Source organism: Salvelinus alpinus, chromosome 18 (genome assembly GCF_045679555.1).
Source record: "Salvelinus alpinus chromosome 18, SLU_Salpinus.1, whole genome shotgun sequence".
Taxonomy (NCBI): Eukaryota; Metazoa; Chordata; class Actinopteri; order Salmoniformes; family Salmonidae; genus Salvelinus; species Salvelinus alpinus.
In genome coordinates, this window is record NC_092103.1 from 26,897,359 (window position 1) to 26,969,447 (window position 72,089).

Genomic DNA, 72,089 nt, shown 5'->3' on the forward strand with positions numbered 1-72,089 from the left:
GGATGACTCATGGTCTGTCAAACACCGTTGTAGCTTGGATAGCAATTCACCGGATGCTGTGAATTGAGATGCAGCTCATGCAAATAACCAGATACTGTATCTCTAGCTTAAACTGACGACTTTTGATGGGGAGTTTTTTTATTGTGTTACTTAGATTGACTTACTGGTACCTCAATAGACTCTTAAGGATAATATGAACTGAATTGACAAAGACTAGGATAACTTATGTGTTGTACATCTTTCCTTCAATGCCAATTGGTACTTAACAGTAAACAGTATGTGTCCAAACAACAGTATCCATGTATAAATTGACCGCCTAAAGGCATCTTTGCACTGAGAAGAACCTTACAAAATAACGTGTTCAGTCTCTGTACCACCTCAACCCCTGATGTGGCACACAGCAATGGACCAACAGTGTAAAGAGAAACCTCTAGACACAGCACTTACGAAGTGTGTTCCAACAAATATTGCATGTTAACTAGGACACACGTTCCGCTAGCGGAACCCCCCCACAACATTCCGCTGAAAAGGCAGCGTGGGAAATTCAAAAATATTTTTTAGAAATATGTAACTTTCACACATTAACAAGTCCAATACAGCAAATGAAAGATAAACATCTTGTTAATCTACCCATCGTGTCCGATTTAAAAAATGCTTTACAGCGAAAACACAACATATGATTATGTTAGATCACCACCGAGTTCAAAAAACACACAGCCATTTTCCCAGCCAAAGATAGGAGTCACAAAAACAGAAATAGAGATAAAATGAATCACTAACCTTTGATGATCTTTATCAGATGACACTCATAGGACATCATGTTACACAATAAATGTATTTTTTGTTCGATAATGTGCATATTTATATCCCAAAATCTTAGTTTACATTGGCGCCATGTTCAGAAATGCCTCCAAAATATCCGGAGAAATTGCAGAGGGCCACGTCAAATAACAGAAATACTCATCATACACTTTGATGAAAGATACATGTTTTACATATAATTAAAGATACACTTGTTCTTAATGCAACCGCTGTGTCAGATTTCAAAAAAACTTTACGGAAAAAGCACACCATGCAATAATCTGAGACGGCGCTCAAATATAAATAAAATTTCTCCGCCATGTTGGAGTCAACAGAAATACGAAATTACATCATAAATATTCCCTTACCTTTGAATATCTTCATCAGAATGCATTCCCAGGAATCCTAGTTCGACAATAATTTGTTGTTTTGTTCGATAATGTCAATTATTTATGTCCAAATAGCTGCTTTTGCTAGCGCGTTTAGTACACATATCCAAACGCTCGTGCAAGTGACGCATAACGTCGGACGAAAACTTCAAAAAGTTATATTACAAGTCGAATAAACTGGTCAAACTTAGTAGAGAATCAATCTTCAGGATGTTGTTATCATATATATCCAATAACGTTCCAACCGGAGAATTCCTCCGTGTCTGTAAAAGTTATAGAACGCAAGGCGATATCATGAGGAATGCGCATGACCAGGAACTGGCAATCTGCCAGACCACTGACTGAAACACCTCCCATCCGGTCCCACATCACAGTATACACTTCATTCAACGTTCTACCGACTGTTGACATCTAGTGGAAGGCGTAGGAAGTGCAAACAAATCAATATCTTCCTGGGATTTTAATAGACGATGAGTAGAAAAAACACCAGCCTCAGAATTTCCACTTCCTGTTTGGAAGTTAGCCTGCCATATGAGTTCTGTTATACTCACAGACATAATTCAAACAGTTTTAAAAACGTCAGAGTGTTTTCTACCCAATAGTAATAATAATATGCATATATTAGCATCTGGGACAGAGTAGGAGGCAGTTCACTATGGGCACGCAATTCATCCAAAGTGAAAATGCTGCCCCCTATCCCTAAAAAGTTAAACATAATGAACATTTTCTCAATGCACATGAACTTTCATATTGTAGTGAACCCTATACGGTCTGGAGACATCTATAACCACAGTTTAACTCATCAAATACACTCTCCACCTAACTAAAGCATGCTGCCCTGATGTCCCAGTCCCCCCATGGCACTCGTCAAAATCGGACACATCACCGGTATGACATTTGATCAGATCTATACTTAGCAGTCATAACACAGATTGAGATTTAAAAACATTTGTGCTCCAGCAGGGCCTGTGAGGACCTGACTCCTGCGTCTGAGTACCCAAGGATTCATTGTGATGTTAATCTACTTTTATCCAGTAGGACCCTAAAATAAACCTGCTGCTCTGAATGAGCTTTCATTCCTCTTTGCCTGCCTCTCTCTCATAGAGCCCATGCTGCAGAAGCTTTGGGGCTGACTGAGTCTGTTATGTCACAGCTAAAGCTATAGAGCTAAAGTCATAGGAGAGAGGGAGGGGGAGGGGAAGAGAGAGAGCAATGATGACCCAAAGTACCATAAAAGGGTTCTTATTTTGAAAATGGTTTAACATTTTGTCTTAGAAACAATGACCGTCATGACTTAAATAAAACGTTAAATAAAATTATCAATTAGCCATTTAATTCTGTTCCTGTCCCACCCTTCCTTGCTACCCAAGAGTAGTAAAGCCCCCTTTACTGGCTCATATAGCCGACCAATCAGCCTGTTACCAACCCTTAGTAAACTTTTGGAAAAAATTGTGTTTGGCCAGATACAATGCTATTTTACAGTAAATGAATTGACAACAGACTTCCAGCACGCTTATAGCGTGCACAGCACTTACACAATTGACTGATAAATGGCTGAGAGAAATTGATGATAAAAAGATTGTGGGGGCTGTTTTGTTAGACTTCAGTGCGGCATTATCGATCATAGTCTGGTGCTGGAAAAATGTATGTGTTATGGCTTTACACCCCCTGCTATACTGTGAATAAAGAGTTACCTGTCTAACAGAACACACAGGGTGTTCTTTAATGGAAGCCTCTCTAACATAATCCTGGTAGAATCAGGAATTCTCCAGGGCAGCTGTCTAGGCCCACTACTTTTTTCAATCTTTACTAACGACTTTGAGTAAAGCCAGTGTGTCTATGTATGCGGATGACTCTTAACAAAGAGCTGCAGTTAGTTTCAGAATGGGTGGCAAGGAATAAGTTATTTCAAAAACCAAAAGCATTGTATTTGGGACAAATCATTCACTAAACCCTAAACCTCAACTAAATCTTGTAATGAATAATGTGGAAATTGAGCAAGTTGAGGTGACTAAACTGCTTGGAGTAACCCTGGATTGTAAACAGTTATGGTCAAAACATATTGATACAATAGTAGCTAAGATGGGGAGAAGTCTGTCCATAATTAAGCACTGCTCTGCCTCATGTTCAGTCATGTGGTCAGGTGCCACAAAGAAGGAAAATTACAACTGGCTCCGAATAGGGCAGCATGGCTGGCCCTTAAAAGTACATGGGGAGCTAACATTAATAATATGCATGTCAATCTCTCATGGCTCAAAGTGGAAGAGAGATTGACTTCATCAGTACTTGTTTTTGTAAGAAGTGTTGACAAGCTGAATGTAACGAGCTGTCTGTTTAAACTACTAGCACTCAGCTCGGACACCCCTGCATACCCCACAAGACATGCCTACAGAGGTCTCTTCACAATCCCCAGAACAGACTATGGGAGGCGCATAGTACTACATAGAGTCATGACTACATGGAACTCTATTCCACATCAGGTAACTGATGCAAGCAGTAGAATCAGATTTAAAAAACAGGTCAAATACACCTTATGGAACAGCGGGGACTGTGAAGAGACACATACACAGGTATAGCCACACGTATAAGCACACAAGCGCTAACACACGCACTCTACACACACGTGCATTGTAATATTGTTGTACTGTATGGTGGTATTATACATTTTGTATTGTAGATATGTAGTTGTGTAATACTGTTATATGATGTACTGTTTTATCTTTTGTTTTATATGTAATGTAAGTGCCTGAATGTGTTTGGAACCCAGGAAGAGTAGCTGCTGCCTCGACAGTGGCTAATGGGGATCCCTAAGAAATACAAATACAAATACAAACCTGGCCCTATAGTGCCTGGGAACAAATTGCTCCTTTCCACTTAAAGGAACAATAGCAACAAAAATCCATACATTTGATCAAATCCTGAGCAATTAACTAAATGAGCAGCATCTTTTATCTCATATGACAGCCCCTATGACCATTAGAGGGGATAATTCACGCTGTTGATAGGTGTGTGTGTGTGTGTACGTGGGGGGTCACTGACACTCTCAGTCACCCTGATCAAGCGAGGCCTACTCTCATTTTCTTACCAATAATTACGAGCACACATTCGTTAAATACATCCATCTTAAATCTCCAAGATGTCAGCAGAGGTGATCCGGTGATCCATACATTTGCAATTACAATCCTGCAAAATATTCCCCGTAGCCCTTTTGTCTCATGTTATAGCCCTTTTGTCTCATGTTATAGCCCTTTTGTCTCATGTTATAGCCCTTTTGTCTCATGTTATAGCCCTTTTGTCTCATGTTATAGCCCTTTTGTCTCATGTTATAGCCCTTTTGTCTCATGTTATAGCCCTTTTGTCTCATGTTATAGCCCTTTTGTCTCATGTTATAGCCCTTTTGTCTCATGTTATAGCCCTTTTGTCTCATGTTATAGCCCTTTTGTCTCATGTTATCGATTCTTAAGTATGGGAATAGAAAGGCCTCTATGATTAGAAAGATACTGATCATCACAAATTTTACATGTAAAACGTAATATCCTAGCACATTGCCGGATCATCTTTCACCTATGTCGGCCTATTGCCTGCGTTATTACTACACTAATGGGTTGTAAAACACTTGAACCATCACAGATAACCTTGACTATACAGCTCCCAGAGACCTCTTCATCTCCGAATACACCTCCCCCTCATCTGTTGTTTGTTTCTGGTTTGACCAGGATCTTTGGGTTGAACATGGGCTCCATCCAATAACAAATAATTGGGCTGATCATTCTTGGCAGAGAAATGTGAAAAGTGAGTGAACAAGTGAGTTCCTAGAAGGCAAATAGTGAGTTCCTTGAAGGCAATCATTTGCAACTGGATCCCCACGCTCAGACTTGTTCAGTCTGTATGCCCAACCCTGTCATCTATTTGCATATTCTTTATAATTTCAGACGTAATGGATATAGTCATTAAGATTGGGAGATTGAGCTTTGGCTTCAGTTTCAACCTGGCCTGTCTAGCTCTTTCTGGAAGGGGCATGCGTGTTCTATACAAACACACCTTTTTAAGCCTTTAGGGCCTTCACATGAACGATTCAGTTCATAAAACGATGAGATGAAGCATGAAATGAAGCATCCCCTGTGTTATTTACATAGATTTTTTTTCCTATGACAATTCTCTTACAGTAGTATGGAAAGCGTGGAAGCACTGTGACAAGCCTGTGTCAGATGATTTAGATATGTCGGGCCACAGTGTCAGGGACTCTGGACTGTGAAAGTACAGCCAATTCAAATATAACACAGACATTATAACAAACTCTTGGGAAAAGATTTCCTTGAAAAATGGGATTAATAGCAATCCAATTGGTTCCACTGAGGCTAAATAGCGTGGTGAATGTAAACAGGTTCCCTCCGGATGCACGCTAACCTTTGCACAATGTGGACTAATACCATGTGGAAATGTGATACTATTTCTTCATTGCCCATTTGATTCAATAGGGTAGGCCTAAATAACGAAAGTGAAATAGGACTAATAAAGGGATTATGTATCTGGTAATACATAGCATTGATGAATTTGCATACAGAGTAGTTCACCACCAATGAGAATGTCATCACTAATTTGTTTTTATGCAGTACAGAAATTGCATTTTTTTCATAATTACATTTAGGATTATATTTACACATGCTAATACATTCGTTATTATATGACTCATATGACATGGGAAAACAGAACAAAATACCAGATGCGGAAACTGGGCTTTCTGAAAAAGCACCACTCTTAGGTTGGTTATGTCATGAATTATATTACATCCTTAGGAACAGCTTGTCTATCGGACAAATTGTGCAACATTTTGGCAGCTATTTAATAATGACATAAAGCTGAGCAAACATTGACTGGAACAATGCACAGCAATGCCATGACAGTTCCATGAAACATTTAGAATTTTGGATCACACCCAAAGTATATATTATGTTATATAACATCTTGGGGAGTGAGCAAAGTGACTTTCAGAGTGAGTCTACCTCTATGGGGCCTCTGAGAGTGACCCGACTATAACCTTATGGAGGTTGCCACACACATACACTTTGTTTGGGGGAATATTGGACACATCTGAAATGACACCTTATTCCCCATATAGTGCACTACCTTTCACCATTTTATTTTACCTTTATTTTGACAGGGAGTCAATGCTGAGACCAAGGTCTCTTTTCCAGATGAGCCCTGTATAGCACCACAATACACATCAACATAAAATAAACACATCAAACTACACATTCATATACACATTAAAATACACTTTATTATACACAACAATACACGAAAAGCAAAACACAATGATAAAAAACAGACACATTGTACAGTAAAAAGGTCCCCTAACAACCATCTGAAATGCCCTAGAGGCTCCAATTCCTCCCATTTTAAAGTGCATTGGAGATCACTCCACATGTAAGGTGCTACTAAGCTAACATATGGAATTGTTTGAAGATGGTCCTACCATGGATTATTTAGCTATTTGGTTTAGAATTTTAAGACCCCTTTAGGTATATATATATATATATATAATATATTTAGAAATGATTTGATAAAATATTGCATTTGGCCTTTAACATTTACTATAGCCCATAGAAACACATTGAATAACACATTCATAAATGGCAAAAAAGACAGTAAAATATATACATCATAAGGAATACGTTTTGGAAGTGTCTGTCCTATATCTAGGAGATATACATCCCCAAAGCCTATTCCTCTATTGGCCGCCTTTCCTTCCAGTTCTCTGCTGCCAATGACTGGAACGAACTGCAAAAATCACTGAAGCTGGAGACTCATATCTCCCTCACTAACTTTAAGCACCAGCTGTCAGAGCAGCTCACAGATCACTGCACCTGTACATAGCCCATCTGTAAATAGCCCATCCAACTCCCTCATCACCATAGTGTTATTTATTTTGCTCCTTTGTACACCAGTATCCTACTTGTACATTCATCTTCTGCACATCTATAACTCCAGTGTTTACTTTCTATATTGTAATTATTTCGCCACTACGGCCTATTTATTGCCTTACCTCCCTTATCCTACCTAATTTGCACACACTGTATATAGACCTTTTCTATTTTATTATTGACTGTATGTTTGTTTATTCCATGTGTAACTCTGTGTTGTTGTATGTGTTGCACTGCTTTGCTTTGTCTTGGCCAAGTCGCAGTTGTAAATGAGAACTTGTTCTCAACTAGCCTACCTGGTTAAATAAAGGTGAAATAAAAAATTAAATAAAATATATATACATATATATTAATATGCACTACTGTTAAAAAGTTAGGGGTCACTTAGAAATGTCCTTGTTTTTGAAAGAAAAGCACATTTTTTGTCCATTAAAATAACATCAAATTGATCAGAAATACAGTGTAGACATTGTTAATGTTGTAAATGACTATTTAAGGAATATCAACATAGGTGTACAGAGGCCCATTATAAGCAACCATCACTCCAGTACATGCAAAGCCTAATTGATCATTGACCCTTTTGCAATTATGTTAGCACAGCTGAAAATTGTTCTTCTGCTTAAAGAAGCAATAAAACTGAGTAAAAGTTGAGTATCTGGAGCATCAGCATTTGTGGGTTCGATTACAGGCTCAAAATGGCCAGAAACAAAGAACTTTCTTCTGAAACTCATCAGACTATTCTTGTTCATGAAGGCCATTCCATGCGAGGAATTGCCAAGAAACTGAAGATCTCGTACAACGCTGTGTACTACTACCTTCACAGAACAGCGCAAACTGGCCCTAACCAGAATAGAAAGAGGAGTGGGAGGACACGGTGCACAACTGAGCAAAAGGACAAGTACATTAGAGTGTCTAGTTTGAGAAACAGATGCCTCACAAGTCTTCAACTGGGAGCTTCATTAAATAGTACCCGTAAAGCACCAGTCTCAACATCAACAGTGAAGAGGCGACTCCGGGATGCTGGCCTTCTAGGCAGAGTTCATCTGTCCAGTGTCTGTGTTCTTTTGCCCATCTTAATCTTTTTATTTTTATTGGCCAGTCTGAGATATGGCTTTTTCTTTGCAACTCCTCCTAGACAGCCAGCATTCCAGAGTCACCTCTTCAAATTATTATAATTATATACTCAATACTTGTCGACATGAACCCAGCTGCTCTCAGTCAGATTCCACAACAGATACAAAGGAAGCCGTTGGAGCTTGTCTAGTGTGAGAGAATTGAAATGTCCTTGGCAAAGAACTGACCTTCCGAGGCATGAATGGCATCCACCAGTACCCAGAATCTGGACCTAAAATAGGATGTGATGAAGGCTCATATCCAACTGTAGAATTATTGACATACAGTACATTATCCATTAAATATCCATTAATTTGTCAACTAACATGCCGGTATTTTGTCTACTGAACTTGTTGACCCTATTTAACTGTGACCATAGAGATGTTCTATTTAATTATGTGTGTGACAATGTATGATATATGTGTCTAACTGTTCATGTCTGTTCATTATGTTGCGTAATAATATTTCTGTTCTATTCTAATGTGTATTTGCCGATGGGGTGAGAGGTAACTATGCATTGCCCTATAAATTAAATTGGCAATAATGTATTCAGTACATGCAATCATGTAAAGTCTCTATACGATGTCCCAGTGGAAATCTCCAGCAACCCAAGTTCATATGTTATGAATACAGACAGATTAAATAAGAATTTCCTTAAACCCCTCAAGTAGGATTTGAAATCATCAATCAAAACACTGCAATACAGTAGATTTAATGGATTAAAAAGGCAGACAAATAAACTTGATCAAAAAGCTGATTTCATCCAGGCCTAGTTATGAAATATTATTGTTCTGTATTACTGTGTAGTAATATTATCATCCAATCATCGCATTACCGAAAGGGAATGCTTGCCTATGTGCTGGATGTTAGTTTGTGTGTTACATGTACATGGTATATGATGAATGCTCACAATATCAACCAGGGACTTTTCAGTAAACACAGCCTTACAGTCTTTGCAACTATTTCACACCATGTTTTTCTTCGCCTACATTACTGTCATTAATTGATACCTGCGTCAGATGTGTTTTTTCTATTCTGTATGGGTCGACATGAAAGTGACCGGGGCTGCCGTTATGTGGTTTTTCAAATTAAGACATGGGCCTTTAACATGAGGAGATAGGGATACATGAGTAATTCCTCTGACTTGACCTGTAGAACCACATGATCCCAGACCAGGCTGGCTCCCCTAGCTATATATCTGCTGCTCCACATTCTTCGCTGCTTTCAGACTAAGAAGGAGAAAATAACATGTCCCCCTTACCAAAATATCAATATTTTATATTATCACTCTGTAGGTACATGACACCACAGCATATTTAATCCTTTTGATACGAGCTTACTTTTCTTTTGTTTACCCTAGATTACAAAAAGACAACATTAAAGAGCCACTTTTACAGAAGTAGTCTAGTAAGTTGATGTGTATTATTGTTTTTTGAATACTTTTGCTATTTTAGGCCCATTTTATGAGTAGTTCTGTTTTTGAATTTGGCGCTCTGCTATTTCACTGGATGTTGGCCAGGTGGGACGTCCCACGTACCCTAGTGAGGTTAATATGCTCTCAATCTGTGTGATGCATACTGATGAGTACTTTTCTCATGATTAAGGCATGAACACTTGAACACTCAACACTGCCATCTGCTGTTGAAGGGAAACTTTTAAGTAAAGAAACAGGTATGTTTGACATTGGCAGCAAGAAAAATGCTGACACCTTTTAACAAAGTATATTTTATTGTATTGAGGGTTTCATATAGACATCTGTTTTTCATTCAGTTGAAAAAAATGTCAAGCATAATTTAAACCGGTATTCAATGATGTCAGTGGTTATTTTCACTACCATAATCTTCTCAAGAATAGTTTTCCTGCTTTGTTGTATTTGTGGACATACTATTAATGAATTCCAATAGGTTGAAATAATATAAAATGACATTTGAAATATCAATCACTCAATATGAAACAAATGATACCCAGTTTTGTCAGTCCTGCCCTCAGGTCTGTACAAGGAAACTATTTTTTTGTCTTTTTTTCATTCGTCCACCTTTGATACAGTCCCAAAAGGTTTTGCAGGTCAGCAGTCAAGGTTTCAAGACATTGGACTTTTACAGAAGCAAAGTGTCACTTGTCACATCATCATCATGATGCATTTTACATCATTATGCTGATGTGGCAAGTGACACTTTGCTTCTTGAAAGTCCAGTATCTTGAAAACGTATCTGTTGACATGCAAAACATTGTAGGACTGTATCAACAGTGGACGAAAATATAGTTTTTGAGTGGAATTTTCCTTTAACTTCGATAGCTTTATTTCCCAGTCCCTCAATGTCTGGGGAGACTGAGGGATGTGGCATCAAGCCACGTTATTATTTCCATGTGCCTAGTTGAAAAGCTTAACGGTGCTCATACAGTTTTTTTAATCAACTGAATGTAACAGTGTGGGAGAATAGAACATAAGAGCGAGAGTGAAACTTACTCTTTTTACCCTCACCATAAAAATAAGAGTAACTGAAATCTCCTTTCATTGTTTCACATTTCATAATCAAACTGCCTTATTCTTAATTGGCATATTCAAATATCTTTGGACATAATATAAGGAGCCATATTTGGCTTGAACATTTTCCAATGAACACAAACAATAAAACAAATCAAACACACAAAAGTGCCTATACTGACCATTCCAAACCCTCCACCAAATATCTTCACAATAAAACCATGTACAGGTATTAAGTCTATGATCTTTTCCGTCGGCTTTCAACGTTTCTGAAGTTGACGGGTCTAATCTTCATCTCGACGAACTGGATTGAATACTCGTGTCCCTTCCAATGGAACCAGTTGATACCCTGAAAAAAGTAGACTTTTTTTTTTACATGTTTACATTTTACACACCGCAGTATTTCAAAAGTATGTGTAATAAATAATACATGTAATAATCTTGTTTCATACTCTGACCAGAATATAACACACACACACACACACACACACACACACACACACACACACACACACACACACACACACACACACACACACACACACACACACACACACACACACACACACACACACACACACACACACACACACACACACACACACACACACACACACACACTTTGTGATAGCAGAAAGGAAGTCAATACATTGTAGGCCACACTTTCTGTACCTTGCTGTGACTATTGTCACCATATTTTCCCATGAGGTTGACACGATGGCAGTTCTTGTACCAGAAGGCACCCTTATAGGACAGTGCACAGTTGGTTACTGCAATGTCGTTGTCATTGTCGTACGTGGAGAAGGGCCGACCATGGTGATAGATCAAAGAGTCACCTAGGAAACAAGAGAAACACATTGACTGGTGTGAAGAAATATGGATAGTTCAATCACAGTTATATTGTGTCTTTTATTGTGACTTTTTTTACTGTAAAGTGTATTGGTATATTTCAATGGAATTTTAATAAAGTTAGATCTGACTAGATTTTCTATGCAGGAGCACTAATAAACACAGCTATTATCATAATTGTCCTTACCTGCTGTGCCGCTGTATTTTCCTAAGTACAACTTGTAGCGGCTACGTGGCTCTGCGATGGTGAACTTGTCATACTGAGCGTAGGCCGACTTCCCGTTGTCCCTCAGGTCCACACGCAGCTCGTACTGGCCTGATGCCGTCATCTTGTGGAGGTTGGCCAGACCTGAAATGACAGGAAATGACATCACAGTGCCATTCCTGTTTCCTATGGCTCAATTGGTTGGAGCATGGTGATGCAACCCCAGGATTGTGGTTTGACTTCCGCATTGGCCACAAATACTGAATAAAGGGAGAAAATAAAATACAAATAAAGGAAGGGTGGAGAGATGTGGACTCACCAAACCAGAATTCATCATTCATGTCCCCAAAGCCACCGGTGTAATTCTTCCAGTTCCTGAAGAACTCCAGATTTCCATTCTGGCGCCTCAGGAACACCTGTAAAGAGAGTTGACAGAACCTGTCATTTACAAGCCCTGATGTCTTTGGTTTGGCTTTAGTGTTATCACAAACATGTAAAGGTCAATCCAATCAAACCTGGAGTTTAGACTTTGTGTGTGTGTGTGTGTGTGTGTGTGTGTGTGTGTGTGTGTGTGTGTGTGTGTGTGTGTGTGTGTGTGTGTGTGTGTGTGTGTGTGTGTGTGTGTGTGTGTGTGTGTGTGTGTGTGTGTGTGTGTGTGTGTGTGTGTGTGTGTGAGTGTGTGTGTGTGTGTGTGTGTGTGTGTTCTTCACCATCCATCCTCCTCCGTCCGTGATCATGTCACAGTAGACCTGGATGGGCTGGCTCTCTTCCCCTCCCAGGTAGATGTTGTAAGTGCCAGAGATCGTGTCTCCATTCAGCAGAGCCTGCGAGCAGTCCTTAGGGTATCTGTATAACCCTCCAACTACACACACACACACACACACACACACACACACACACACACACACACACACACACACACACACACACACACACACACACACACACACACACACACACACACACACACACACACACACACACACACACACACACACACACACACACACACACACACACACACACACACACACATCAAAAACAGTGCACTACATAGGAAATAGAGCATCACTTGAGATCTGCTCATTGTAAAGCTGTGAGGGGAAGGAGGTGGTGTGTGTAGCAGTCTACTTACTGGTGGTGAAGACATTGGTGACGTGGCGGCTCCGCTGGGCTCCAGCGATGGCCTGTAGCCTGACGCTGTACTCTGAAGAGCCACTCAGCTCACTCATGCTGTACGATGTGGCTGTAGGGCTCAGGACAACTTCCTGTATTCAAATCAAATCAATCTTTATTCATAATGTAAAGCACTTTGGAAAATGTAGCTGTAAAATAGCCATTGATGATAGATAGTGGGGGCCAGTGTGCGGACTCATAAACCCGTACCCGGACTGTGCCGTCGGGTGAGGTGAAGGTGAGGATGTATCCGGTGATGGCGGCACGCGGAGGCTTCCAGGTGAGAGTGGCACTGTCTGTCTGGACGTTACTGGCCGCCAGGTCATGAGGAGAATCCACATCTACAGACACAAACAGGAAAGTGGAAGGATCACATACAACACTATGTTAAACGTGTTAAATAATGATATCACAGATGTCTTAATATTGAATTCATGGACAATACAATATTGCACTTCATTGAATTTATGAACAATAAAATATTACACAGTTTGATTGTTGTTTGAAAATCAGACCCAATGCTCCTATATAAAGCATCTAATTTGAGAGCTACCCGTTGTGAATTCAGTGGTGATGGTGCCACTCTTCTGTGCCTCCCTCATGGCGTACACCCCAACTGTGTAGTGGGTGGCAGGGACTAGGGAGCCCATCTCAAACTCCACCGTGTTCCCAGAAACGTGCTGCATCACAGGGGTCACTGCAGACAGCAGAGGAAAGAGACAATATCACCACCCGGTTACCACCACCAACAGTCCTATTGTGCTGTGTCTATTTGGCTAGTGATGGGGGATACCATTGATAAAAATACATAATGTACACAAATACACGTCAGCTCCTGGCAATCTGTGCCTTGGGCCTCTTGTGAAACACACACAAACCTGAGTCTGCGCTGTAGGTGATGACGTAGCCATCGACGGTGGCCTGAGCTGGTTGCCATAGCAGCAGGGCGGTCGTGTCAGTGACGTTGACAGCAGAAAGAGCTTGAGGCCTGTCCAGAGCTAAGAAGGAGGAAAATACACAGCTTTGTTACACACATAGGCCTGTAGCCACAACAGCTTCAGCAAACAAACACCTGTACTGACAGTATTATGACCTGCAAACAACCCAATGCAATGATGTCATACTTTTTCCAGGAATAATTGACTGGGGTGGACAGAGTAAAGGAGTACCATATGTGCTGTTGAGTATGAATGTATGAAGCTAATGATTTATGAAATGCTCATAATGTCTATGCATGACACAGAGACTTCTGTCTATCCTCCTCATAGCACTGTGACTTGAATGTAAACGCATTATATAATTGCATGTATTTAGTAAAAGGTCAAATGTGTAAATGTATGCTAAAGAGTAGTCAGACACCTGTGGTGATGTTCTCTGCCCCCGGGTCACTCTCCTCCAAGCCCTTCCCAGCAAAGATGGTGACCTGATAGGTCACTCCTGGAAACATGTTAGGCAACAAGGCCTGGGTCTCGGTCCCATCTGCTAGCACTGTCATTGGGCTGCCTGTTGATGAGAGAAAATATTGCATTTATGCTACTTTAAGTTCTTCTATTCTGAAATAAATATATGTTTAATGGTGCTCTTAAATCGCACTGTTAAATCCACTTTAAGGAACTGGTTTCCTTTCCTTCCTTGGTAGCAGCTGCAGATATTCACAGTTCTACACTAGTGTAAATTATTGTGTGAAGAAACCTTGTGATTACTCTATATTCCACTAGAGAGAGTGCTTTGTCCAATTTGAAAGAAAATGGAGAAGAAATTCCTCCCCCCATGCTACATGAAGCCTTTTTGAGGCCTAAAGAACTATATAAACGCAGTCCAATATCCTTATTATAATGGGTAGACTTTACTGCCACTATAAGATATGAGGCTATTCACTCACCTCCTTGGAGAGGCACATAGATGATGCGGTAGCTATCCACTCTGGCTCGAGGCATGATCCAGTGGACTATGGCCGAGGACTCAGTCACTTCAGAGAAGTGGATGCCTCTTGGAGCGCCCAGGCCTGGCACAGCGATGGGGTAAGTGTTAAAAAGGCAAGCAAAAAATGAGAAAAGTTAGATTGATCTGTTTGAGTTAGATTTTTGATCAGGAATCGATTCTACTGAGGTCAGTTTATTCAACGGAATAGGCCTATTGCCCTATGGTGTGTCAATATACACAATGACAAATCAGAAAAGCACACAAAGACACACAAAATTCCAGTGAGAAAACATATTTGCTGAAAACCAACAAAGGCCCACCACAATCACCACAGCCAGAGTAAGATTGAAACCCACTGCAATCTACAGATCAACAGGGGTGCATCAGTATCACACTTCCCAAACGGCTAAAAAGTCTGCTCTTTAGGGAGCACATTTTAATGCATGAACCAAACCATTAAACTTTTGTCAAAAATGCTACAATTTTTTTTTAAAGTTGCGTCTTTAACTCTAACCAGTTTAGTGGCCAGTAAAATGTATAGGCTATGAAAATTGGTCTATAATGGGCATCAGAACACATGGACTTTGAGCTGCATTTAAAGCCAAGCATAAGAAGCAGCACAATCTAATGCAAAAATATGTGTCTCCATATTCCTGAAAAGGATATCATATGGGGAAAAAGAGACATGCAAAACCAATTTTTTAAATGTAACCTTTATTTAACTAGGCAAGTCAGTTAAGAACAAATTCTTATTTACAATGACAGCCTACACCAGCCAACGCTACACCAATTGTGCGCCTACCCTATGGGACTCCCAATCCCAGCTGGTTGTGATACAGCCTGGATTAGAACCAGAGTGTCTGTAGTGACACTTCAAGCATTGAGATGCAGTGCCTTAGACTGCTGCACCACATCAGGAGCCACTTGAATGGTCCCTTGATGCTCCCAGGCCTAGGACTATTAGTACATAAAATAATGATCAGTGGCAATTTAAATATTTCCCTGAAGGCATACCCCTTGGAAAAGAAAACCAGTAAAAACAAAAGGTATTATTACAAAACCAAGTCAAAACAAAGATCAGTATTGCATCTTGTAATCAAGACACCTGTTTCCAGAGAAACCAGACGAGAGATGTGAGATGCAGACCACATTGTGCTTCGGCATTTACTGATAGTTCAGATTGTCAGAAAATAGGCCCTTTATTTAAATACCTGTTCGAGCAACACCGGTAATTGGTTGGGAGCGCTGTTCCAAAGTGACACCGTACAGCTCGATTTCGTACTCGGTGCCGCCGGTGAGTCCCGTTAAAACCTTGGTTCGCTCGTCACCAAGGACGTTGACTTCTTGTGGATGAGCAAACTTTGTGGAGTCCTTAATTTTGATCACAAATCTATCAAACATGTCTTCATCTGCGGTCCAGGCCAGGCGGAAACTGTCTGAAGTGATGTCCGAGACAAACATGTGCTCCACTTCTGGCTCAGCCTCTGGTTGGAAAGAGAATTCAATTCGACGTATTTGTCGAGAAACATTCACCCAATTACTAGAAAACAAATTTGACGACGGCGACTGTCGGCGACTAGATGGAAAAGGTGAGAGAGTAGGACTCCTAGTTTTTGGTTAAATTCTCATGAACTTGCTACCACCACTCTGACATGCTTTCAAATCGTCAAGGTGCTTTGCATTCCTTTGTTATTTTATTGAGAAATAGACACGTTCATGGTTGTGGAGACATTTATTGACGTCAATTAGCAAGTCAACATCCACAATTACTATTCTCTGTGATTGTTGCATCAAGCCAAGGATTTGGCCAAAACAATCCATCCACACCGCATGCATTCTCAATGCCAGCCCTGCATTCAGTGCATTCAAAGGTAAATAAAAAAACGAGTGGTTAGGTCAACTGACATTTCATGCTGAAAATGCCATGTTGATTTGTCTGTGTTTTCCTACTTATAGTCTAGGCCTACTATCCAATCAATGGTCCATAACCATCCTCAGATATTTTCAACTGGAAATAAAGACAGTTTTTTAAATGCCTTATCAGTCTAATATTTACAGGTGAAACTTAGATATTGCTTGCTTAGCCTACCTCAAACAATTCTTAGTGACAGTAATGTGTCCATTGAAAATGGCATCCTTTACACCGTAACGTTCACAGTGTCACATTATGAGAAATCTGAGGGGAAAACACAGTTTAAAATATGAAAACATATTTTCATATTTTCGAGAGAGGAAAAAGCAGAGCACCACACTCTTCTTTGCTGTAACAATTAAGCTTCAAACTGAAAACACAGGCAAGACCTCCATGATGCTTCAAACATGAAGAGGATGAAGAAAATATTAAGAGTAATCAGATTGCTCTGGAAAAGTAAGTGAGATGTTGGAGGAGGTAGTAGGGTTGTGTGTTGAGGCTTCCCCACCAAAGTAAAGCATTGATGGCATTAATATTTAATCCTTTCTTAGAAGATTACAGTGGAAAGGCCTACCAGTTTTTTGTGATACAGTAAAAGTACAAGTTGGGAATCCATCACCCCTTGAGTAAGTAAAGTAAACCTGTGTTTTTACTTCGACTGAATAGTGACCAATCCCTCAAGCTGTCCCAAGTGACACCTCACTGTGATGGAGAAGCCTCTTTGTACAGGGCCGAATCCTAACTCCAACTGACTTGTGTGCATCTTAGAATTTCAGCCTACAGACTGTGTAGTGTGGCCAGAGGCATCATGCACCTTATTTTTTGAGGGGGCACTGATGACCGAATTCAATGTATTTCAATGAATTGTGAGAAAAATTATCTATATCTTGTATACCTTTTATCCTACAAATTGATCAAATTGGTAGGGGGCTCATGCCCCCTCATTTTCAACAGCCATGACGCCTCTGTGGGTGGTACCTGTCACAGCCACTGTGGTCAGTGGGCGGGAGACCAGCCCAGTACTGGATACCCCAGTCAGCCTGACCTCATAGCCTATGCCAGTGATCAGGCCCCAAATGTCCAAGAAGCTCTGGTTGCCAGGGACAGTGAACTCCTGAGGTTCCAATAGCCAGCCTGAGTCTGACACCACTATGTGAAAGTGGCCAAAGCCACCAGTAGAGGGAGCCCCTTCATGTTGTTGAGGATGATGTGCCCTCCAGGACACGCGGAAGCCGAATGGGGTGATCTCCGAAATGGTCAAGTTTTCCACTTTGGGTAATGATGCTGGAGGGAGTGGGAGTTTTTTGGGGTGAGGGGGGATTAGGGTCGGGTAGAGGAGGGGTAAGACGTGGTGAGAATACATATGGTAGTTGATGTGTGCAATGATTGCAAAAGTACTTGTAGTCGTCGGCGCAGTTGGCCCTATGACTTGTAGAGCCCCAATTCAATTAGGAGAATCTAGTCATGCACATAGCTTAAATAGATTGATATCATGTTTATAAATGGGTGACAAACTCCTAATTAAAAACGGTGGACATGTCATGTAGATACAAGAGGGTGTTGAAACACTAAAGTGAAGATTCTCATCCAAGAATATTGTATCCATCACACCTCTTTGTAATGTTCACTTGAACACTATTCAAAACCTGCAAATTTGTCCCGCTTAAACCTGGGTGGGTCCCTGGAGAGGTCATGTGTAATTCTTTGGCTACTGGGACACACATTTCCGCCCTGTCAGTGTTTCAAAATAAGTGGTAAGATTTGAGTAAATTACATAGTACCTGTGACGGCATGGGCTAAAACGGAAGGGGTGCGGCGCCCATGAGAAATACCGTACAGTTCAATGTCATAGTCAGTGGCATCCACTAGGCCAGTGACTGTAATGTTACGGACCTCGCCAGACGGCGTGAACTCCAGTGTATCAAACAGCTGTTCAGGGTCGCCGACCCGGATGACAAAGCCATCAAAGTGACCAGCCACTGTGCCCCAGGACAGGGTGAAGTTATCGGGGCTAGATTCGGACACAGCTATTGGGCCCAACTGTGGGACTGCCTCTGGACAAAAGAGAACAGTGATTTTGAATTAGGGGAGATGAGGAGTGTGATATAAAAATTTGACGTTATCTGTTTGACAGTCTAGGACTATGGTTGGAACTATAAAGTTATGATTATTTTCATGTCGGGGTTTGACTACTCATGAGCTAGTTAAGAGTAATAGCTTTTGAATTCGGAATTATAATATGTTATAATGTAACATATGGAGAAAAAAATACATGCGATGCAATACCTGTGGTGACTACGGCGAATAGGGGCTGTGTATTCTGTCCAGCGGAGCTAGCGTACAGTTTGATGTCGTAGGTTGTACTCCCTTTGAGGCCAGTCATAACTGTGGCGCGAGCCGCTCCAGGCAGGGTGCGGCCCATGGCCTGCGAGGGCAAAGCAGACTCTCTGACTTCTACTATAAAGTTATCAAAAGCCTTCTCCCCCCTCCTCCATGACAGTGAAAGTCTGTCTGAGGTAACGTTAGAAACAACTAGCCTGGACAAGTCAGGCTCTGCAGCTACAAAGGAGAGAAAAGTCAGCATTCATTCATTTTTTTAAGGGTGGCACACTGTTACTATCCTTTTTTCCCCTCAATAAACTGTTTTCCATTTAATCCAGTGTCAAAAACTTCAAGTGACCCAGATTATAATGAAGTCAATGTGTAGTCACAAAAAATTGGTATTTTATATAGTATTTATGTGTGCTCAAGAAGAATTATCAGAAAAGCATTGCAAACTTCAATATGGAGCAAAGTGATAATGTGCTCGTTCTGGCTTTAGAAATAAATAAAACAAACAAAATAGAAATACCTGTTGATGCAATAATACTGACAGCATGGGTTCGTGATCCCTTGACAATCCCAGTGAGGTAGGCTATATAGTCAGTGCTGGGCCTTAGCCCTGTGATGTCATGAGACATTGCATTCTGGGATATGTTATATTCCTTTGGCTCCTTCAGCCAATCTGAATCAATAATCTCCAGGACATAACCGTCAAACTCTCCCTCAGTGCCATTCCAGGAGATGGAGAAACTCTCTGACGTTAAATTAGATACATACAGATTGCCAACCATTGGCTCGCTCACTAAAGGAAGAAACAGTTATTGGATTTTGAAATAAGCTAAAATGTTAAAAGCAATATGCTTATTGCCTATAAAATCACTCGTTTGGCTGCTACATATTCAATTATCTGTCTAAGGGGATGATAATAGATTGTAGATTATTTTGTTTATCAAAGATATATGAGAATAATAAGTGCAATTTCACATGGCACTCACCTCAAACCTGCCATTCTCGATAGTCTTTGAATATAATGAAAAATAAATGACATGCACATTTTAATTCTGACAATACAACGGCAAGCTTTTGGGGATGTGGTGAAGACTAAAGAAAGATACAAATATATTGCAGTGTAACACATCAGTACTGATCATAATGTGTCACATGAATAATAATAGCATTTGTGCCATATAAAGTGTAAGTGATATCATCATTATTCCAATTTAAGCCAGGTCAGGACTAGCTCTTATTCTAAAAATAGATGTGCATGTTTTGTTCAGTGTTTGTTCAGACAAGACAGAGTAAGACACTGACATAGACACAAACAGGGAAAGTGACAGATAGCCAAAGTGCCGGAGAGAGAAAGAAAGTCAACAGGACAGGGTATCCATGAAAATAAAAGGTGGCTTCAGATTTGCTAGACTTGACAAGTATGCTTTTTGACAAAAGTGTACGGTTGAATTTAGTGTCAAAATGTGACTTAAGGCAGGGGTCCAGAGCTACTGGGTGTGTAATGTAAGGTTTGGTTCCAGCCCAGCACTAACTCATCTGTTTCAAATAGTAAACAATTGTAGCCTTTAGTTAGTGCTGGGCTGGAACAACAGTAGCTCTGCAGGACAGGAGTTGGCGAACCCTGGGCTAGAAGACAGTGGACATGTTGTTGGTGAGATAGTACATTGCCAAACCCAAGCAGGAGAGCCATTCATTTATGATGTTAATAACATGTATGGGTGATGATGTTAAAGACACTCCATGCCTTTGGAAGAGTTTGTTGACAAGGGAAAGGGAAAACTCTTATGTGCAGGGGAGACATTCACAAACAAGTTAAAATCATGCACACACATTGCATTGAGTAGGACAATAAGTTGCCATTTTTGTTGCACTATAGTTGGAATAAACAATGTTTCACAAATATAATATCTAAAAGAGGAGTTAATGTTGTTACAACACACACACCGTACATAGTATTCATTGTCACAGGAGGTTGGTGGCACCTTAATTGGGGAGAAACAGGCTCATGGTAATGACTGGAGCGGTGTCAAATACATCAAACACATGGTTTCCAGGTGTTTGATGCCATTTCATTTGCTCCTTTCCAGCCAGCTGTTCTCCCCTCAGCAGCCTCCACTGTTCATTGTATACTATTAGGCCTACATTTCCAGTCTCTCTCGTACTGAAACCAATACATAGACCTCTAATGTCACTCAGCCGTTCTGGCCACTCAGTTAAAGCATGACTCCAACAGGCAAACAAGCTATAGGTTAATTACTCAGTCTGTGAGGATGGGGGGGTTGATGGAATGATGACGAATGGACACTGTTTAATGTGGATGGGAGGGAGGAGGTGATGTTTGGTTTTCTTTTGCAATCATTGCAGCACATAAAAACTCACCACGATGCATGTAATGGCAGGGGGGAGGGCTTCATGCACTCAGGCCATGGGATGGAATGTGAGGAGGGGGCGAGACAGGGTGAGGTTGGTCACTTGCGGGCAGCTTGCTTGTTTCAGTTATAGGGTAAGGGTTTGTGTGGGTGAAGCCCAGCACCCTGCCCTGTGGTGAAAGACTGACACAGTGGCTGGAGGGTAAGAATGACACATGGTATGGTGTTGTTAGAATGAAACACTGTCATTGGTAAAAAAGGCTAAATTGAAGGGTTACGTCAGTGATCTTGCTTGCTACGTGCAGTGCTGTGGATGCTTGAATGTGAATGGAAACAGGCAGGTGTGTGTATGCTGTTCACCACAGATCCCAACTGGAATAGAGAGAAATTGCTCAAAAGGCACAGTGAAGAAAAAGTAAGAAAGAGAGGGATAAGAACAGAACCTTGGGGGACACCTCCATTCGTAGGTACCTGTAGTGACTTCAGTATACACCGGCTCCTGGAAGGAGCCCTGGTGGAGCCCGTACAGGCCAATCCTATACAAAGTGTTAGGACTCAGGCCAGAAATGCCCAGGTTGAAGGCATCAGCCGACAGGGTGAGGTTCTCACTCTCTGGACCTCCCTCTAAGTTTGTCACCTCAATGACAAAGCTCTCAAACTCCCCGTCCTTGGGAGTCCAGTACACATTGAAGCTGTCCCATGTCACGTCAGAGACTGTGAGGTTGGCCACCACAGGCCTCAGCTCCTCTAGCAGACAAACAGATCATAGTACAGTCAATAAAATATACACTATATGAAATATATCATAAATCGATATTTCACATCATGTTATGTTTTATATCCCATAATCAGGGATCATCAACTAGATTCAGCCAAGGGCTGATTTCTTTCTTGAGCGGATGGTTAGGGGGCCGTAACATAATTACAAATAATTTGTATACTGCAAATTGAGTGCAAGAAGCCCAAACTAATTTCAAACCTTACATTTGTATACGATCACATGTATCTCTTTATTATGCGTGGGAATACTTTGGAATAGATTTCCAAAATTGAAATCACTTGGAGTTGATTTGCTGCAGTTTTTACAGTCTTTTATGTCCAACAATAAAAAATTAAATGCAACAAAATCACCCGCGGGCCGCAAGTTAGGGAACCCTGCTTTATATATTCCATATATTTCACATCAACTATACAATGTATTGCAGGGATTAAACTGTGATGTGTTTCAGCAGCACTTTCTTAGTCAGTTATGATGACACAGAACACATGAATACAAAGACAGATGGATGAATGGGAGGATGTATGAAATGAATAAGGATAGGATGGAGAGAGAGAGGGATGGAGAGAAAGATGACCGATGGTTATGGATGTCTATGGCAAAGAATCACTGCTCCATGTACCTGTATTAGCAAAAGCATGAAGAGGCAGAGACTGCTCCCCCTCCACCTTCCCATACAACGAAACCTCATAACGTGTCCCAGGGGATAAGCCTTCTATAAGGGTCTTCCTGGCACTTCCTGGTACCGTGGTCACATGAGCTTGTGCCATCCCTGACAGAGCATTCACCTCCACCAAAAAGCTATCAAAGGCTTCATCTGGGGCTGACCAGGCTAGCCTCACGCTAGTGGGGCTCACGTCTGTGACATTGAGGTCCCCTAGCGTCTCCAGGCTGGAGCCCTCTGGTTCAGGTTCAGCCCCAGAGGGGATGTCCCCCGTGGGGTACAGAGATGTAGACGTAGGCCCCTCTGTGATCAGAGGAGCCAGAGGAAGGACTGTTGGATGAACAGCTCCTGTGTCAGGAGACTGTGTCGTCTGAGCACTTTTGACACTCAGAGCGACTACATCAGTAGAGGTAGACTTGGGTGCTAAATGAAAGTACATTCAAAAGGATTAAATGTGTAACCTGTAACCTCTAAAGGAGTAGAAGAAAAACAAAAAGAGTGGTTAACCTGTGGGAAGAAGATCTGGTTAGAAGAAATAACTGGTGGAGTAAAAGATTAACATAAATACCCACAAAAGCATAATGATTGATTACAGTAACAAAAGGTATATTGTCTTTTGTCTAACTTTCTCCCATTGAGGTTTGGAAGGAATAATTCTGCATTCATCACTCATCACCATTTTCTCTCTATGGTGCTGTGCAGGTTTTCTTGTTGTCAGGGACCATAAACTTCCACATGCATCGGAGACGTACATTTACACTGAGCAGCTCATGCATTAATGGCCCCTGAACAAGGGCCATTAATTTTTGAAGGTTCCGAATAGTCCACCGTAGTGACAGTACCCAGTACACTTCAAATGGATGAAGAAGCCATGCACTGCCAGTTATCCTACAACTTTGTTTATGTTTCAATATCCATATTAGGTCACCACTAGTGTACTATGCAAGCATGGATATTGGAACAGAACCCTGGTCGAACACTTTAGAGTTTGATTCATGTCTTGTTGTTTCAAGATGCATAATATGCTATTTTAACATTGTACTTTACAAGTAATACTGTAAACATTTCAGGATGAAAATGCAATGTGGATGGGATCGCAAGCAATGACAGTGAAGTGGATGAGTTTGTTGGCACAGACATACAGAGAGCAAATTGGTTGCTTTTAAAAACTCCAATGAAGGAGGAAATTGGTGTGCAAATGTAGTCTAATTGACTTTTCTGGATGTCATGCTGATCTGCAGGGAAACAGTGGAGACATTGTAACCTCTCTGAATAGCCATTCCAAGGAATACACAGATTTTCTTAATGCATTATCTCTTCAGCTAGAAGGTATCAACTTCTGATAACAAACCTACTTGGGGGGGGGGGGTTCCACAAGGTGTTTTTAAACAACCAATAGATAGTATTGTTGCTGACAGAAAGTCGCAAATTATGCCCTGCAAATGACAGCATTTACAGTCCCAGTATCCATTGCTATATTTGCTATAACCAATTTTAGTAATGTCCTTCATCTGAATTCCTCTGGAGTAGAGAAGGCATGGATTCCTCTTCATAGTTTGAAAGCAACACTTTCCGTTTTAGGACTGCCGTCCTCAGCATGCAAGAAGTGACTGGATGGGATGAAGCTAAATGGCCATTTTGTAAAGAAGGTATTATCTCAAACCTCTAATATCATGCCATCACAATACCATCATGCAAAACATGAAAGGTTTGGTTTTGAATTTCTCAACTCTTTTGTTCAAATCCTGACTTTGCTATCCAGGTAGAGTTAAAATGAGCAACGTTCAACAACAAAGGGATATCTATTGTACTGAAGGCATGCAGCCCAAAAGTAAAGCATATACCTGTAACTGTGACTGCTTCAAGCGGAGAGGATCTTTGGCTATTGCTTACTCCGTAAAGCTTTACTCGATATTCTGTGGATTCCCTCAGGCCTTGAAATCTAGAACCTTTGGCATCTCCATGGAGATGGACCTCTTTTACATCCCATAATCCCAGAGTGTCTCTACATTCTAAAATATAACTATCATAGACAACATGTGCCTTTGGTTCCCACGAAAGTTCAAATCCTTCGGACGTTACAACTGAGACAGTCAGCTCTCCCAGCTTATCCTCGAGCTCAAGCCCCATCCCTGAGATCTGTAGGTCTGGGTCAGAGGGGTCTAACGACACAAAACTAATGATATTGTCCTCCGAGCCTATGGGAGTGGTAAGCTCAGGGACCGGGTTGGCTATGTAAAACGTGAAAGAGGCTACAAGAGAAACACAAAGGCACAAATTCAGATAAGGGAGACATTTAGAGATTGTGTGTCTTTCTGCACTGTTACTGTTAGCCTCAGTGTTGTCTATTTTTGTTCCACTAATAAAGTAAGTTACAGCCTACAACTACCGGACCCTTGCCCTTAGTAATTCCACCTTCTTCTGTCGAGTAATGGTATGTATATGAGGAAATGATTTCACTCCCAAGAGCTTGTGTTGTGAAATATGTTTGGATTGATAAAGCTGTTACAGATGTCTTTATCTCTTAGGATTATATAATGCAATTCAAAACTGTTAGCAGTACAATAGGATCCATACGTTTAGCACTTGCTGAATGATTCCCACAAGAGACTATGTTTTTTACCCAGACCTGAAACCAAATCTATGACTTCAAATTGGCAAAATAGTATTGTATACTTGAAAATTGCTTTTTGCAGAGAGCAGAACTGAAACTACTTTCTTAACGGATCAACCACACATATTTGTGCCTTGCAATACGAGGGTGGAGTCAGTTGTGAAGATTCTGTTTCAACCCTCACCTGTAGATGCGGACAGGGTGGCAGGTGTGCTCTTCTTTGAGCCCCTCTCAGCAACCAGGGTGATGGTGTACATCATGCCAGGGGTCAGGTTGTTTAGGTTGTAGGAGGTGGCTGTTCCAGGGACCTCCACCTCCTCCCTCCGGCCATCCTTGGAGATGTACACCAGCCTGTAGACGGGGATCTTGGCTCGGGGTCTCTTCCACACCAGTGTCATGCTGGTCTCTGTGGACTCGCTCACTTCCAAGTCCTTGGGCCCATCAAGGTCTGTGGAGGAAAGTGGTAAAGCTTTCAATCAGTGATGATCAAGCCTTTGGTAAAATTCATAGGGTAGTGAAAGTACAAACATAATTTTTCTGTTTTAACAATGGATAGTATAGTGCTTTCATATTTCAGAACTATGATAGTTCTGAGGTTTGAAGATTGTTTCCAAAACCACTTAGAAACATCAGAACCTCATAAAGCACCTATGTTTGACTCATATTGTTGCCTAATAATCTGTTGCATTGAAAGTTATATATATATATATATATGACTGCAAAGTGTCTGTGGTCACTTATGGTGGTGGATATTTGGACTGCTGTTGAACAGTGGCTATCCTATGAAAACGTGTCAATGTATGCTCTCACTGGTTGCTGCGTTTGTGGTGGCAGGCAGGCTCTCCCTCTCGTTCTTCATGGCGGTCACACCAATTCCGTACTCTGTACCCGGCTTCAATCCTGTAATGGAGAAGAACAGAGATGAATTTGAGTACCTGATTAGCTTCAGTCCTGCAATCGAGCAGAACAGAGAAGGATTTGAGTATCTGATTAAATTGACATCAAGAGTAACAAAGTCATAGCGAATCCTATCTTGGGAAAAGCCCTTATAGCTTCTACTGACATAATTGCATGTTGGGATTTGGTCATGGTTGACCCTCACCAGTGATAGTTGCCTGAGTGTTGTCTCCTGATCCACGGGGGAACACCTCTTCGCCATGGGAACCCCCAGAGATAGGGCTGTACTTCACCCTGTAGCTGTCAACGTCTGCCCGGCTGTTTCTCCACTCCAGTGTGACGCTGTTGTCTGTCTGGCCCAGTGGCTGCAGGTCCTTGGGAGCGTCCAGGTCTGTAACAATGCAAGAAGAAGAAAGTAATATAATAAAACTGTTGACAGTGAACTCTTGATAAATCCAAGCGTGCATGATGTTATCAGGTACACTTAAAAAAATGGACTGGACATGGAATTGAATTGGGACTGTAAAATTGTAGTGTGCTCAAACACAGTTTGCACTTATCAGGAGTGCACTTATCAGAAGTGGATAAAATAAAGCCCCAACCTGTGGTGAATATCTCAGTGACTGGATCGCTGGTGCTGTTTCCCCTCCTGGAGACCAGGGACACCTGGTACTCAGTGTCCGGGCTGAGGCTGTCAATGCTGTACTGTTTGTCTGTGGTGGACAGGTCCACGCTGGTCCTCTCTGTGGGGTCGGAGCTGGGGCCGTAGGACACGGTGACACCATCCACCTGAGCCACGGGATGGAACCAGGTGACTAATCCTGAGCTGTCTGTCACATCACGCACCTCTACCTGCCTGGGCCCATCAATCCCTGGGGGAAAGGGACACGAGGAATACAATATGTTAAGGATGACTATTGCATGCTCATTCACCCACCCTCCTCTCCCCTGTAACTATTCCCCAGGTCGTTGCTGTAAATGAGAATGTGTTCTCAGTCAACTTACCTGCTAAAATAAGGATTAAATCAAAATAAATGAAAAGGGTGAAAGTATGTGCTGTTTGTTATGGACAATGATCACATACATGTTTTAAGTGCTCCCTTTGGGCTACAGACACAAGGACACAAGGAATATTGGTTTTACTTTAACTACATTTTAAGACCTGCATTGTTATAATTATAATTATGGCATAACAAATGTAATTAACAGTTTGGTTACTCTGACTGTTTGGTATGTGATTTCACTGATCTGTGTTCTGACAGGACCTCTGGTAAGTTCCTGTGTTTATTGTCACAGGAGAAGTTTCTCAATTCCATGATGTGGTGACTTCACCGGGTGAAATAGGCCATAGGTTCACACTGTATAAATCACCTACTTCTGTCATTCCTCATTCTTGAAAGCTGTGCTGAACTTAAGCTTGTATAAATACATTATGCACAATTCAGAAGGAGAAGATATTTATAGGCGCCATCAACAAGGAATTTTTAATGAAATGGCTTTTCCATAGACGAGGAGGTAGCATACTTCACGCTAGAAACCCATTTGACCTTAATGTATGGACTAACAGTTGGCAGTAAAAGCTTATGGCAGGGCTCCTTGAAAGATAAAAAGACTCTCTATTGTAATATGCAGGCTGGGCTGAAATTCAGCATTGTTCACTTTTGCAAAAAATACTGTTAAATTGAACTGTGTGAAACGACAATGGGGGTTTAGCCACTTTTTCCATCTAATCCTCATGCCATGATTGACCGTTAAATTGGTCTGTTCAGTTGTTCCTCTGTCTGCTTGTGTGATTTGAGAGGTGTAAGCATTTTCCTTATCCACCCCATGGGATGTGGGTGGTCGCCAGGATGAGTGGGAGAAGCCTGGTTTAGATTAATTCATGCATGGCATGACAATGTCAGAAGAGTTGGCTTCCCAGTTCGCACATACAGATCTGCATTTGACTAGGGGGAAAAAACATTACATAAGCTTACTGGTAGTGATGATTTTAGTAGACTGAGGTCCCCTGGTATTGTTCTTGATGACGCCCACTGAAACCTCGTACTCCTGACCAGGACCAAGCCCGGACTGCTCATACAAGGTCTGGGAGGATGGAAGGGTGGTCAGGGTCTTCCCACTCTCCTCTTTCTGAAAGGACAAATACATACTGTTTTTAATATACCATTTCTGGATTCATACATGCTACATAGCCTACTTACATATCCAACAGGCTAACTGAGGTAAGCCACGTCAATTTGTCCTTTGGATCAACAAAATAAATATTTCACACAGTTAATGTTGAGTTAAACAATAACAATTGCTACAATATAAAAATTGTCCATGGTTATTTTAGCAGGTATTTGATTACCTCAGATAAGAATGCTGCAAACAAAGCCCATTTGGCCCATAGTAATAGGGATGAAGTGCTGATCATGGATTACAGGTCCTTACATTTTATGTATGAGGCAATAAAGCCCAAACGCTGAGGAGAATGGGATTAGCAATAAACACTGCTGAGCATGACCTGGCTGCTGGAGACCTCCTTGAGGAGTGTTATAACGAGGATGCAGCCCTTTGTGAGAATGAACTTGGGAACAATACGAAGGGTATTATGGGTTATGGCTGCCCAGACCTTTGCCATTAGCAGCTGAGCAGAAAACGTGCCAGTAACAATAAGCCCCCAGATTTGTGATCTGAGGCAATGCACAGTTATTTTCCACGTACCGGTTCACATCAGCGTCATTCTTTAAAGTGTAAAGTACAGCACGCTTCAATAGTGTAACAGCAATTTGTGGTTTATTGTGCATGTTTAATTTTTAACCTTGTTATTTTGAGTTGTCTGAATTGAAAACTGAACTGACCCCAACCCTGATAGTTATTGCTACTTCACTGGACATGATAAATAGCCAAGGACTTCAAGATCTCCTCACTAAAAGAGCAAAGCCAGCTTGTGTAAATCTGTCATCTTGTCCGTGCTGTTTACTTGAATTCTAGGCAAGACCCAGCAGACATCACTTGCAGAGAGATGGATAGATTGCAAAGAGAGACAGACAGACTGACCGTGTTGCGGATGTAGAGCTCCCAGGCATCAAAAGGAATGTCCAGCTGATCCCACAGCACCTCTATTGAGGTCTCCCTCACCGATTTAAACTTCAAGCCTTCTGGTTCTGGCAGATCTGGCAGGACAGAGCGAGAGACAATAATATGTTATGCCTCATGACAATAATATGTTATGCCTCATGACAATAATATGTTATGCCTCATGACAATAATATGTTATACCTCATGACAATAATATGGTATGCCTGATGACAATAATATGTTATGCCGGATGACAATAATATGTTATGCCTCATGACAATAATATGTTATGCCTGATGACAATAATATGTTATGCCTGATGACAATAATATGTTATGCCTCATGGCAATAATATGTTATGCCTGATGACAATAATATGTTATGTCTGATGACAATAATATGTTATGCCTGATGACAATAATATGTTATGCCTGATGACAATAATATGTTATGCCTGATGACAATAATATGTTATGCCTGATGACAAAATATTGTGCATCGAGACAGTGTGTGGTTTCAAAACTTGTAAAGCATCAGTCAAATCTAGTGGTTGTGTTGGAATCACCTATTCTTAAAAATAAAACATTGTGCTGTGAAATTTTCTCCACTGGACTGAATAGCATTCTGATTACAGTTAATATGCAAATGTTTTTTTACACTTTTTTTCTAAAGTGGGTCACATTCCCATGAACCCAGACTGCTCAGAGACCCAAGTTTTCAGATCTTAGGCAAGATGTCTTATTACGCAAGCCTCGTTAAACGGGCATGACCTACATGTGGCCACCCTGGCGCTGATTGGGATGCTCTTCTTGTTGCTGAGGATGGCATAGACGTTGATCAGGTACTCGATGCCAGGCTCCAGCTCGCTGACAGTGGCAGCAGTCTTGTCTCCGCCCACTGTGAACTCCTGATACAGACCCCCAGGACCATTTGGCACATAAGTGATCAGATACTCTGTCACCAGCATCTCATTATTCCAGGTCAGGTCCACTGTCTCAGTGGTGACCTCTGTTACAGTCAGGTCCTTTGGAGGGGAAACTAAAGAGAACGAGAAAGAAAGAAAATAGAGGGATAGAAAATAGTTATATTTTTGTCTCAGTTTTTTACTGTCTCAGACACTAAGTTTCCCATGCCCTCAATATAATAATATATAATATACTGTATATATGCCATTTAGCAGACACTTTTATCCAAAGCCACTCAGCCACTAACAATCCTCTACACAAAGCTAATGCTTTCCCCAGACTCACATCTGGTAGTGGTTTGGACCGCCAAAGATCTTTGAGACAGAAGTACAGACAACTGAAATGCACAGCTTTTGGCATCAAAGGAAATCATAGATGGAAGTTTTAATCCTTTTCGCAAAAGCCCTTTGAAATTAATTCAAATGGTATATGGGGATTTTATTACGTTTTGAGTATAAAACATAACGGAAAAATAAGTAATTGGATTTAATGTGGCATTCAACCAGCACATGGAAATATCAAGCATGCAAAGTTAACAAATGAACTAAACCCAATTATTCCGTTTTTTTTCTCTCAATCAGTGGGTCAGATGAATGAAACTGTTCTTACCTTCTGAGCAGTCTTCTCTGATGTATCCCTCATCACAGAGACATTGTCCATTCACACAGCGGCCTTTGTCCTGGCAGTTGTTGAGGCAGCTCAGATCTCCGCAGTTGTCTCCCACGTATCCCTCCTCACAAATGCACTTCCCATTAACACAGCGCCCCCTGTTGTTGCAGTTATCAGGGCAGGTGAGTCCAGAGCAGTCGTCACCCGCATAGCTGTCCTGGCAGGCACATTTTCCATCCACACAGTATCCCTGGCCCAGGCAGTCATTGGGACAGCGCTTCTCACTGCAGTCTTCCCCTGTGAAGCCCTCATCGCAGACGCACTGCCCGTCAACGCAGCGTCCGCGGTTCAGGCAGTTGTTGGGGCAGCTCAGCTCGCTGCAGTCCTCACCAGTGAAGCCAGCATAGCAGACACACTGGCCGTCCACACAGTCTCCACGGCCGTAGCAGTCCGAGGGGCAGGTCTTAATACTGCAGTCCTCTCCACCAAAGCCTTCATCGCATACACACTGTCCGTTGACACAGCGGCCCCGGTTGAGGCAGTTATTGGGGCAGGAGAGCTCAGAGCAGTCCTCTCCCTGGTAGCCTACGTCGCAGTGGCACTGCCCATTGACACACTGCCCCCTGTTGTGGCAGTTGTTGGGGCAAGCCAGCTGGCTACAGTCTTCTCCTTGGTAGCCAGCATCGCAGATACACATGCCATTGAAGCAGGTACCTCTATTGTTGCAATCACCGGGGCAGGTGAGCTTGGAGCAGTCCTCTCCGGTGTAGCCAGAGCTGCAGACACACTGGCCGTCCACACAGAAACCATGACTCATGCAGTCGCTGGGGCAGGTTGTCTCCCCACAGTCCTCCCCGGTGAAACCTTCTTCGCAGTAGCAGGTTCCATTGACGCAGCGTCCACGGTCATAGCAGTCGTTGGGGCAGATGAGTTCCGAGCAGTCAGAACCCGTCCAGGGCTCTTCACACACACACTCCTCATCAACACACTTTCCACGGCCTAGGCAGTTGTTCAGGCAGTCCGTCTGAGAACAGTCCTCTCCAGTGAAACCCTCGGCACAGATGCAGACCCCGCCAATGCATTGTCCGTTCTCACCACAGTCCACTTTGCAAACCTCAAGCAAACAGTCGTTCCCTCCAAAGCCCTCGAAGCAGATGCATTTCCCGTTTACGCATCGACCTTGGTCCTGGCAGTCATTGGGGCATTCAGACTCAGTGCAGTTGGGTCCCTTCCAGCCAGGCTTGCAAATACAGCCACAGGTGTCTGCACTGTAGTTGCCACGGCCATTGCAGTAAGGCTTGGTCCCCACCTCACCTAAAGGAGCAGAGTTAAGTGAATCATAATCTTGCCCCTCACCCCCCAATCCACATCTCTAACAAATGTCATTTAGAAATATTGTAATCAAGTATTATCATCATAGACCAGAGACATTCGAAAACCCAATTATGTCCTGAATAACAATCTTCTAATCAGCACGGAGTAAGTCCATACTTCGATGTTCATTCCATTTTCAAGAGCATTTTTCCCTGTAAAAGAGAAAGCACTGCTAAACCCAACCCCACATTCAATTCCAGTGAAGCTTCCCAGAGGTTGAGTAAAACAGATGTACCTCTGAAGGAAGGGGAGGTGATGAGGTGACAGTCATCCTAAGCATGCTATAATATACCAGGATTTCTCAACCCTTTGCCCTTCAAAACACCCTAAACTTGTCCCAATTATATGATTTGCAGTATCCTAACTGTTGTGTTGTGTTTTCTAACCATTTATTTACCAGCTAAGTTGAGTGAGAGCACACGATAATTTACAGTAACGACCAGGGGAGAGGATAGGGGTTGAATGAGCCAATCAGAAGCTGGAGGTGATTTGGGATGACATGAATACAGTACTGTACCTGTGACTGGCTGAGCGCTGCAGAAGCCAGATTCTCCAGTAGTGCACTGATCTCTCAGCGTGGACAGCTCTCCCTCCAGCATCTCCAACCTGCTCAGGAGGTTCTTCAAATCCGGGAACCCTTCGGTGCATGCACACGCCTGCTGAGGAATGTTAATGCGGTGGGTGAAAACAATCTGGTTCTGCCCATCCATGGTATGTTCGGTGGTGTGGAGGCCTGATGGCGGAACTGCGTCCTGGGGCTCAAGGCTGGTACTTCCTGGAGCATCCAGGTCCACTGAGCACAAGGAGCTAGCGGGGACGTTGATGTTGTAGACATGGTTGAAGATCACTGGCTGGTCAGCACTGGGGAGGGTTATGTTGTCTCCGCCCGGGGCTGTCAGAGTCGCCCGTTTATGCCTAAGTATTTTTCTCACCAGCCCAGATTGGCAGAGGCTGAAAAGGAGAGTCAGGAAGAGGCAGCCTAGAATGCTTTTAGTACTCATGTTTGGCTCTCTTAACTGGACTCAGCTTTAGGAATATCAGGACAAAGACTGGCCAAATCTGGAAAACAGTGTAGGGGCCCTGGAAGGTAAACAAAAAACATTAAGTCAAAGATAGCCTCATTAACGCACATGGATAACTACATTTTCACAGGGTCACTCTGGGGAGACGTCCATGACTGTAAAACTTGTAAAGGCAGACAATAACCTGTGCACTCCGTGAACTACAAGACGGTAAAAATAGATCAACAAACAAAGTCAACATAACATTTTTGTCCAGACTAATGGAGGTAGTTACACTTGAACACCTGCACATTCCAACTGCATTCTGTCTATTATACCCTAGATAACAGCACCAGTAAAACTGCCAATGATAAATTCGGACACTAAAGGCCATAACATTCCAGAGGGATGAAGTTTGATGTGTAAAGGCATCCGGTGTGTATGTCATTACCCCCTCTAATCAATGGGTTTCACTCAGATGTAAATGAGAAAAGATTAAAGTATTTTCTCCCTCTCTTTATTTACCTATTCTCACAGGGTGAACACTGTCTATATAAGTTGTGAGTGATTGACACCTAACCCTTTAGTGTCTTTTCCCGCTGAGGAAAGCGACCACTGACTACCGACCCGTAGCTCTCACGTCTGTAGCCATGAAATACTTTGAAAGGCTGGTCATGGCTCACATCAACACTATTATCCCAGAAACCCTAGACCCACTCCAATTTGCATACCGCACCAACAGATCCACAGATGATGCAATCTTTATTGCACTACACACTGCCCTTTCACACCTGGACAAAATGTGTTAATGCTATTCATTGACTACAGCTCAGCGTTCAACACCATAGTGCCCTCAAAGCTCATCACTAAGCAAAGGACCCTGTGACTAAACACCTCCCTCTGCAACTGGATCCTGGACCTTCTGACGGGCCGCGCCCAGGTGGTAAGGGGAGGTAACAACACATCCGCCATGCTGATCCTCAACACGGGGGCCCCTCAACACGGGGGCCCCCGCGTGCTCAGCCCCCTCCTGTACTCCCTGTTCCCTCATGACTGCACGGCCAGGCACGACTCCAACACCATCATTAAGCTTGCTGATGACACAACAGTGGTAGGCCTGATCGCCAACAACGATGAGACAACCTATAGGGAGGAGGTCAGAGACCTGAACGTGTGGTGCAAGGACAACAACCTCTCCCTCAACGTGATCAAGACAAAGGAGATGATTGTGGATAACAAGAAAATGAGGACCGAGCACGCCCTCATTCTCATCAACGGGGCTGTAGCTAATCAAATGGCTACTCAGACTATTTGTATTCCCCCCCCCCCCCCCGGAACGCTGCTGCTACTCTCTGTTATTATCTATGCATAGTCACTTTAATAACTCTACCTACATGTACATATTACCTCAATTATCTCGAAACCGTTGCACCCGCACATTGACATTGACTCTGTACTGGCACCCCCTGTATATAGCCCCGCTATTGTTATTTACTGCTGCTCTTTAATTGTTTGCTATTCTTATCTCTTACTTTTGGGGGGTATTTTCTTAAAACTGCAATTTCAGTTAAATGCTTGTAAGGCTTGTAAGGCTACACCTGTTGTATTCGGCGCATGTGACAAATAAAATTTGGTTTGATTTGATTTGACAGTGAGCCGTTGAAAGTTGGCAACTTTTTCTCCCGCTACCTAAACCCTAATATACGCAGATTACTTTTGCATCACTGGACATCTTTGGAGACTTGTGAAGTGTCAGCTGCATGTTAAACGACTGAGATCAAGCTAACTACAGAACTGACAGTAATTTTAGCTGGTAATTAATTAATTACATTTTATGTTTGTGCTTTTCTAATAACCAATTTCCGTGTTCTATGTTTGTGCTTTTCTAATAACCAATTTCTGTGTTCATGCAAGTGACTGATTGATATCTGCAATTTGGCAGATATCAAGTTCTCAGTTTCAAGTTCTCAGCTTGGAGAGAAGAAGCCTCATGAAATATTAGTCGGTTACATTCATGAACCAAACGTTAATGATGAATTAAGTTAATTATAACTTGTCTGTGTAAGCAGTACATAAGAGAACTAACGGGACTGCCCTGGTGGAGATCACTTCAGACCGGTACTTTATGCATCTAAGTTTGACTGTGACCTCTCCAGCTTGCTGACAATAAACAATGATTCATTTAAGATTGACTTCAAGTGTCCCATGTGTAGAATTTCCATGACACACCATTTCCTTGGTTCAACAATTGTATATACACTACCGTTCAAAAGTTTGGGGTCACCTAGAAATGTCCAAATTGATCAGAAATACAGTGTAGACATTGTTAAATGTTGTAAATGACTATTGTAGCTGGAAACAACATATTTTTTATGGAAAATCTACATAGGCGTACAGAGGCCCATTATCAGCAACCATCACTCCTGTGTTCCAATGGCACGTTGTGTTAGCTAATCCAAGTTTATCATTTTAAAAGGCTAATTGACCATTTTGCAATTATGTTAGCACAGCTGGAAACTGTTGTTCTGCTTAAAAAAGCAATAAAACTGGCCTTCTATAGACTAGTTGAGTATCTGGAGCATCAGCATTTGTGGGTTCGATTACAGGCTCAAATTGGCCAGAAACAAATAACTTTCTTCTGAAACTCGTCAGTCTATTCTTGTTCAGAGAAATAAAGGCTATTCCATGCAAGGAATTGCCAAGAAACTGAAGATCTCGTACAACGCTGTGTACTACTCCCTTCACAGAACAGTGCAAACTGGCTCTAACCAGAATAGAAAGAGGAGTGAATAGAAAGAGGAGTGGGAGGCCCCGGTGCACAACTGAGCAAGAGGACAAGTACATTAGAGTGTCTAGTTTGAGAAACAGATGCCTCACAAGTCCTCAACTGGCTGCTTCATTAAATAGTACCCGCAAAACACTAGTCTCAACGTCAACAGTGAAGAGGCGACTCTGTGATGTTGGCCTTCTAGGCAGAGTTCCTCTGTCCAGTGTCTGTGTTCTTTTGCCCATCTTAATTTTTTCTTTTTATTGGCTAGTCTGAGATATGGCTTTTTCTTTGCAACTCTGCCAAATGTAATATTTTATAAAAGTAAAATCATGTGAATAAACTATGGTTAATAAGTGATAAGCAGTAATGGGCAGTCACTACCATCATGGGGCTTTTATTAATTGTTTTATTATGTGTTACAGCATTCAATCCACATAATGCATAGCGCATTTAATGTAAAAAAAAATGTATCATAGCCGAAATCGAAAACCGTGATTATTTTTCAATAATCGAACCAAACCGACGTCAAAAAGCACTAATCGCTCAGCACTACCATGCGGTAAATTAGTTAATAGACCACTGTCATGACGTTGGGCTGGGGGTAGGTTTATGACAGTCATAAATACCTCTTTTTCCCTCTCCCTACCATACTGATGTGACATAAGAAAACCCCTTGGTTAACATAGAGATTCTGGGAACATCAGAAGTTGGGGGGGAAATGAACTATATTCTGGTAATCCGACCAACTGAACATATGCGGTGGTACTTAAGGTATATTATGTCAGTTCGATTGCCCTCTGACACATTCTCATCAATGATAGAATGACATAAACTCTACTGTGGAAAGTCTAAACATCAGAGGTATCGGATTCACATGGAATTGTTGTTTAATTCAAATGTTTGGATATGAAATTATTTGTGAAGAGATTAAATGTAATTTTAGCTTCCAAATGAGAGATTTGGGTTTTCATAAGTTTGGGCCTCTGCTCAACCAGGGGCCCGCCCCTGTGAAGAGACATGGGTTACAAACTTTTCAGGCACACCCCTCTCCCTCCACTATATAAAGCCATTGACAAAAATATAACCTTCTGTTCCGAGGAGATGAGGGTGACGATCCCATGTCAGAATGGTTCAGATAATAACTACAGAACTAAGCCAACATCAGCATGAACTTTGGTTGTGAATGGTATGAACTTTGAACTCGTATTCACTATAGAAGTGATACCTCCTAGACGTTGTTGGCAACAGCAGCTACAAACGCAGGTTAGGAAGGACAGTCAGAGTATCCCGTCTACTACACAACGACGTTACTACGACGTATCCAGTGACCACCAGAGACATTCTTCAAAGGACAGAGGACTCGGTTTGGCAACACGGTCTTCCATCTACCACCAACCTACTGAAGCGCAGCTCAGAGTAAATATTTATTGCATTTTCCTTTTCCAAATGGGCGGTAATTTAGAATGCATAAGATACTGTATTTACGATAGCACAGCTTCGCCTCTGTTCCAGTCTCCCGCTCTTTCACTAAAACCCAGCCCCTTTCCTTTGTGTAACAAGCTGTCATATCTATTCCGCCCGCTAGGGACGTTTTCCTTTATGACGGCAATTTGTAATCAAGTTATGATTTAATTGTGTATGTGTGATTCTGTGTGATTAGTTAGGTATTTAGTAAATAAATAATTAAACCCAATTTTGTATTGCTGATTCAACTTGTTAGCCAGGATTCTTGCAGATAACCAAGGATTTACAACTTTCAGATGAGACTGAATAAGATGACGATTAATGTTGACTGCTATGGATGTAAAATATTACTAAATCTTTAAGAGTTTATTCGGAAGATAACAGCTCTATAAATATTATTTCGTGGTGTCCCTCTCTAGTTAATTACATTTACATGATTAGTTCAATCAGGTCATATTAATTACGGAGAAATTATTTTATAGAATAGTATATCATAGCAATTAATCCGGCATAGCCAAAGACACGACACCACTAAGATTGAGTCTAAACCTCTTTGCCAATAACAGCTAGTTTTCAGTTTTCCCCTCCCCACTCAGGCAACTCCCAGACAGTCCTAGCAAAATTCTTGTTTGAGAAATTGCCTTTTTAGTTACTTTTTGACCATTTTAATTGAAAACAATCTCAGTAAGGTTCTTAATTGTTACCCAGAAATCATTTGATATTGAGATAAAAACGGCTGCATTGGACCTTTAAGATATGTATGTTTTAAAAATAGTTTATTGATACACCCGTGCATCAATCTAAGTAACATAATAAAAAAATCCCCATCAAAATCCTTCAGTTTAAGCTAGAGATTTTTGCATGGGCTGCGTCTCAATCCACTGTATCCGCCTATGTCTCAATCCACTGTATCCGCCTATGTCTCAATCCACTGTATCCGCCTATGGCCAAGCTTCTGCAGTGTTTGTCAGACCGAGACATCCCAAAATTGGTCTTCGCACAAAAATGTCTGTAGCGTACGAACGGTTTGGCCTACAAACCACTACAAACCAGGGGAGACTCTCACAAACATGGTGTTCTTCGTTTTGCTCTGTCGTGGGACTCATCTCAAGGTAACCCAAACAAATGAATGGAAGTATGTAGGTAGTTTTGTGCTAACAAAAATAAGGGGTTAAATATGTGTCCAAAAATATATATATTTCCTGAGCTTTCTTATATAGATATAGGACAGACACCTTATTTCTTATGATTAATTTTTTGGTATAGGTATATCTTTTTGGGGTACAAAAAGTGTCACGCCCTGATCTGTTTCACCTGTCCTTGTGATTGTCACCCTGCAGGTGTTGCTGATTTTCCCCAGTGTATTTAGCCCTGTGTTTCCTGTCTCTCTGTGCCAGTTCGTCTTGTATGTTTTTCCAACTCAACCAGCGTTTTTCCCGTTCTCCTGCTTTTTGCTATTCTCCTTTTTCTAGTCCTCCCGGTTTTGACCCTTGCCTATTTCTGGACTCTGTACCTGCCTGGCTGCCACTCTATACCTCCTGGACTCTGATCTGGTTTTGACCTTTTGCCTGTCCACGACTATTCTCTTGCCTACTCCTTTTGGATTAATAAACATTGTAAGACTCCAAACATCTGCCTCCTGTGTCTGCATATGGGTCTCGCCTTGTGTCATGATAAAAAGGGGTCCTAAAATTCGAAATCAAATAGCAAAATGAATTAAAATAATTACATATGTTAGCATAGTAGATGACCCCCACCCCCCAACAGCTTTTAGAGATTAACATATGCACCCTGAGACCTGAAATAACTTCCCCCTCGGAGCCAAAGACCCTGTGTAAGGGTTGACGCTGGAGACGAGAAGCAAGTACAGGGAGTGAACATTTACTGAGCAACGGACATGGAACAGGACAGGACAGCGTCTGGACATAAACACATAACATTAATGCAGACACAGGGAACACACGGGGAAGCAGACAGAAATAGGGAAGGCAATCAACAAAGGGAAGGAGTCCAGGTGAGTCCAATGAGAGCTTCTGCGCGTAATGACGGTGACAGGTGTGCAGCCTGGCGCCCTCGAGCTCCAGAGAGGGAAAGCAGGCATGACACCCTGACTATTTCTAGTTTCATGTTGCACCTCTGTACTCATCAAAAATGAATACAGATGTAGGATTTTTACTGTATCACCCTGTTGTTGCAGGAAATGCAAACATGTAGCGTATTCGAAGTCTACAAAGGCTTCTAAAGTTTGTAATTTCCACTTAAAAATGTCAGACTTGATTTATGAATCAACCCCTACAAAAATGTAAATTAATTGTAATCCACACAATAATTGACATTTCCTGTTGCTGCACGATTATTTGCCTGCTGTGAGGAAATGCTCAAATGAAGATCCTATCGGTATGTACCGGGCATGTTGACAGCAAATGGTAATGAGGGAGGACTTTTGATCTACAAACAATATATTGACACTATCCACTGTCATTCTGTATATGGACACAGAGACGTGGGATCGTAAATCCCATCCCTGTTTTTCTCTTTGAGTGACCTGTCACAGCACTCGGTAAAGACTCTTCCTGGGTATTTTACCCCAGTTCCTCTGACACCACAATAATTCTAGTGTCAATAAGCAGTTTGGATGGAAAATTGTGTTCCATAGGATTTATTTAACTCCACACTGTACATGTTGGTCTTACCAGCTGTTTCATGCATTAAACTGAGTATGCATACCCACACACATAGGGCCAGATCCTAGCTTGAGAAATGAATATGTAAACGGAACTTGCATTAATAATGCCTTAGGAAGATGGCCAAAGCCTGCAAGAAGTGGAGATCCTCTGATCATTTGTTGCTGGTCTCTGCACCAGCTGTCATGTTGGATATGATTGGTGCATTTGGAGCAACAGTTTGAATTACTTGTACATATCTCATGTTAGGATTCAGCCAATAGTCAATATTCCCACCGGCCACTGCATATCACTCTGATGACTTCATATGCTGGACACTGTAGTCCTGTAATTTGTGGAAGACGGATTGGAAGAAACGTCAAACTGTTCTTCTCCCTCAGCGTGGGAAAACAGTGAGGGATGACTGAGTTTAGGGTTTCCAAAGGTTGGGTGGGTGTGAGGGGAGACACTACTGTAGCAAGACCCTGGTTGATCCATTGAAGGTATGCCAAACCACAGGTCTAGTAGGATTGATCATACCCAGCCCTATTTCCTAGTTCACAATAGACTGCAAATTCAGCAGTTGACACAGAGAGTTACTCTCCCCCACTGATTTCCATTTGAACATAATAAACACTACTTGACTACAGGTTATGTTACAGCCCACATGCTTTCACGACATGCCTGATCTAAGACAGTTTCATGTTGTATGTAATATAACAAGCCCCCAGATGAGGCAAAAGAAGCCTGACTGATCAATCAATATTATTGTGGCTGTCAACTCCTTTCAGGTTTTAAAATAATTGAAAGGAAAACATATACATTTTCTGCATATCCCATCAGTGATACGTATCACAGTAGACTCTGCAAAGTTGACAGCTCAAACGGCAAGGGAACGAGGAGTGGAAAGGTGGCACGCCAGATTTGTAGAGATGAGCCAACCCATGTCAGCTCACTATAGACTCTGTCAGCTCTTTGCAGAAAGACCATTCCAGAGCATCTATTTTGCTGCTCTCTGGTTTCAGTGGAAATAATGTTATAGCAGGCCCATGGCTCAGTCGGTAGTACACCTGTGATGGCAATTCCAGCGCTCCTTTTCCATTCCCACCCTATCTGCCTCTCAAATTCCTTCCTTCCACTGTCTTGCAATGTCATGAGTTAGCCATCTCCCCACCCAGTAATTGTAGGACTCGTTGTTTGGGTGATGTTATAGTGGATGCCCTGTACACTGTTTTAGCATAGTGTTTAGTATACACACATCACAAATTGACCCCATAAATTACAAGTCCTATTTACCACATTTGTAGGTAAATGCTTCACCAGAGATTGTGAAACCAACGACCTCTGTGTCACATCTGCTCCTGCCACGCCCTCCAGTGCTCATCCAGTGTCTCCTTGACCTACCGCCACTCCCCAGTGCTCTCTCCCTCTCTCTCTCTGTGTGTGTGAGACTGTGTGGGCGGAGACAGGTGTGCTGGAGTCAATGCAGATCCCCACCAGCTGCAACCTGTTCCATAATCAAGACCTCTACAAATACTCAGTCCTGCCACATCCACACTGCCAGATTGTAATTGCTGCCCAGTCAGTCCATGTTTCTAGCCGTTTGTTCCTGTTGTGGCTGTTTTCCCTTGCCTGACACTGTTTTCCTCTCTGCTACAGTTCTGCCCGCTCTGACTCTGGTCCCTGTCTCCAGTTAGACTTCTCGTCGGTCCTGCTACTCTGTCCTGGATTCCCCACTCTACGCTCCCTTGGATTCCCCTCAGGACCTCCCCTGGCCTGCACTCAATCTTCCTGGAGCGGAACAACTGAACCCAAGAGCAGACTCAGATGAGGACTTACTATTTAGGAATGACAAAATGGCCGACATTTCAATAAACTCTTAGGGAAGAAAAGGATTCAGAAAAGGATTCAGAAAACACGGGGGGTGTTTCAATAAATACCTTGGTTACCTCATCCAAGTCTCCTCATCTGAGTCTGCTCTTGGGTTCACCTGTTCCGCTCCACGTGACACTCTGCATCAATATGGAGTCTGTATTTGTCAGTTTCTAACTCAAACATGCAGTTAATCTGTTATAGGCTGATTACAAGGACCCCATTATTCCCTGGAGGCAAGGATACATTATAAAAACTTGTAGTGTATTTGAGGTTTTAAAAAGTTTCATTTCCACGTAGAAATGTTAGATTTTCCCTTATAAAAAATGTATCAACACCTACAAATATGTCTTAATTATAATCCACATAATTCACATTTCCTGTTTTAGCAAACTGGCTCAAATGAAGATCCTACACCAGTATTGTTGGATCTAAGACTCTTGATTTACGGCCTCTGTGGGTGATGAGTGGACCACATGTACGTACATTTCTCAGTTAGCAATACCCAGAAATTCCAGAGTTAAGCAACTGACAGATTTTAGATTAAATGTTTGATGGGATGTAACCTAAATTGCTTGCTTTTCTTGAAAGGGTTAGAAGTTTGTGTTGGCTGACCTCTTCCCTGGTGAGGGTAATATTGGTGGAAAGGGTAGTATACAGCAAATTTGAGATGTATATTTTTTTTTACACCACCTTAGTGTGTATGTCACCCACCTTGCATTAAACTAACACTTTTCAAAGTGTTGATAAACTAACACCCCAAGAGTGTTGGGTCCCTAACACCATGGGTGTTGAAAATTCAGACTTAAATTAACACTTTATTAGAGCTGTTGCTGTAACACTTTCTCCGTGTTAGGGAATCAACAAGTGTGGTGTTAGTGTTGTTTTAGCGCTGTAGGGTGTAAAGCCTTATTTGCATATTTATTCCCGAGGGTGTCTTTCGAGTTAATTTTAGATGTACCTGTACCACCCATGACTGTGTTTGCTAGTGGTTGTGAAATAGTTAATTAATGGTTACACAGAGCATCTGCACTGACCCTGTCTTGTACTGACTCTATGCATACTCACATGACTATACAGTACACACTATACATACACACACACCCACACACATTACACTGACACTCTCGCACAAAACCCACACACGTTCACATACACTACATACGCACACACACACGCATTTCATTATTAAATCTACCGTCTTTGCATTTGGAGCATGTGACAAATAAAATCTGATTTATATCATTCCTATTGGAATCGAGGCAGAGTTAGGATATCCAACAATTGCAACTTTTACTCACCTGCAATCTGCAGATAGAATGACTGTCAAGGTAGGGAAGATTGATAAACGAGACTACCTAAACCGTCTAAACTGGAACAACCATCTCAATAACAGGTGAAATAAGTCCAACCACTTACAGATTGGATTAGTTTAGAAACATTTGTTATTTATCTTTGTGTAGTATAAGAAAAATGAATCAATCAATGTGCATGCAGAAACATATATATATTTAACAAACTCAAAAGCAACCTGCAACAAAACATGCTTGGAAATGTGGCAATGATACCCCTCCCATATCATTTTAACTCAGAGATACCGGTAATTAACTCAATTCAGTTGAGTAACAACAACACCACCTGGTGTTGATTTCACTGTGATTCAAATAACACTTCATTTATTCACCGCAGGTGGCGTCAATTTCAATCCCACTGATGTTAATCCCACTAGAATCAACACTCAGATATAACACAACACATTTTACCTCAACACCGAGATTTTAACATCCGCAAATTTGCTGTGTAATGATGAAACGGGGAAGTCCAAATTATGGGATTTCATTCATTTATGTGTCACGTTCCTGACCTGTTTTCTCTTGTTTTGTATTTATTTAGTATGGTCAGGGCGTGAGTTGGGTGGGTTGTCTATGTGTTGTTTTCTATGTTGGGGTTTTGTGTGTTCGGCCTGGTATGATTCTCAATCAGAGGCAGCTGTCAATCGTTGTCCCTGATTGAGAATCATACTTAGGCAGCCGGGGTTTCACGTGTGTTTTTGTGGGTGTTTGTATTTCGTGTCAGTGTTCGTGCCACACGGGACTGTCTTTCGGTTTGATTCACTTTTGTTATTTTGTTTCGTGTAGTGTTCAGTTTATTGTTAATAAATCATGGACACTTTCCACTCTGCGTCTTGGTCCGATCCCTACACCTCCTCTTCAGACGAAGAGGAGGAAATCAGCCGTTACATTATGAGTTGTATCAGAAGTGTATGGTTTTGCTGTGTTTGTGTATGAAATTGAGAGCAGCAGGGAGGTTTTCCCTATCTTTAGTACTAATCTCTTGTAGATTATGGGAGGATGAGTTAAAAAAGCAGTAAAGTTAAGTGTGTGTGTGTGTGTGTGTGTGTGTGTGTGCGTGCGTGTGTGTATTTTGGGTTGGAAGTGTCTGCAGAGATAAAGATGTAACAGATTCCATTTCTTTCTGCTAGGAAAGAATCTCAGTGGAAGGTTTGAAGTTAACTGCAAGAGATGGTCAGAAATATTGATGATATTCACAGCTACTAAAAACCCCAGAACAAACTATAATTATTAGTTTGAGTTATATATTTTGGACACCCTGCGATTTCAGAGACACATAATTCAGATTCAGAATGGGGTTGATCAAGGACATCCCCTTTCACCATGGGACTTAGGGAGACGTTTGTTAGAAAGAAAAAATAAATAAATATCAGTGTTTTCTTTAAAACAGAATTACTGGAGCCTTATAACTCTTCTCCCATCCTGGCGTGGAACTGTGAACTTTCCCACATGGAAAACAGGGATGAGGAATGTTGGCCCTAGATCCGGGACATCTGTTTTGCCTAGTCCAAGACCAAGGCATTAATGCACGAGTCATACTGTATGTCCAGACTGGGGCAGCCTTTATGCTCAGACACTTTAGCAATTAGCTAAATTCCCCCCGAAGCTTAAGACAAGCATTAATGCAGGTCCACGGTTACTTATATCACAGACGTATCACCTTTCTAAGAAATGGGCAGGCTGGCTGCTCGATTCAGAGCATTATGGTCGGTCCCATATGGGGTGACAGAGGCGGAGAGAGAAATGAAAACTGTTAAAACCCCCTAAGGTCGATTCCCGCACCTACGCGGAAATGTAATTAGTATAATTTAAAAATCCCCATGAAAATCTGTCAGTTTATCTGGTTTTTTTATCTGTTTTTTTGCATTGCATGTGTCTCAATCAACAGCATCCACCTACAGTATGTAACACTTTCACAGTGAAAGGTGACATAGCTAGAGCAGTGTTTGTCAGACCATGAGACATACCAAAAATCAGACTTCTTACAAAATCGTCTGGAGCCTACAAACTATTATGACCCCTCTATGGAAAGATGAGACTTCTTTTTGCTCTACAACCCCCACAAGCGTCTTGTGGAATTCGTCTGAAGTCCAAACAGTTTGGGCTACACACTAATATGACCCCTCTGTGGAAAGGTGAGACTCTCACAAACACGTACATGTCAGTTGTTTTGCTCACACAAGACTCCTCTGAAGGTCGTCAGTAACAGTTGAAAGAATGAATGAAAGTATATGTGGAGACTGTTTAGTGCCAAAATAAAGGGTCAAATACGTTTAAAAAATATATATAATAATAATAATGTTTCGTGATCTTTCGTATATCCCTCAGATATAGGAAATACACTTCAGAACAAACTTCCTTTAGATTTGTTTTGTTCCATGTAGTTAATCTGTTATTCAATGCGTTTGTATTGGGCTAATGTGTGTGTGTGTGTGTGTGTGTGTGTGTGTGTGTGTGTGTGTGTGTGTGTGTGTGTGTGTGTGTGTGTGTGTGTGTGTGTGTGTGTGTGTGTGTGTGTGTGTGTGTGTGTGTGCATAAATATTTTTCCAGTACATTATATTTATTTTTTTGATACTTCAAGTGGTCTTAAAATGCTAAATCCAATGGCAAAATAATATTTGATATGACCTTCTTAAAACAATTCCATATAGTTTAGTAGAACCCCCCCCCCCCCCCCCCCCCCCCCCCGCCCCTCCTCGGCATAGACAGGGCTTAGACTCTGGAGGGATATTATTAATTAAATACATAATTCTTCCCACACAGCAATATGCATTTTTAAATTCATTAATATGCTGTTGAGTTTCTTTGTCCCAGACTGTAAATAAATTTGAGCAAATTTAACCAAATGTTTAGTCTTGCAGCACAATCCCTTTACAAACAAAGACATAGTCCCGTAGGCACTGTAACCACGGTTAGTCTTCTGTATCTCTAACTCAACAATTCATTGATTCCATTGGAAGCTGAGAGAGCAAAGTTCTCTTCACCACTATCACTCATCACCACCACCTACACACAGACATAGTGAGTAGGATTTGGTCTATATAGAGTCTTCAGTTCTCGCTCTGTAATTCATAACACCATATCCATGAGAACGGTTGGAGTGAAGCGCGGCATGGTGTACCTCTTATGGAAAACAGTCTCGAAACTCTTGTCTCGGCGGCGTTAACAGCATGTCAGGACTTCCCGGTCTGTTCCAGACACAGCCGTCGATCATGCACATCTGCTTGTTTGCTCATTTCGTTTTTTCCTTGGGATTTTTTATTTTCCGTTAATGGGAACAGGAAGGGCTGATTGACCAAGCTGCTGGAACAGCTGGGGAACCTTTCCACTTAGTGGGTGAGAGTGTAGTGAGTGCAATACCTGAGGTCCTGAGGTGACTTGTTGGTTCACACAAACACATACATACACAAATTCACACACACATGCACAGACACATGTTATCATGCAGTTGCATGCACACACACAGATCTATCTCTCCCTCATGTGAACCATAACCCATACACACATACACAAACAATTCATTTTCATTAGACCACGCATCCCTCCGTCTGCATTCAGATGAGGTTTTAATTCAGGTATTACTAAATGGTTGTGCCTGGTTTTGCTGTTGTAAAAAATAATTGCGATGCCAATAAGTAGTAGTAAACTCTGCCTCGCCCTGAGTTTGAGATATGGCATGCATTGCAGGGTCATGTGTTTCCGATCTGATCTGTATTGTCATATTACGTTCCCAGCGCCTGCTGCACAATGCAATAGAAAGTCTTCACCCCACCTCTGAATTGTATCAATTACCATTATCCACAAGATAATGCTACAAACAAGTGAGAAAATAATATAGAAACTCGACAGTAATTGACAATAATTAGGATGTCATTGAATAATCACATTGCCTCATACGTTTTGTTTAAGTAGCGTGTGGGGTTTTATGCTTGGCAGGATATCACAGCAGATTTACTACTGCTCCATTGGCAGATCCCCAAGAAAGTGAGAGCAGTGAATAAAAAAGCTGAACATTTTCACAGGCCGTATGGAGCCATCTGCACCCCAAGTCCCACACGCAACTTGTTACACACCCCGTCTAGACGCCCCAGCAGATTTATAGTGTCAGGCCCTGATATCAAAGTCTGTATGCGCTCCTTGACACAGATCCTGCATATGTAGGCAATAACCCGTGCCCCATACATGGCCATGTGTATTCTAAGATGATCAAATAAAATCAAGAAGTCCATCATCAGTCGATCAATCCACATGAGTATTGCAGTCATGTTTTTCCATACAGTAATGTCATTATTTTATTCAATAGGATGTGGATCAAAGGTTCTGGGTTAGTTCTCTGGTAAAGCTACAGCAGATAAAGAGTAGAGAGGGGTCCGATTAATTCAAAATGGGTTTTCTTTACCTGAATTGTGTTCACCTGAAACTACATGTTGAAAGATAGTTTGATAGGGTACATACAGTTGGACTAGACATTATTCCACATGAACAAAAACATGTTTGGGGTCATGTAACAGAAAGATTTACATTTCTATCTGATCAGTAAAGATAACTAGAGAGAAACTGCATATTTGAGGCGTCACACTCTACTGAGTGGAGGTCAAAATGAGAGGGAAAAACCTTCTCCAAAAGCAGGACCTGAGGCAAAGGCCTCAAGGGGGCCACTATACCACCAGTATCCCCCCTCCCCCCTGCACACTTGCACGCCCATGACAGAGGCCTGTCCAGCCACACATCCCCCACACCAACAGAGGCCTGTCACTTTCTCTCTGTTAAGCAGCCCCATAGCAGAGGACCCATAAAGCATCTGCCCCCTCCACCTCATGACCCTGACTGGGGCCAAGTAGTAACTAACAGATGTCCCATTCAAAATGCTCTACGTGTATGAGGTGACCTCTTCTTTGAGTTTTGGGGGAAGTGTGACTCCACAGATAACAGTTTTTCTCAATGCTTGGTCATGTTACATGGTATTTGGGTTTTTGTGTTAAAGGTTGACAGCAATGATGATTTAAATGCACGAAGTAGCTAACGTATTTTACTTATAGTAAGATTAGTAAGATTAGTTTAGAATAATGCCGACAACAGTTACTGTATAAGTTGTCTCGCGTTCCGATACCTCCAAAATCACGTTGTTTTCACGCCTCCCTTGGAGGTCTGGAGAATTGTGTATTGGAAAAGCGGTTATAATGGTCTGCTGGCTCCCAGCAGCAATATTATAATTGGATGTTACATTTCAAGAACCCTCCCCCCACACACTCGATGAAGGGGGTGGTACATGTTATGCTCGACACTGTTTTCCGACCGGGTAGGACACATTTTGTATAAAGTTGTTCTTTACGCTAGCTAGTTTGCAACATTGGCAATAAAAACACATGGCATGCCCCCCATAACTCTCTCCCTGTGTGTGTGTGTGTGTGTGTGTGTGTGTGTGTGTGTGTGTGTGTGTGTGTGTGTGTGTGTGTGTGTGTGTGTGTGTGTGTGTGTGTGTGTGTGTGTGTGTGTGTGTGTGTGTGTGTGTGTGTGTGTGTGTGTGTGTGTGGACGGAGACAGGTGTGCTGGAGTCAGAGCAGATCCCCACCAGCTGCAATCTGTTCCATAATCAAGACCTCTACAATTACTCAGTCCTGCCACTTACACACTGCCAGATCGTAATCTTTGCCCAGTCAGTCCATGTTTCTAGCTGTTTGTTCCTGTTATGGCTGTTTCCCTTGCCTGATGCTGTTTTCCTCTCCGCTACAGTTCTGTCTGCTCTGGTCCCTGTCTCCAGTCCGACTTCTCGTCAGTCCTGCTACTCTGTTCTGGATTCCCCACTCTACGCTCCCTTGAATTCCCCTCCGGACCTGCTTACCCTGTCACCACACCTCTCGCTCCAGCCTCAGCCTCCGCACCTGGTTTTCAGCAACCCGCCCGAGCTTCCCCTGGCCTGCACTCAATCTTCCCCCCATGTTTCAATAAATACCTTGGCTACCTCATCCCAGTCTCCTCGTCTGAGTCTGCTCTTGGGTTCACCTGTTCCGCTCCACGTGACATATGAGGCTGAATGAACTGTTTTGCTGCCAGACAAGGCTCCAATGATAGCCAGGTGTAGCAGTGGTAAGGTGTTGGGACTGCTGTTGGGACTTATGTAGGCCCTAATAGTTTGTTGGGACCGTTTGTCACTATTATATTGCAATTAATGTGTTGTTTAGTGTTGTGTAGTTGCTTTGCTGGCATGCATCTAAGAAAATGTTGGGGAGTTTGCCCCACCAAAATTGACATGCTAAAATCTCCACTACAAAAGAGCAGACAGTTTGTTCTTCTCACAGTGTTCAGTTTGTGGTTCCTGATCCACAACACTAGTCCCTCATAGTCCAATTTGTGCAACAGGTTTATTTGTAAGTTCTGGAAGTTTGGGTAGAACCTGCCAGGTGTCAAAGCAAACACCTTCTGATCAAGATGCACACTTACTATGGTTGATGTCTTCAGATCTACTTGAGATTGAGTGCTTTCCAGACTCTGTCTTCAGCTCACAGTCTTTATCAAATGGCTGCATGAGGTCCATCTGCTCTCCAATGGTCCTGCTGACTTTCTGTGCAATGTCAAACTGGACTTGATGTTGATGTTGGATGAGGTCTTTTGTGAGGCGCACATGGTATTCGAGGTTCTTGCATCTAATACTTTGGTATTGCTCTGGGCCAACATATACTAGTTCTTTCCAGAGGACCTCTAAGTATCTGTGACTTTGTACCAGAAGTAGTTGTAACATTGACCTTAAATAAAAGCAAAATACGATTTTAATATCTGAGACCGACATCATGCATTATGCTACATATTTGCAATGAACTTTGGTCTTTATCAGTTACTTAATTGTCAAGGGAAAAAACTAACTACACTTAGAAAAAAGGGTTCCAAAAGGGTTCTTCAACTTTCCCCATAGGAGAACCCTTTTGGGTTCCATGTAGAACCCTATGTGGAAAGGGTTCTACATGGAACCAAAAAGGGTACTACCTGGAACCAAAAAGGGTTCTTTAAAGGGTTCCCCTATGGGGACAGCCAAAGAACCCTTTTAGGTTGCAGATAGCACCTTTTTGTTTTCTAAGAGTGTGTATGTAAATGAATTAGGCTACAATTGTCACTATGATCAACTGAAAATATTACAAATGTGAGCCTGTAGGACGTGTGCAACAGTGTTTTCGACCTATATGATAAGTCTATGAAGAGTGTAATGAGTAATACTGGGTTAATAAACAAACAAACAAAAGTTCACCTGTAGCTGCATGGTCGATTTCACGATCATTCTCACACACTGTTGCACCTACGACCCTAATCTAGTGAGCACCTCCGCCCAAGCAAGGCATTTGATTGGTTTGACGTGTTGTGAGGCATCACTGATTTACACCGGGTTCCCAACACTTTTTTAGCTGACTTTGTGCCATGGACTTCCCCAGGCTTCCAGTTTAGAGAAGCCTGGTTCTCCACTAGGCTACTGTGTAAGTTACACACAGGCTTAAAGCATTGTCCATCAGGACCACAGAGTGCAAACCTTATGAAAATCAACCACTCACACAGCATGCGGTGAGATTTCAATTAAGCGGAGCAAATGGATTTAGAAATAAATGGACATGCAGTGTGCCTGTTTTATCTCATGACTCACACTGGAAAAGGCTGTATCAACTGCTGCTGCTCCTGCTGTGTAATCTCCTTAATATAAAACTCATATAAAACAAGACCATAATTGCATCGCCCACAGACAAACGATTATTCACCAGACTTCCAGAAACCTGGGGGGACACTTCCTGAATAACCCACACACACACACATTTCTGCTTGTCTCACACACAGACATACACACACACACCACTGCACCTTTCACAGACATAAGAATACACATATACACAGACACACACACACACACTTTCCTCTTTTCTAAAGCACACTGTCCAGTCAGTTCACTGATCTACAGTCTGGCAAAATTGGAAAAATATTTTTGGCTCTATGCCATTCATACATCATACATTGGCTCTAAGCCCTTTAGCCCCAGGTGACCAAAGAGGTGGATGGCTCCTCCACATGTTCTATCACTCATCAGTCATTCAACCCAGCTAATGCTCTCCTTGCTCTGTCTGTCTCCCAATCCTCCATCTCTATCACACAGACCCAGCCTTGGGTCAAACTGGCAAACCCAGAAGTTTCAGCATGCATGAAGTATGTTAATATCGTTCCCTATAAACCATAATTGGTTCCCTTTAGCGACTCAGCAAAGCTGAGCAATGAGAGCCATCTGTCGCTAAATAAAGAATGAAGCCTGGCAGAAGGAGAACAATGAAGCTACAGTTGTTGGATAAGTATTATGACAGTATTGTATTCTTATTGAGTTCATCCTGCTTCTTGCCCATTTATTTCAAATGTACATTGGCTTCATAGAACTCATTAATTCATTTGGTATGATAAACTCATTATTCCACATTCTCTTATTCATATTTCATAAACACTTTATTCAATTACCTGGATGTCAAATTGAATTAGACAATTGAATTGAGTATGCTTTGAAGGGTTTGACCATAATAACCCAAAAAGTTTACAATTTAAAAAAAATCTCATCTCCACAATGATCAGGAACAACTAAACACAATAAATGTAAGTGTCACAAGGTTTGATCACGTCAGCAATAATCTCAATTGACTGTCAAGAAGACTGAAAAAATCTCAACATTTCCAATTTCTAAATATGGACACAGTAATCAATTCTAAATAACAGCAACAACTCATTCAAAGATCCAAGATCAGTTTCATCCAGGTAAAAATAAATGAATCTCCCATTCTTACCTTTAGCAGACCAGACCGTTTAGAGCTACGCCACCACAGCCTTCAGCACCAGCTCACACAAATGGCCTCGTTGGAACCCAGCACATTCAATAAAGGGGAATGAAAGGATGTCCACTTTGAAGACTGTTCCGGAACCTCTCTCCTTGTGTTCCAACCTGATGACACTTCTGTTCCGAAAAGCCCCTCTGCCACTGATAGCTCAGGCGCCTGAACTCCTCACCTAGACCCTACAGAGGATCCGAGCTAGAGAGAGAGTGGGAAAGAAAGAGAGAGGAGGATAAAAGGTCTTTTAAACTGAGAGAGAAGCATTCTGGTCAGACCCCCATTCTTCAACTACAGCCCTTAAATAGCTGTCACTTTCCCTCCCTCCTCTCCTTTCTCCCTCCCTCCCTCCTCTCCTTTCTCCCTCCCTCCCTCCCTCCCTCCCTCCCTCCCTCCCTCCCTCCCTCCCTCCCTCCCTCCCTCCCTCCCTCCCTCCCTCCCTCCCTCCCTCCCTCCCTCCCTCCCTCTTTCTTACTGTTGGAGTTAGCTGGGCTGCTGCATTGAAGTGGTATGTTGTTGTTCTTACTGGCAACCGGTGGTGGAAAAAGTACCCAATATTCATACTTGTGTAAAAGTCAAGTTATGTTAATAGAAAAAGACTCAAGTAAAAGTGAAAGTCACCCAGTAAAATACTACTTAAGTAAAAGTATAAAAGTATTTGGTTTTAAATATGAAATGAAATATGAATAGACAAGTAAAGTACAGATACCCAAAAAACTACTTAAGTAGTACTTTAAAGTATTTTTACTTAAGTACTTTACACGACTGCTGGCAACTCATGACAAAGAGTGAAAGAGAGGGAGAGAGTGACTGTATGTGAGAGAGAAAATTAGAGGGAGAAGACAGAGGATGGAAAAAAATTGGGAGAAAAGTCACAGTAAAGCAGTTGAGTGGTACTCCTGAATGAGCCAAGTTAATCCAAATTCAACCTGGTATCAAACACATAAGGGGCTAAAAGAATCAGCTCTCACGTGTCTGATTAAAATCAAAGACACAAAGCAACACATCTATGAATGCATGATGGACTTCCATTCAATAGGTTGAGACTCCCGTAGCGAGTCCCTACACATGACCCACCAACTGCTCCAAAGCAGGGCATTCAATGGCGCCATGGCAACCGGTGCCCATTCGCTACTGACCACAGGTCTCGACTATAGCCCTGTGATAACTAAGTCCCTTCAGTCATCTGTTGCCCATCTTAACCCAGGTTCCCCAGACAAAAAAGACTTGGAGTGAGATAGCCAGCCTCCCTGCCATCCATCACTCTCCTTATCTCCCTACACAAACAAATCCTTAGACACAAAGACAGACAGAGGGACAGAGAGACCGAGAGAGGGAGAGACACACCCACATGCATGCACATGTATTCACACACACACATCAGGCGGCAGACAGGCTGATTCTCCCACTGATAATACACAGCTCATCTTCTCCATCCACAACCTCTGTTACACAGTAAAGTACTGGGTGGCTGCAGTCAGCTGATGGGACTTTCGTCAAAGTTGCATGTAGCTTACTAGATAAGAGTTAATGAACTTCAAAGTTGAAATAATGCAGAAATGCTGCAGGATGGCTGATACCTGATTCTGGATATATTCCCCACCACATTTCAGGTCAGTATTTGGGAGTATTGAGTTGCATTTTCATTCAAGACAACTGTATATGACTCATTCCATTTATGCACGTCCCAAATAATGACAAAGCTTATGGTGAGTAGCTGCCACTTATAAAACAACCCAAATCTATCAGAGGACAAAATGACGTGGGATTTTCTCCCCTCGTCATCTCTAGTCCTGACCGATGAGTTTTTATCTCTGACAGAGATACACTATCATTTGTTTAACAGATGCTGTGAGGCTGAAAAAGGCAGGAAACAGACACATTTTTTGCCGTTGTGTCGAAGCATTGGGGAATGTGGAAAAAGCCGATTTTATGGGAACATGAGTGGTGTTTTGTGTCGGTAATTTGAGCTGTAAAATACAACCCCGCAAACCCCATATACTGTAAAAGTCCACATCCGATGGACACAGTTAGTAGGCATGTAAATGCTGATGAGATCACATGCCATAAGGACAGTATAGTATTTTAACTGTAGACTTAGCCTTAGGGGGGTCACCTTTGTTCATTTATACCATATGTTTATGAAGCCCTCAGAAGGGAGGCAGAAGGAACAAGGAGGATGAAATACTTTTACTCTTGCATTGAGTGGACACCTCTCATCATTATCCACTCTTATAGGTCTATACTGTAATTATAATTATGGCTATTTTCTGCTCTTGTACAGTAATGTGAATGTTCAATGATTAACTTTTTTTATATGGTTAAAAACAGCTGTCTCAAATTGAAATGCTTGTTGACAGAGGGCTCCAAACAAATGCTACCCCTGGTTCTGGTCTCTGACACCTGTTTGTAATCGCTTCACTGGTCTCAACTACACAATTACAGCTCAACTGAGCGCATCTCACCTAAACAGACTAACTGTGCTCTGTGTGGAAGCCAAGCCAATCGCAAATTCCCCATTGATTTCCAGGAGGAGCCAAATTCAACACTTTGTTTTATATAGTACACTTCCTCTCCATCATTAATATAACATAGCTGGGAGCGGAACACATCCCTGGAGATATCCTTTCTGTTTCTTGTCGAAAATATATTTTCTGACTGATTTATTTTTCCCTCAGTTTCCCTCAGGTTCATCTGATGATCGTATTACCCAAAAAGATTGCGATTCAGTTATTTAATCAACCTGTCTGGTTCCAAATCAAATAAAACTGAGTCATTTACACCTGGGTGGCATTAACACATTTTCCATAACCATGTATGGGTGAGAGGTATGGAAAGAGAGATATATGTACTCATTGAAATAAGTCAGTTCTTAGTGAACTCATACTGTACCTATAGAGTTCAATTTCAAATTGAGGCATTACAAAGAAAACCTTATCAAGTAGACATGAATCGGTTCTTGTGATTTATATACCATTCAAATTATCCCAAATGCACCACTATGTTTCGCACAACTTCCTTCACACTGTAGAGGGCACCACAATAGAGAGGGGTCATCAATCATCTTTAACACCTATCCAAGTCCTACCATCCACATAAGGAATGGGTCATAGGAGTAATGTTGTAGCAATCAAGACTTCCAACATGTCACTTCCTGCTCCTCACAAACAGTTACCCTAGTTAGTGCAGTCTGTTGACAAATGTAAACATTTACAGACATACTCGTGCTCACTGTTTTTATCTTAACCCTAAAACATATACATAAGGCATTCATGTACTGTAAACACACACTATAACATTAGCCTTTTTAAGTGCTACTATTAACTCAGACTTCTCTCTCAAAAATAAAAGTATTTCAAGTCTTTGGGGATGACTTCATCCTCAGTCATTTAATGGATCTTCCATAAACACACTGTCACTATGTAAGCACAAACAGAGTTAAATCAGACACATTGCTTCTCTCTGCTCCCAACGACCCTCTTCTCTGGAAGTGGAGTCATTGGATTGTGTATCTAAACACAATCACAACAATGGAAACGGAAGCTTAACCCAAGACCACAGAGGACGCGGACACATTTCATCTTAGTTTTGCTCAATACCAACTGTAGAAAAACACAGCGACATGGGGCTCACGATGTTCTTTTCTTTTGTGTCCATTCAGGATTTGTCTGGACTTATTGTAGCTAGCATTCCAGAAGAGGTGATCATTTGACATTGGGCCGTTATAAATATTTACATATCATAAACAAACACCAATGAATGGCTCGTGAAGTCACATAAATTATATCTCCATTCGCTGCCTGAGCAAAATGAGGAGACAGTCTGTTGGCGCGCCCTAGAGAGGGGGACCGTCCCTGTAGACATGGGATGTTTATTTGGTGGTGAGGTGAGAGAGGTTGTGTTGTCTCTTTTTACTGAACGGAGGTGAAGGCTTCACATGTGTTTGACACGTATGCCGTGACCTCTCTGAAGGGTAGCGTGTCTTGTTTGTATGTAAGCCACCTACAACTTGCAAGTCATCACTATAGGTAATGTAACCAAAAGGTTGACTTCACAACAGTCAGGACCCTCGTAGTATGTCACCAGGCACTTGATAAGTTGATGTGTAAGTGTTGGGCTAAAACAAAAATGTGCACACTGTGGGGGTCCCTCAAAAATGGATTTAGACACATGATGTATATAAAGTAAAGGCGTGATACAAGGCCCTACTGTAGGACAAAAGGTTGAAACAGGCTAGTGCCCAGACACATTCACAAGCTAAATCTGCCAAACAGATGACAAGACTGTAATAAAAAAATCAATAGTCTCTTTTAAACAACACAGGTGTTCTTGTGTCTGAGTCATAAGTAAACCTTACAGATACAGTGCATCCTGCTGAAGTCAAACATGGATGTCCATTCAGGATGCGGGGCCTAACAACTCCCTGTCACAGTTGAAAGGAGGCTTGAGCTGGATTAGCGGGTAGATCATGGTATTAGAGAGGACAAGGGAGTTAGGAGAGGGATGTACACCTTCAGGTATTTGGTTATGGTTTACATTAAATTGCACAGATACAGTGGGAAGGAAAAGTTTGTGAACCCTTCAGATTTACCTGGATTACTGCATAAATTGGTCATAAAATGTTATCTGATCTTCATCTAAGTCACAACAATAGACAAACACAGTCTGCTTCAACTAATAACACACAAACAATTATACGTTTTCATGTCTTTATTGAACACACTGTGTAAACATTCACAGTGCAGGTTGGAAAAAGTATGTGAACCCTTGGATTTAATAACATGTTGACCCTCCTTTAGCAGCAATAACCTCAACCAAACGTTTTCTGTAGTTGCGGCTCAGACCTGCACAACGGTCAGGAGGAATTTTGGACCATTCCTCTTTACAAAACTATTTCAGTTCCACAATATTCTTGGGATGCCTGTTGTGAACTGCTCTCTTGAGGTCGTGCCACATCATCTCATTCGGGTTGAGGTCAGGACTCTGACTGGGCCACTCCAGAAGATGTATTTTCTTCTGTTCAAGCCATTCTGTTGTTGATCTACTTCTGTCTTTATTTATTTATTTTATTTAACCTTTATTAAACTAGAAAAGTCAGTTAAGAACAAATTCTTATTTACAATGACGGCCTACCAAAAGGCAAAAAACCTCCTGCGGGGATGGGGGCTGGGATTAAAAATAAATAAATAAATAACAAAATAAAGGACAAAACACACATCACGAGAAGAGGGACAACACTACATAAAGAGAGACCTAAGACAACAACATAGCAAGGCAGCAACACATGACAACACAGCATGGTAGCAACACAACATGACAACAACATAGTAGCAAAACAACATGGTAGCAGCACAAAACATGGTACAAACATTATTGGGCACAGACAACAGCACAAAGGGCAAGAAGGTAGAAACAACAATACCTCACACAAAGCAGCCACAGCTGTCAGTAAGAGTGTCCATGATTGAGTCTTTGAATGAAGAGATTGAGATAACACTGTCCAGTTTGAGTGTTTGTTGCAGCTCGTTCAAGTCGCTAGCTGCAGCGAACTGAAAAGACGAGTGACTCAGGGATGTGTGTGCTTGGGGACCTTTAACAGAATGTGACTGGCAGAACGGGTGTTGTATGTGGAGGATGAGGGCTGCAGTAGATATCTCAGATAGGGGGGAGTGAGGCCTAAGAGGGTTTTATATAGGGAGTATAGAGTGCAGTGATGTGTCCTATAAGGAGCATTGGTGGCAAATCTGATGGCCGAATGGTAAAGAACATCTAGCCGCTCGAGAGCACCCTTAACTGTTGATCTATAAAGTATGTCTCCGTAATCTAGCATGGGTAGGATGGTCACCTGAATCAGGGTTAGTTTGGCAGCTGGGGTGAAAGAGGATCGATTACGATAGAGGAAACCAAGTCTAGATTTAACTTTAGCCTGCAGCTTAGATATGTGCTGAGAGAAGGACAGTGTCTAGCCATACTCCCAAGTACTAGTATGAGGTGACTACCTCAAGCTCTAAACCCTCAGAGGTAGTGATCACACCTGTGGGGAGAGGGACATGTTCTTACCAAACCATATGATCTTTGTTTTGGAGCTGTTCAGAGCAAGGTTAAGGGTAGAGAAAGCTTGTTGGACACTAAGAAAGCTTTGTTGTAGAGCATTTAACACAAAATCTGGGGAGGGGCCAGCTGAGTATAAGACTGTATCATCTGCATATAAATGGATGAGAGAGCTTCCTACTGCCTGAGCTATGTTGTTGATGTAAATTAAGAAGAGTGTGGGGCCTAGGATTGAGCCTTGGGGTACTCCCTTGGTGACAGGCAGTGGCTGAGACAGCAGATTTTCTGTCTTTATACACTGCACTCTTTGAGAGAGGTAGTTAGCAAACCAGGCCAAAGGCCCCCCAGAGACACCAATACTCCTTAGCCGGCCCACAAGAATGGAATGGTCTACCATATCAAAAGCTTTGGCCAAGTCAATAAATATAGCAGCACAACATTGCTTAGAATCAAGGGAAATGGTGACATCATTGGGAACCTTTAAGGTTGCAGTGACACATCCATAACCTGAGCGGAAACCAGATTGCATACCAGAGAGAATACTATAGACAAGAAAGACAGTCAGTTGATTATTGACAAGTTTTTCCAACACTTTTGATAAACAGGGCAAAATAGAAATAGGCCTATAACAGTTAGGATCAGCTTGATCTCCCCCTTTAAATAAAGGACGAACCATGGCTGCCTTCCAAGCAATGGGAACCTCCCTAGAAAGGAGAAACAGGTTAAAAAGATCAGAGATAGGCTTGGCGATGATAGGAGCAGCAATCTTAAAGAAGAAAGGGTCTAAACCATCTGACCCAGAAGTTTTTTGGGGGTTAAGTTTCAGGAGCTCCTCTAGCACCTCGGACTCAATGACTGCCTGCAGGGAGAAACTTTGTAGTGGGACAGGGGAAAAAGAGGGAGAAGCATTGGGGATAGTTGCATTAGAAGGGGTGGGAGATGAGGACATTTTGGATGGGCAAGGATGCATGGCTGAGTCAAATATGAATCCTGACTTAATGAAGTGGTGATTAAAGAGCTCAGCCATGTGCTTCTTGTCAGTAACAACCACATCATCAACTTTAAGGGACATGGGCAGCTGTGAGGAAGACGGTTTATTCTCCAGGTCTTTAACCGTTTTCCAGAACTTCTTGGAGTTAGACCCACAGAGAGAGAACTGCTCCTTAAAGTAACTAACTTTGGCCTTCCGGATAGCCTAAGTGCACTTATTTCCCTGAAAGATAGCCAGTCAGCTTGAGTATGCATGTGCTGAGCCTTTTGCCAAATGCAATTCTTGAGGTGGAGTAACTCTGTAAGATCACGTTCGAACCAGGGACTGAACCTGTTTTAATTCTCATTTTCTTTATGGGGGCGTGTTTGTTAACAAAACCACTGAAAATATTAAAAAAAGAAGGTCCAAGCGTCTTTGACAGAGGGGATCAAGCTGATTCTACACCATTTTACAGAGGCCGGTTCATGAAGGAAGGCTTGCTCGATAAAGTTTTTTAGCAAGCATCTATGACAAATCAGGACAGGTTGTTTCACTGAGCAGCCATTATGAACACAGGCTGTAAAACAGTGATCACTAAGGCCATTACAGAAAACACCAGACTGATAGGATTATTTGTGAGGATAACATCAAGAAAAGCAGCCTTTTCTGGATGTTTGGAGTCATACCTTGTGGAATTGGTAATAATCTGAGAAAGATTTAGGGAGTCCCATTGCTTTGGCACTTGGTCAGGTGGTTTAATTAAGCATGTCCCACTTTAGGTCACCTAGCAGGACAAATTTAGACTTGGTGTAAGGGGCCAAGACAGAGTTTAGGGCAGGTAGGGTACAGGCCGGTGCTGTTGGAGGACGATAGCACCCAGCAACAGTCAACAAAGAGATATTTGAAAGTTTAATACTTAAAACCAGCAAATCAAATTGTTTGGGGACAGACTTGGTGGAGACAACCGAGTACTGAAGGTGATCCTTGGTAAAGATTGCCACTCCCCCACCTTTGGGAGATTTGTCTTGCCGAAAAAGGTTATAACCAGAAAGGTTAACATCAGTATTCAAAACACTCTTCCTTAACCACGTCTCAGTAATGACCAACACATCTGGATTGGAGCTGTGAACCCACACTTTCAATTGATCCAGAGAGAGAGGGGGGTACCTGTACCAGACAGGGGGAGGCAGGCCAGGGCAGACAATGTACAGATCGCCAGGTGGAATCCAAGCAGCAGTGCAGCAGGCGATGGGAGTAGGTGTCACCCACTTGGGTGAAGCTTTTATTTCTGGAGGCAGATTTCTTGTAGAAAATGCAAGCGGACGGTCTTTGAACAGCAGGAGGGGGCTTCAAGGCCTCTGGATCTGAGTGGGGTAGCCTGCCATTTGTTGGGCTCAAAGGCTTCGACACCTCTCGCTTCACAAGGTGTGCTAATTGAAGTTGTAACTCTTTTTCCTAGCAAAACTTGGTAGCCTGAGCATTCAGTCCTTATCCTCTTTGGGCTAGGGGGCAGTATTTTCCCGTCCGAAAAGCGTGCCCAAAGTAAACTGCCTGTTACTCAGGCTCAGAAGCTAGGATATGCATATAATTGGTAGATTTGGATAGAAAACACTCTAAAGTTTCTAAAACGTTAAATAATGTCTGTGAGTATAACAGAACTGATATGGCAGGCGAAAACCCGAGGACAAACCATCCCAAAAAAAACAATTTTCAGCCTACCACTGTTTTCAATGGCTGTCACTTTTATTATAAGGCAAAATCCTCCCAGATTGCAGTTCATATGGCTTCCACTAGATGTCAACAGTCTTTAGAAAGAGTTTCAGGCTGGTTTTTGGAAAAATGAGTTAGAAGTTGTAGTTTTTCTAAGTGGCTCCCATTTTGGCTGTAGTGTTTCCATGCGCGTGGATGGAAGTGCATTCTTTGCTATTTATCTCCGGTAATGAACATACTATTCTCCGTCTTAAATTTTATAATTTATTTACTTATTAGGGTACCTGAGGTTTGATTATAAATGTTGTTTAACTTGTTTGGAAAAGTTTATTAGTAACGTTTGGGATTCATTTTGTATGCATTTTGATGGAGGGAAACCGATTATTGACTGAAGCGCGTAGCTAAACAGAGTTTTTATGGATATAAAGAAGGACTTTATCAAACAAAAGGACCATTTGTGATGTAACTGGGACCTTTTGGAGTGCCAACAGAAGAAGATCTTCAAAGGTAAGGCATTTATTATATCGCTATTTCTGACTTTCGTGTCGCACTAGCCTGGTTGAAAAATGTTTTTCATGGTTTTGTTTGCGGGGCGCTGTCCTCAGATAATTGCACGGTTTGCTTTCGCCGTAAAGCCTTTTTGAAATCTGACACAGCGGCTGGATTAACAAGAAGTTAAGCTTTATTTGGATGTATTACACATGTATTTTCATGAATGTTAAATATTTATATTTCTGTAGTTTGAACTTCGCGCTCTGCAATTTCACCGGATGTTGTCCCGCTAGCGGCATGTCTAGCCGTAACAGGTTTTAATAAGTCAAATATATCATTGTAATTGGCTTTTGAAAGTAAAAAAAGTTTTTTTTTAAGTACAAAAAATGCTTCAGACTAAGCATTACTCACTCAGTTCCTGGTTGGATGGTGTTTTTTTCAGGTCTCTGCTTGCTTGCCAGAGCATTTGATGTATAGTTTGGGAATAATAATCCTTGAGTGTAGGAAGCAATTCAAGTAATTCCATCCAAAAATCAGGTAGTAGGTTTGTAACCCTTTCCAGCTTTATGCAAGGCAACCATTCTTAATCTTAGGTCTTCTGAGATCTCTTTTGTTCGAGGCATGGTTCACATCAGGCAATGCTTCTTGTGAATAGCAAACTCAAATGTTGTTTTTTATGGGGCAGGGCAGCTCTGACCAAAATCTCCAATCTCGTCTCATTGATTCCACTCCAGGTTAGTTGACTCCTGACTACAATTAGCTTTTGGAGAAGTCATTAGCCTAGAAGGTTCAAATACTTTTACCAACCTACACTGTGAATGATTAAATGATGTATTCAATAAAGACAATACAAATACAATAATTTGTGTGTTATTAGTTTCAGCACACTGTGCTTGTCTATTGTTGTGACTTAGATGAAGATCAGATCAAATTTTATGTAAAATATATGCAGAAATCCAGGTAATTCCAAAGGGGTCATGTACTTTTTCTTGCCACTGTAAGTATTTACAACGGATTTCAAATGCTGATTGTTGTTACATGAAATTACGCAGTAACAACAACACTAGATAATCATTTTTAAATTTGTCATGGACAATTCTAGGTTAATGCACAGAATATTTACAGTCTGATTACCAAAGTAATAACATAGTAACTTTATTCAAGATGTATTCAACACATTTTCAACTATATTGTTTTCAACGCAGAAAAACAAATACAAATGTTTGTCCCATATCTACAGTAGCAGGCAGATAAATTGCTCTGGCGACTTCATGTTTGACATAAACACTTGTAATGAAAGAATACTGTTCTCATTGACCTCAAGGACATGGTCAAAGGGTTAACCCAACAGCAGGCAGCCAGAGAAATCCAGATGTTTGAAGTAAAGAGTGTGAAAACAAATACATCTGACCAAAGGAGTTCCAGCTCATGACTTTCATCACCAAAACACTACAATTATCAGCAGTGAAAACACAAGGCCTCTGACAACCTCGGGTCCAAGCTGTCTTTATCATGCACCATGGGTCATAAGAGGTATTTCCTCTCCTGTCATTGGTCGAATAAGGAGATACCAAAAACGGTATGACTTGTGGTAAAACATTGCATCATAAAAGATTCATTAAACAAACCATACAGCTTATGTGAAAATGGTTGAGAGATGTTTGAAACAGATGCAGTGATGTCTGTATACTAATATCTTTGTTGAATCAATTTCTTACATTGTCTCTGAAGATAAATCAAATCCTTTACATTGGTCTCTTTCTGTAGTATGACAGGACTAGGACTAAAGAATCTGACAGTCTGACGGAGAGACCAAAAAGAGAAAGAAAGCTAGCACAGTGGTGGGTCACACTTTATTTGGATAGTCCATATTTTCCATCTGTGGATGCTCTACAGATGGTCATACATCAACAAACTATCTGTTGTTAAGCAACTATTTGCTAAGGTTATAGTTAGGGTTAGGTTTAGGATAAGGATTAAAGTTAGGGTTAGGATTAGTAGATAGTTAGTTGAAATGTTGCTGATAGTCTGTAGAGCATCTACAGATGGACTATCCAAATAAAGTGTTACCCAGTAGTGTGCCGATTTGACTACTTTAGGAGGTAGCTCATAGCCGCAGAAAGTAGGGGTGCTGATCACAATAAAAAAAACAACACTTAAGTAATACTTAAAAAATATATATTGGGGGCAAAAAAAATGTCACCCACCAAATTTGTGCACTAGGCCTTTATCAGTCCTGTATGAGTGGAGTGGCCATTAGGTAGCTAGCTGTTTATCTGTTTATCACTTAAACGTCAACACCTTTTCTGGAGTAACTAATAATAGTGCTTGAGCATTCCACACCATTACATGCTATTTTGCCTTCTGACCAAAAAAGGCGCACAATGTCAAAGTTTAGGTTGACATGACCAAACATAGCGTTGACCAAACTGTCAGGTCGGCGATCGTGAGCCTATTGAATCTTCCTCTGCAAGAGAGCCAGGCGATTGAGAAGTATGCAAACACAGAGTTTTGCCAGACTCTTGGCCAATTACTTATTGTCCAGAAGGGGGACTGACAGTAAATAACCAACACATAACCAGTTATTCATAAACAATGTGACACAGGGAGTAAGATGGAGGGAAATCACCTTGACAACCAGCGAGCCACACAACAACATAAGGAACAAATCTCAAACTTGGTATCTGTACTGTATGAGACATGAATGATTATCTGTAATAAACAAAAATATAAACACAACATGCAGCAATTTCAAAGACTATTGAATTACAGTTCATATAAGGAAATCAGTCAATTGAAGTAAATTCATCAGGCCCTAATCTATGTATTTCACGACTGGGAATACAGTTATGCATCTGTTGGTCACAGATACCTTTAAAAAAAAGTGTAGGGGCATGGATCAGAAAACCAGTCAATATCTGGTGTGACCACCATTTGACTCATGCAGCGTGACACATCTCCTTTGCATAGAGTTGATCAAGACTTTGGAATGTGGACCCACTCCTCTTCAATGGCTGTGTTCGAAATGGATGGATATTGGCAGGAACTGGAACACGCTGTCGTACACATCGATCCAGAGCATCCCAAACTGCTCAATGGGTGACTTGTCTGATGAGTATGCAGGCCATGGAAAAACTGGGACATTTTCAGCTTCCAGGAATTGTGTACAGCTCCTTGTGACATGGGGCTGTGCATTATCATGCCGAAACATGGCACGACAATGGGCCTCAGGATCTTGTCACTGTATCTCTATGCATTAAAATTGCCATAGATAAAATGCAGCTGTGTTCGTTGTCCGTAACACATGCCTGCCCATACTATAACCCCATCGCCACCATGGGGCACTCTGTTCACAACATTGACATCAGCAAACCGCTCACCCACATGACGCCATACAAGCTGTCTGCTATCTGCCTGAAGTCATTTACAATGCTGAACTACAGTTAAGTCAAGACCCTGGTGAGGACGACGAACACTCAGATGAGCTTCCCTGAGACGGTCTGCCAGTTTGTGCAAACCCACAGTTTCATCAGCTTTCCGGTAGGCTGATCTCGGACGATCCTGGGTATGTGGTTGTGAGGCCGGTCTAAAACGACATTGCCTTTTGTTTATGGTAGAGAAATTAACAAAAATTTCTCTGGCAATAGCTCTGGTGGACATTCCTGCAGTCAGCATGCCAAATGCACGCTCCCTCAAAGCGTAAGAAATCTTTGGCATTGTGCTGTGTGACAAAACTGCACATTTTAGAGTGGCCTTTTGTTGTCCCAGCACAAGGTGCACCTATGTAATGATCATGCTATTTACTCAGCTTCTTGATATACCACACCTGTCAGGTGGATGGATTATCTTGGCAAATTTCTGCACAAAATAGGAGAGTATGGAACATTTCTGGGATCTTTTATTTCAGCTCATGAAACATGAACCCAACACTTTACATGTTATGTTTATATTTTTGTTCAGTGTACATTTTATTGATGACACAATGGTTGATTAGGCTTTTGAACTGTGGTAATTATTTTGGAAGATGTTGGTGAGTGGACTGGCTCACCTCTTTCGTGGGAGTTTGTTACGGTAGGTTACAACTGACATGACCATGTCTTTCCTTTAGTTCCATGGGTCAGGCTTCTGTTAATGCCAGCCCCTGGTTTGACCCTCACCCAGTCTACAATGTCCAGACCAGGTTTGACGTTATTTACATTAGTGGTCACCAGCCTCTAAATGCAAAGTTTTAGTCGGGCGCAAACACAATGTCTACACATCAAGATCTTGATGAGTTAAATGATATGTGTTAGTGGTGGAATTAAAGCCTGCACACCAGATAGTTCTACAGCACCATGGTTAATGACCTTTGATTTATATGGTGAGTTTTGGTGGACAGATTTGAGGGTGGAGCTGAAACTGAAGCGATTGCATCTCTCAAGCCCTTAGCACTCAATAGCAAAAGGCTACAAAAATGTAAACTTAAAACCACTATGAGGTCATGCAGCACAAAGTTGAAGCAACCAATAGAGCCTAATCTAATGTTAGATGCTAATGAAGAGGAAGGCTGAAAGGACCACGGAAAAGCGATTACCTCCAGACAAATAACATTAAAATATGAACAACACAATCCCTATTGGTGATAATGACAGGAATCCTCCATTTGGTCATCTCAGTGATTGCTGCAGATGTTTGCAATAGAGCCAGTTCATGGCGCCAGCCGTTAACAATTATGGTTCAACAGGATTTTCAGGAGGTGTATAGGACACAGCTAAAATGTATTGAATATTTCACCCAACGCTGCATGGAAGATGAATTGCATCCATTTTGTGTCATAACACTACATTAATTGATTGGATTTATATAGCGCTTTTCTACCAACTGAGGTACTCAAAGCACTTTACATAGTAAGAGGGAACTCATCTCATCCACCACCAATGTGATGCACAGCAACCATTTTTGTGCCAGAACACTCACCACACATCAGCTAGAGAGATATATGCTCATTAGGAATGCGGGGGATGATTAAGGGGCCATGATGGAATGGTGCCAGGTTGGGAATTTAGGCATGACACTGAGGTTAACACCCTACTCTTACAATAAGTGCCATGGTATTTTTTAATGACCATAGATAGTCAGGACCCCTATTTAATGTCCCATCCAAAAGACAGCACCCTACCCAAGGCAATGTGCCCTTCACTGCCCTAGGATCTCCTTAGACCAGATGGAAAAGTGGCCCCTACTGGCCCTCCAACACCACTTCCAGCAGCATCTGGTCTCCCATCCAGGGACCTACAGGACCAACCCTGCATAGCTTCAGAGGCAAGCCAGCAGTGGTATGCAGTGTGATATGCTGCTGGGGATCTATCACAGTAGAGAGGTAAGGAGGGAATTGTTGCCAACTGGAAGCAGATTACTTACATGGACCTGGGTGTCTTCTCATCACTTGTAGACAGAGGAGCCTGGTGGGTGGATATATAGGAAGACGGGCTCATCATAATGATTGGAATGGAATGGATGGAAAGGTATCTGTCACGCCCTGGCCTTAGTTATCTTTGTTCTCCTTATTATTTTGGTTAGATCAGGGTGTGACGAGGGTGGTTTGTGTGTTTTTGTCTCGTCTAGGGTGTTTGTACTGTCTAGGTTTTTTTTGTAGAGTTATGGGGTTGTGTTCATTATAGGTGTTTATGTAAGTCTATGGTTGCCTAGATTGGTTCTCAATTAGAAGCAGGTGTTTATCGTTGTCTCTGATTGGGAACCATATTTAGGCAGCCATGTTCTTTGGGTATTTTGTGGGTGATTGTTTCCTGCGTCAGTGTTTGTGCCACACGGGACTGTTACGGTTTGTTCACATTTATTGTTTTGGTATTGGTGTTCATAGTTCAGTTTTCTATATTAAAACATGGATACCTACCACGCTGTGTATTGGTCAGATCCTTGTTACACCTCTTCAGAGGAAGAAGAGGAAGACAGCCGTGACAGTATCGAACACATGGATGTCATGTATTTGATACTGTTCCATTCCAGCCATTACAATGAGCCCATCCTCCTATATCTATGTCTACCAGCCACCACTGCCTGTAGAGAATAACTGGAGTGATGAGTGACTATCAAATGATTATGTGGCTTATACTGAGGATGATCATCTAGCCTTGTAGCTGATGGAGAGTCTCAGCCAAATAGTGTGTTTCATAAATCCCAGTTGCGCATCCTTCAACAACACCTGTGTAATTCTGTCACTGGGCTTTGGCTCTCTGAATCAGTTCTTTGTCATCTTGTAATGAGAATTCACCAGGCTCAGGGAACTACTGCACTGCCTTCCAGTCTAATACCAGATCCCACACGAAAAACATCAGAAAACAACACACCAAATGGCTGCTTTGCAGTTGTGCGCTTCAAAACCAATCTGATTTTGTTTTGGGACGTTGCCAGGATTGCCCTCTTTTCCCTGGAAGTGAACCTCTCAGTGGAATAGGGTAGCATGTTGGCTAAGGATAAGCACATCATCATTTTATTTAAAATATATACATGCATCATCATACCAAGCTCAGAGGAGCTCCCACCTCAGAGAAGACGTCAAATGGAGGCGTCAAAATAAGATGTCCGCTGGGCTGGTGGCTTCAGACCCATATTTGTTCATGTTTATACAGGTTCTGTCAGCACTGCTCTGCTCAGCGTCTGCAGATGAAGCCACTCTGGCTGAGTCAGTGTGTTGGGCTGTTGTAGTCGGAATGTCATAATGCAAAGATGCCTCGTCTCTCTTGCTTTCTTTTTGTCTCTTTCACTCTCTCCAACTTTCTCTCTCTATTTCATTTTTGTTCTCTCTTCATTTTGTTCTATCTCTATTGCTTTCTCTTACTCCCACTATATTCATACACATATTGATTGAATGATGAGTAAACAATTATTTCCCCCCAAATAGACATACCCAAATGTAGTTATTTTTATGAGATGGCCATAAACAACTGGTAAGAATACATAGTTTTAGAAAGGTCTGGAACTCACCTTTCTGTTAAAAAATAGTTATAAATTGCTGTTGTACTCACATTTGAGGACACAAGCTCAAGTACATAGTACAAATATTATGAAAATATGAAAAATCATATATTGTTTTTTTCCTATTGAACAAAAGTGGGGCAATAGGGCTTGAAATGACTGAAATGCTTTCTAAACATAATAAGAATTAAATTATAAACGGCTTTGTATAAGATTTCACTTACTCATAATTAAAATGAATATGATCATACTTGGCAATATTTCATGTAACTGACGACAGATCATTTTCTCCTGAACGTCCGCTGAGCGCTGCTGAGACACCATTCAAATGTGTTAAGACTTGAAACAACTTCAGCGATAAACACACAGTGATTTTGTCTGTCTGTGACCAAAAGAAAGTGGTCTTGTTTTCCTGGAAATGTGACATGTCACTCCCTAAGCAAATGTGGGGTCTGAAACCTGACAGTTCAAGACAGTTCCGCTGAGAAAGTGGAAGCGGAGAGCCAACAGATGGGTCTTCATGGCACTATAAGGCAAGGGACCCTACGGCGTTCACAGAGTGCTTTGTACACCAAAATGTCAGTCGGAACCGGTCCAGAACCACTCAAAGTCCCCCATATAGGGGACTTAACATCAAACGGGGGACATATTTGTCACGTTCTGACCTTTATTTTCCTTTGTTTTGTCTTTAGTTAGTATGGTCAGGGCGTGAGTTGGAGTGGGCAGTCTATGTTATGTGTTTCTAGATTTAGGTTTGTCAATTGGTCTGATATGGTTCTCAATCAGAGACAGGTGTTTTGCATTGTCTCTGATTGGGAACCATATTTAGGTTGCCTGTTTTCACTGTTGGTTTGTGGGTGTTTGTTTCCTGTGTCTGTGTTCATGCCACACGGGACTGTTTCGGTTAGGTTACTTTGTTATTTTGTATTTTTGTCGTGTTCAGTGGATTATATTAAGACATGGACACTTACCACTCTGTGTCTTGGTCCGATCCCTGTTACACCTCCTCTTCAGACGAAGAGGAGGAAATCAGCCGTTACAATATTACTCTTCCAGGAAGGACCTTTAATTTTGTGTGTTCACATGTTGAAGCTCCCCTCGCTCATCCTTTTCCCTCTATTTCCTGCTAAAGTTTTATGACCCACGGTAAATTAAGATAATGAGATTTACATGTTGTGTTCTCCATATGATGTCATAACAGGTTCTGGGTATGTGTTTCATATTTTTTTGTCTTTACTCATTGGTATGAAGATGACACTAAGGATTTTGGGCCTCATCCGATTAGAATGTATACCTGCATTCTATTTTTCTTAGTTATGACTTTCTGAAACTCAAGGTTTTACTCTAAACAAAAATATATACATAACATGTCAAGTGTTGGTCCCATGTTTCATGAGCTGAAATAAAATATCCCAGAATTGTTCCATAAGCACAAAAAGCTTATTTCTCTCAAATTTTGTTTACATGGTTAGTGACCATTTCTCCTTTGCCAAGATAATCCATTCACCTGACAGGTGTGGCATATCAAGAAGATGATTAAACAGCATGATCATTGCACAGGTGCACCTTGTGCTGGGTACAACAAAAGGCCATACTAAAATGTGCAGTTTTGTCACACAACACAGTGCTACAGATGTCTCAAGTTTTGAGGTGCAATTAGCATGCTGACTGCAGGAATGTCCACCAGAGCTGTTTCCAGATGATTGAATGTTAATTTATTTTCCATAAGCCGCCTCTAATGTAATTTTAGAGAATTTGGCAGTGCGTCCAACTGGCCTCACAACGCACACCACTTGTATGGCATCGTGTTGGCGAATGGTTTGCTGATGTCAACGTTGTGAACAGAGAACCCCATGTTGATGGTGGGGTTATGGTATGCTCAGGCATAAGCTATGGAAAACAAACACAATTGCATTTTATTGATGGCAATTTGAATGCATAGAGATACAGTGACGAGTTCCTGAGGCCCATTGTCGTGCCATGTTTCAGCATGATAATGCATGGCCCTATGTCACAAGGACAATTCCTGGAAGCTGAAAATGTCCCAGATCTCTAGTGGTCTGCATACTCACCAGACATGTCACCAATTGAGCATGTTTGCGATGCTCTGGATTGACGTGCATGACAGTGTGTTCCAGTTCCCGCCAATATCCAGCAACTTCACACAGCCATTGAAGAGGACTGGTTCAACATTCCACAGGCCACAATCAACAGCCTGATCAACTCTATGCGAAGAAGATGTGTCGCACTGCATGAGACAAACGGTGGTCACAAGACTGGTTTTCTGATCCACACGCCTACCTTTTCTTTAAGGTATCCGTGACCAACAGATGCATATCTGTATTCCCAGTCATGTGAAATCCATAGACTAGAGCGTAATGAATTTATTTAAATTGACTGATTTCCTTATATGAACTGTAACTCAGTAAAATCTTTTATATTGTGTTATGTTGCATATATATTTTTGTTCAGTGTAGTTACAGTATATTAAGTAGAGAACCTGATGTTGGAAAATGTTTATGGGTAAATATTTATAAAATTGAAAGAGGATTGGCAGCTTACAGGAGAAAGGCAATGGAAACCTTTGCGATGATGTCAAACTCAAACGTTTACCTTTGTATAGCTAGCTTTCAAATGATTTACATTTTGTAGCTGGTGGTCATTTGAACATTAAAACAGTGCCTCCAAAGCTTCTGCTGGCGATAGTGGGATGTCATTGAACGCTGGCCTGCGTCCTTGATGCGTGTCTTTGAGTGTTCATTGGAGTGATTCCTTCCACAGTCATTGACAGTCACTCCTCCTGGCTGGCAGCAGACACTGCCAGGTTCTCAGGACCTCGATGTGGTCATAATTTATATCAGCAATAAACACATGTTGGGATGCTCCACCGAACTCAGTCTATTAACATTATCCGGCTCGTTGACCAGATGTCCATGAGTGTACAACGGATTTCGTCATCTAGGCTCAGATGGGAATTAAAAACACCTTTAGACATTTCCGATATACAGAAATATAATGCTAGTGGTAATTTTATAAATCTAGCTCAGCCTGCCAGCATCGCTTCAAGGCATGTTGGTATTACAGTAGTATTATCACTAATAGTATGCAGACATGGGATAACTACAGTTTTAACTATGCTTTGCGGAAAGTAACTATTTATTTTGCGGGAACAAATAGTTACTTTGGAGGGGACTACAACTATTTGAATGCAAATCTCAGAAAGTGACTACTTTTTAAAACTATTTGAATACAGATCTGGGAAAGCAACTACTTGAAAACATATTTGAATACAGATCTCAGGAAGCAACTACTTTTTCAAAACGAGTTGAATACAGATCTCAGAAAGTAACTTGTTTTTAAAACGATTTGAATACAGATCTGAGAAAGCAGCAACTCCATTTTGGGGACTAAAGATCTCAGGAAGTGACTACTTTTCAGAAACTATTGGATTGACTGCCTTCAACTAATGGCAAGGCTTTATCTGGAAC

At 41.8% G+C, this 72,089-nt stretch overlaps 1 protein-coding gene across 7 annotated transcripts; it reads right to left on the reverse strand.

The window, feature by feature from the left end:
* Positions 1 to 9,936: 9,936 nt before the first annotated feature.
* On the reverse strand, positions 9,937 to 52,678 carry tnca (tenascin Ca). 7 transcript variants are annotated; one of them, XM_071350802.1, is made up of 29 exons: positions 52,362 to 52,678; positions 32,959 to 33,521; positions 31,068 to 32,381; positions 30,268 to 30,531; positions 29,473 to 29,588; positions 28,407 to 28,560; positions 27,033 to 27,302; positions 26,636 to 26,821; positions 26,344 to 26,433; positions 25,718 to 25,981; positions 24,764 to 25,171; positions 22,878 to 23,342; positions 21,949 to 22,224; positions 19,629 to 19,901; positions 19,064 to 19,336; positions 18,559 to 18,831; positions 17,756 to 18,061; positions 16,077 to 16,349; positions 14,825 to 14,947; positions 14,302 to 14,445; positions 13,821 to 13,940; positions 13,496 to 13,639; positions 13,153 to 13,283; positions 12,902 to 13,034; positions 12,477 to 12,628; positions 12,086 to 12,182; positions 11,749 to 11,910; positions 11,385 to 11,548; positions 9,937 to 11,061 (listed from the first exon to the last, which is right to left on the reverse strand). In XM_071350802.1, the coding sequence occupies exons 2-29, from the start codon at positions 33,440 to 33,442 to the stop codon at positions 10,951 to 10,953; spliced, it is 7,170 nt and encodes a 2,389-aa protein (XP_071206903.1). In that variant the 5' UTR covers positions 33,443 to 33,521; positions 52,362 to 52,678; the 3' UTR covers positions 9,937 to 10,950. The 7 variants fall into 7 exon arrangements, with proteins under 7 accessions (XP_071206903.1, XP_071206904.1, XP_071206905.1 ...); XM_071350803.1 differs by lacking the exon at positions 24,764 to 25,171; XM_071350804.1 differs by lacking the exons at positions 22,878 to 23,342; positions 24,764 to 25,171.
* Between the last annotated feature and the right edge of the window lie 19,411 nt (positions 52,679 to 72,089).

What these genes read in the sequence shown, in the direction of transcription:
- tnca (XM_071350802.1), bottom strand. Translation starts at nt 33,442, where the DNA reads ATGAGTACTAAAAGCATTCTAGGCTGCCTCTTCCTGACTCTCCTTTTC. An exon ending in CTATGTGCCTCTCCAAGGAG is followed by an intron (nt 14,446 to 14,824) that starts GTGAGTGAATAG and finishes TCTCATCAACAG; the next exon opens with GCAGCCCAATGACAGTGCTA. An exon ending in CACCCGACGGCACAGTCCGG is followed by an intron (nt 13,035 to 13,152) that starts GTACGGGTTTAT and finishes ATTTGAATACAG; the next exon opens with GAAGTTGTCCTGAGCCCTAC.